This window comes from Notolepis coatsorum, assembly GCF_963971535.1.
Source record: "Notolepis coatsorum genome assembly, contig: SCAFFOLD_1278, whole genome shotgun sequence".
Taxonomy (NCBI): Eukaryota; Metazoa; Chordata; class Actinopteri; order Aulopiformes; family Paralepididae; genus Notolepis; species Notolepis coatsorum.
In genome coordinates, this window is record NW_028173531.1 from 1 (window position 1) to 59,027 (window position 59,027).

The following is a 59,027-nucleotide window of genomic DNA, read 5'->3' on the forward strand; positions in this document are numbered from 1 at the left end:
AGACCATGTACAGTATACAGTGGCTCGGCGGCCCCTGATCAAACCAACAGACCATGTACAGTATACAGTGGCTCGGCGGCCCCTGATCAAACCAACAGACCATGTACAGTATACAGTGGCTCGGCGGCCCCTGATCAAACCAAGCAGACCATGTACAGTATACAGTGGCTCGGCGGCCCCTGATCTAACCAACAGACCATGAACAGTATACAGTGGCTCGGCGGCCCCTGATCAAACCAAGCAGACCATGTACAGTATACAGTGGCTCGGCGGCCCCTGATCAAACCAAGCAGACCATGTACAGTATACAGTGGCTCGGCGGCCCCTGATCAAACCAAGCAGACCATGTACAGTATACAGTGGCTCGGCGGCCCCTGATCAAACCAACAGACCATGTACAGTATACAGTGGCTCGGCGGCCCCTGATCAAACCAAGCAGACCATGTACAGTATACAGTGGCTCGGCGGCCCCTGATCAAACCAACCAGACCATGTACAGTATACAGTGGCTCGGCGGCCCCTGATCAAACCAACAGACCATGTACAGTATACAGTGGCTCGGTGGCCCCTGATCAAACCAACAGACCATGAACAGTATACAGTGGCTCGGCGGCCCCTGATCAAACCAACAGACCATGTACAGTATACAGTGGCTCGGCGGCCCCTGATCAAACCAACAGACCATGTACAGTATACAGTGGCTCGGCGGCCCCTGATCAAACCAAGCAGACCATGTACAGTATACAGTGGCTCGGCGGCCCCTGATCAAACCAAGCAGACCATGTACAGTACACAGTGGCTCGGCGGCCCGATCTAACCAACAGACCATGTACAGTATACAGTGGCTCGGCGGCCCGATCTAACCAACAGACCATGTACAGTATGGCTCGGGCCCATCAAAAAATAACACAGTATGCTATGACTGGCCCCTGTAAATGTCCTAACACAACCCCCTCAATGTACAGTAAATGACCAAGTATGGTTGTCAATATTCCAATGTACAGTACAGTTTTGTTTGTACAGTTGTACAGTGTATGTCCCCCACCTCCAATGTACAGTCCCGTCCCGTCCCCCCCTACCCAACCTCCTCCAATGTACAGTTTCTACGTCAAATGTATATACTCCCTTTTCTGGACTATTTTTATATCACAAACAGTACTGTCTGTATGTGCAAGTCTGGTACATGTCATAATGTATAGATGTAGCAGTACTGTCTATCTGTATGTCATGTGTGTCATATATGTTATGATGAATTGAAAATGGGGGACCCTGATGTAAACAAGATGAAAGTCTTTCTCTGGTCTGCATCCCCTTAACAATTGTGTGTATTGAGCTGTACTGTGTACTGTACCCATTCTGCAATCTGTTAATAAAGTTTTCAATCAATCAATCAATCAATTCAATCAAGCGAATTGGAGTTCTGCTCAATGAATGAATCCGAGAGGAATCCGAATGTCCCCTCTAACTAGTGCTATATGCTTCATTGCGTCATTAATAAAGTTTTCAATCAATCAATCAAACAATGCCGTTTGTTTAGACATTCACAAGACTTGCATAACGTTACAACTGCACGGCGGCAGTTTCAACAACATTATGTATTGTCCCTTACCTTAGATGAGCCGCGCCTGCTGCATACATCCCACAACGTCATCTTTTCCATTCATTCATTCCAGATAGGGCATTGTTGTTATTGATATCATCTTCATTCATAAGAAAAAGGGGGACCCTGATGTAAACAAGACGAAAGTCTTTCTCTGGACTGCATCCCCTTAACAATTGTGTGTATTGAGCTGTACTGTATTGTACCCATTCTGCAATCTGTTAATAAAGTTTTCAATCAATCAATCAATCAATCAATCAATGCCATCAGCCCTGTTTAGACATTCACAAGACTTGCGTAACGTTAGCTAGCAAGCAAGCTAGTCGACAATATCTCGTTCCTCCATGTATGTCTGTCCTCATCTTTACCTGTGACTGTATGTCTGTCCTCATCTTTACCTCTGACTGTATGTCTGTCCTCATCTTTACCTGTGACTGTATGTCTGTCCTCATCTTTACCTGTGACTGTATGTCTGTCCTCATCTTTACCTGTGACTGTATGTCTGTCCTCATCTTTACCTGTGACTGTATGTCTGTCCTCATCTTTACCTCTGACTGTATGTCTGTCCTCATCTTTACCTGTGACTGTATGTCTGTCCTCATCTTTACCTGTGACTGTATGTCTGTCCTCATCTTTACCTGTGACTGTATGTCTGTCCTCATCTTTACCTCTGACTGTATGTCTGTCCTCATCTTTACCTGTGACTGTATGTCTGTCCTCATCTTTACCTGTGACTGTATGTCTGTCCTCATCTTTACCTGTGACTGTATGTCTGTCCTCATCTTTACCTGTGACTGTATGTCTGTCCTCATCTTTACCTGTGACTGTATGTCTGTCCTTTACCTGTGACTGTATGTCTGTCCTCATCTTTACCTGTGACTGTATGTCTGTCCTCATCTTTACCTGTGACTGTATGTCTGTCCTCATCTTTACCTGTGACTGTATGTCTGTCCTCATCTTTACCTGTGACTGTATGTCTGTCCTCATCTTTACCTGTGACTGACAACGCTATCTACACACTACAGTACTAGAGAATTCAAAGTGCCCGCGAGGCGATGACGTTGTTGTTGTGACGTTTATGACGTTTAGCTTTTATCGCAGGTGTATATATATATCATCAAACGATGCACAATAACTTCATGAACAATAACAAAACACTCCACCCTGGGCCTGATAGCTGCGGTGGTAGCCATTTAGCTACATTAGCTCCAACAAGTTATCTTCTTAAACTGAGATAAAAATTATTTTGAAAACAAGCTCGCTGCAGAGCCACAGTACAGCCCAAGAGAAACCATTATCTGATTGGGCCACAAGGCTGTCAATCATGCTAGCTGCAGAGCCACAGAACAGCAAAAGCTGATTGGTGGATTGAATGATTGACAGCCTTGTTATCCATTCAATGGCAAGAGTTTAACTGCACAGACCGTGCTTAGATGAAGTTAATAGCCTATTTTGATTGGCTGTTGAATGAATGAATGAATGAATTTATTCACACACACACACGATACATTTACATGCGAGTATCCTCATGTGATATCAAAGTCACAAATTGTGTGCATGTGCCAGGTCTCCCAAGAAGCTATTTAAAGCTTTTGGAGGGAGCCTGAACACAGATACAAACAGAATATAAACAACAAAACAATAACAAAAAACAAAACAAAACAATACAACGTGGGTAGGTTTACACACCTACCTACTAACTGACATATAACAGAGATACATAATACAGACAATTTTATTCCTAAGTTATAATTTTAATTAGAGATATGATTTTAGCAGTTCCTCTTTCAGTGATTTTTTAAAGGTTTTAAAGGTATTAGTCATTTTTAGATTTTCGTCAAGCTTGTTCCAGATCTGTGGACCCCTGCATGCTATGCTTAGGCTAGCACAATTGAGTCTTCTCCTCTTGCCAGATATAAGATGCTTATTTCTTGTGTTGTGGATGTGCAGTGGTTGGCAGACTGGGACAAGCTCAGACAGTCTGTGATTCATGTTGTTGACAACTTGATACATAATTGATGCGTTTTGATGAATGTTAAATTCAGCGAGCCTCAGGAGACCAAAGCGATGGAAAAGAGGCTTTGAGGGCGCTCTATACCCGGACCATGACAGCACTCGTAGTACCCTCTTTTGTAGGCTTTCTAGTTTCTTGAGATGGCTGGGGTATGTGTTGCACCATATGACGTTACAGTAATTGATGAGGGGTTCAAACAGGGTTTTGTATAAAGTGAGAAGGGCAGGCAAGGGAAGAAAATTACGTATTTTGCAGAATAAGCCAACATATTTGGACAGTTTTGTTTGTAGATATTTTATGTGGCATTTGAAGTTGAGTGACTCATCGATGATGACCCCCAGGAATTTTGTGGACACCACTCTTGACAGCTCCTTTCCATTTATTTGTATGCACATGTGATGTGTGCGCATCCAATTTGAGTGGAAGACAATGAAATTTGTTTTGCTGAGATTTAGTGATAATTTGTTGCATTTGAACCAGGTGTCCACTTTTTGTAGTTCTGTATTGAGTAGATCTTGTAGCTCGAGTGGATTTTTATGTGACAGAAACAAATTAGTGTCATCAGCGAATATTACTTTGTGCAGTAGTACAGATGAGTTGACAAAGTCATCGCATACACTGGGGGCCTACAAATACATTCTTTCATGGGGCCCAGAATCTGGAGCTACACCCCTGACTGCGTCACTACGGGAGACTGCAATTCAAAACTGGCCCCTGTAAATGTCATAACCCAACCCTAATGTACAGTAAATTACCAATGTACAGTTTTGCTTGTACAGTGGTACAGTTTCCCCCACTCCGCCTACCCCAACCCCCACCCACCTAACCACCTCCAATGTACAGTCCCCCCCCCCCACCCCACACCTCCTCCAATGTACAGTTTCTACGTCAAATGTATATACTCTCTTTTTGAAACTCTTTTTGTATCACAAACAGTACTGTATTTGCAAATCTGGTATGTCATAAATATATAGATGTAGTACTGTATCTGTATATTGTGTTGTATGTCATAATATGTTATGATGAATTGAAAATGGGGGACCCTGATGTAAACAAGACGAAAGTCTTTCTCTGGTCTGCAGCGCCTGGCCCTTAACAATTGTGTGTATTGAACTGTACTGTAGTGTACTGTACCCATTCTGCAATCTGTTAATAAAGTTTTCAATCAATCAATCAATCAATCAATCAGTTAACGTAACTTAAAAACGTACAGGTCCAGGACTCAGTGAAAGATATCGTATATCCTGCAGAGTGGGACACAATAATAGTCTTCAACAAATAATATCTCGTTGTCTGTCTGTAGTTCCGATGGTAAAGAAGAGAACAGCCGGCAGCAGGTTGCGTTCATTCACTACTGTCTCGAAATCCCGCGTCCCGTTTTATATGACGAGCGATCAGCTTCTTCAATGTAATACAATCGATTTCGAGTGGGTGGTAATAAAGCAATGTTGACATCTTTAGTTCAATTCATTCTAGTGGCGGACGGTCGCTCCCTGTAGACACGATGATGCTGCGCCCCTCATTGACGCCCAGAAACATCATGGAATAATAATAACAACAACTAAGCAACAGATGGAGCTTTACTTTATTTTTTTTCAAGAAAAAAAAAGTTTTGCACATCAACCAATCAAGAAATATCCTATTGGAATTGGCCAAAGAAAATGGCGTGGCGTTGTAGAAAACAAACGTATAGTTTTCCAAAGTAGCGCCTTATCGTTGGATGTTGGCCGCAGACAGACAGACAGACAGACAGACAGACAGGTGTTTCTCGCGGCCCGGAGGCCAGAAGCTTATAGTTGACCTGTCAGCTCACTGACCACAGTGTCGGTGTCCAGGTCTTATAGTTGACCTGTCAGCTCACTGACCACAGTGTCGGTGTCCAGGTCTTATAGTTGACCTGTCAGCTCACTGACCACAGTGTCGGTGTCCAGGTCTTATAGTTGACCTGTCAGCTCACTGACCACAGTGTCAGTGTCCAGGTCTTATAGTTGACCTGTCAGCTCACTGACCACAGTGTCAGTGTCCAGGTCTTATAGTTGACCTGTCAGCTCACTGACCACAGTGTCTGTGTCCAGGTCTTATAGTTGACCTGTCAGCTCACTGACCACAGTGTCGGTGTCCAGGTCTTATAGTTGACCTGTCAGCTCATTGACCACAGTGTCGGTGTCCAGGTCTTATAGTTGACCTGTCAGCTCACTGACCAAAGTGTCGGTGTCCAGGTCTTATAGTTGACCTGTCAGCTCATTGACCACAGTGTCAGTGTCCAGGTCTTATAGTTGACCTGTCAGCTCATTGACCACAGTGTCAGTGTCCAGGTCTTATAGTTGACCTGTCAGCTCACTGACCACAGTGTCAGTGTCCAGGTCTTATAGTTGACCTGTCAGCTCACTGACCACAGTGTCAGTGTCCAGGTCTTATAGTTGACCTGTCAGCTCACTGACCACAGTGTCAGTGTCCAGGTCTTATAGTTGACCTGTCAGCTCATTGACCACAGTGTCGGTGTCCAGGTCTTATAGTTGACCTGTCAGCTCACTGACCACAGTGTCAGTGTCCAGGTCTTATAGTTGACCTGTCAGCTCACTGACCACAGTGTCGGTGTCCAGGTCTTATAGTTGACCTGTCAGCTCACTGACCACAGTGTCGGTGTCCAGGTCTTATAGTTGACCTGTCAGCTCACTGACCACAGTGTCGGTGTCCAGGTCTTATAGTTGACCTGTCAGCTCACTGACCACAGTGTCAGTGTCCAGGTCTTATAGTTGACCTGTCAGCTCATTGACCACAGTGTCTGTGTCCAGGTCTTATAGTTGACCTGTCAGCTCACTGACCACAGTGTCAGTGTCCAGGTCTTATAGTTGACCTGTCAGCTCACTGACCACAGTGTCGGTGTCCAGGTCTTATAGTTGACCTGTCAGCTCATTGACCACAGTGTCTGTGTCCAGGTCTTATAGTTGACCTGTCAGCTCACTGACCACAGTGTCTGTGTCCAGGTCTTATAGTTGACCTGTCAGCTCACTGACCACAGTGTCGGTGTCCAGGTCTTATAGTTGACCTGTCAGCTCACTGACCACAGTGTCAGTGTCCAGGTCTTAGAGTTGACCTGTCAGCTCACTGACCACAGTGTCTGTGTCCAGGTCTTATAGTTGACCTGTCAGCTCACTGACCACAGTGTCTGTGTCCAGGTCTTATAGTTGACCTGTCAGCTCACTGACCACAGTGTCAGTGTCCAGGTCTTATAGTTGACCTGTCAGCTCATTGACCACAGTGTCGGTGTCCAGGTCTTATAGTTGACCTGTCAGCTCACTGATCACAGTGTCGGTGTCCAGGTCTTATAGTTGACCTGTCAGCTCACTGACCACAGTGTCTGTGTCCAGGTCTTATAGTTGACCTGTCAGCTCACTGACCACAGTGTCAGTGTCCAGGTCTTATAGTTGACCTGTCAGCTCATTGACCACAGTGTCGGTGTCCAGGTCTTATAGTTGACCTGTCAGCTCACTGATCACAGTGTCGGTGTCCAGGTCTTATAGTTGACCTGTCAGCTCACTGACCACAGTGTCTGTGTCCAGGTCTTATAGTTGACCTGTCAGCTCACTGACCACAGTGTCAGTGTCCAGGTCTTATAGTTGACCTGTCAGCTCACTGACCACAGTGTCTGTGTCCAGGTCTTATAGTTGACCTGTCAGCTTACTGACCACAGTGTCAGTGTCCAGGTCTTATAGTTGACCTGTCAGCTCACTGACCACAGTGTCTGTGTCCAGGTCTTATAGTTGACCTGTCAGCTCACTGACCACAGTGTCTGTGTCCAGGTCTTATAGTTGACCTGTCAGCTCATTGACCACAGTGTCAGTGTCCAGGTCTTATAGTTGACCTGTCAGCTCACTGACCACAGTGTCAGTGTCCAGGTCTTATAGTTGACCTGTCAGCTCACTGACCACAGTGTCAGTGTCCAGGTCTTATAGTTGACCTGTCAGCTCACTGACCACAGTGTCGGTGTCCAGGTCTTATAGTTGACCTGTCAGCTCATTGACCACAGTGTCAGTGTCCAGGTCTTATAGTTGACCTGTCAGCTCACTGACCACAGTGTCAGTGTCCAGGTCTTATAGTTGACCTGTCAGCTCATTGACCACAGTGTCAGTGTCCAGGTCTTATAGTTGACCTGTCAGCTCACTGACCACAGTGTCAGTGTCCAGGTCTTATAGTTGACCTGTCAGCTCACTGACCACAGTGTCAGTGTCCAGGTCTTATAGTTGACCTGTCAGCTCACTGACCACAGTGTCGGTGTCCAGGTCTTATAGTTGACCTGTCAGCTCACTGACCAGTGTCTGTGTCCAGGTCTTATAGTTGACCTGTCAGCTCACTGACCACAGTGTCGATGTCCAGGTCTTATAGTTGACCTGTCAGCTCACTGACCACAGTGTCTGTGTCCAGGTCTTATAGTTGACCTGTCAGCTCACTGACCACAGTGTCAGTGTCCAGGTCTTATAGTTGACCTGTCAGCTCACTGACCACAGTGTCAGTGTCCAGGTCTTATAGTTGACCTGTCAGCTCACTGACCACAGTGTCAGTGTCCAGGTCTTATAGTTGACCTGTCAGCTCACTGACCACAGTGTCAGTGTCCAGGTCTTATAGTTGACCTGTCAGCTCACTGACCACAGTGTCGGTGTCCAGGTCTTATAGTTGACCATCAGCTCACTGACCACAGTGTCGGTGTCCAGGTCTTATAGTTGACCATCAGCTCACTGACCACAGTGTCGGTGTCCAGGTCTTGTGACCGCGGTCTGAGCGCTGCAGAGAATGCGCACCAAGAACAGCCGTCATCATCATCATCATCATCATCATCATCATCATCATCATCATCATCATCAGACTGTTCTCCAGCCGCAGGGGGAATTGAAATGGAATAATACATATTGTAGTAGGGATTGATTGATTGATTGATTGAAAATGTTATTAACAGATTGCAGAATGGGTACAATACAGTACAGCTCAATATACACACAATTGTTAAGGGGATGCAGACCAGAGAAAGAAAGTAGTGTATTCTAAACTTCTAAAGGACTTGGAGAATATGGTAGTCCAATGTGATTACCCTTTAAAAATCATCTAGGATCCTATAATGGTGAGTGTGTACAATTAACTTTCTTTAGTTGTATTTTCCCTCACCGAATAGAAATATATAACAATTATAGTCTACTTTGCATGCATTTCTCAGTAATTTCAAGGACTCATTATTGGAAATGATTGACCATAATTCAAGATGAAGGCGGCAATATCATTCTAAAGAAAGGACGCCACCTAGTGGCGTGTCACTATATTAGTAGGCTCTATGGATATATTTTAGTCTTCGTTCTATGACCGCGTCTCATTCATTCTTTCTCACTTTAGTCATAAATCAAATAAACAGACAAAGAGAAACATAAAGTAAGTTTCATATCGTTACTTTGCACAGTGTTTCCAGGATTTGACGTCGTGTACCCAACCCCCCCCCCCCCCACCCAACCTCCTCCAATGTACAGTTTCTACGTCAAATGTATATGCTCCCTTTTCCTGACTCCTTCTGTATCACAAACAGTACTGTATTTGCAAATCTGGTATGTCATAAATGTATAGATGTAGCAGTACTGACTATCTGTATGTCATGTATGTCATATATGTCCAGATGAATTGAAAATGGGGGACCCTGATGTAAACAAGACGAAAGTCTTTCTCTGGTCTGCATCCCCTTAACAATTGTGTGTATTGAGCTGTACTGTATTGTACCCATTCTGCAATCTGTTAATAACGTTTTCAATCAATCAATCAATCAATCAATCAATCAATCAATCAATCAATCTGTTTTTTCTTTGACCGCATCATACAAAGTCATCTAGATCTCATAGCCGGAAGGACGTTTCGATGGGAATATTTTTTTTTACCAAGCTGTAAAGCCGTAATTTATCATATGTTATAAACCCACCCTTTACCATAACTCTAACAACCGCCCCCACCACATACAAAATAAAAATACATGTACAAACGTCCTTCCCGAATATGGGATCTAGTCACTACCGGTCTGATCGCTAATCACTGTTACTATGGAGACGGACCAAACTCATGAGTAACGTCAGAGACGTTGGAGCATAATTTAATAAACCAACGCTAATAAACCAGTCAGTTAGTTTAGCTAACATTAGTTATGAAACTCTGAAAGCAAATGACCGGTATTTGCTTCCTATGGTTGCAGGGATATGTCGCACAGGTAACGTTACCGTCAACATAGTGTGTATATCATGTTGGTTGATTGATTGATTGATTGATTGAAAAGTTTATTAACAGATTGCAGAATGGGTACAGTACAGTACAGCTCGATACACACAATTGTTAAGGGGATGCAGACCAGAGAAAGACTTTCGTCTTGTTTCCATCAGGGTCCCCCATTTTCAATTCATCATAATTGGTTAGGGTATACCTTGTGTATACTGCACCTGTGTATACTGTATACTGTATACTGTACTTACTCATAGTATATATTTAGATTCTAGTGTTTATTGTAACCATATTTATTGTAATGTATAATATAACTGATATTCAGGTCATATTACAGACCCTCATCTGCACCTTTGATCACACTGCCTACTTGCTCATATGCTTATATTCAGAGTTAATTATATTGTTTACACTGCCTATTTGTACCTTTCTACTGTACTATAATATTTATTGCCTGTATTTATGTCTTACTATTACCATGCCGGGCAGCGTGTCTTTTACCAACAAACTTGCAGTTCCGTGTTCGGGTTCTGCGATCTGATTGGCCACTGACGTACGCTCTCTCTACGCCCAAACAGCGCGTTACGCTAGTTCTGCCTCTAACCTCTAACAGCCTGCAGCCTGCTAGCATTATCGATTTCATATCAATCGAAATAACGTATTGTTTTCATCTCTCTATATTAACATGATTCCATCAACACAACATAAATGTTCAAAACACGACAAGACAGTTTGCATCACTTCCCACGGTTCTCGGCACTTATTCTACCGGTAGTGCGGTAGTTGTTGCCACGGTATTGGGTCTTTGGGTGAATACTTCATTGGCGGGGAAGAAGAACACTGATAGCGGTGTGTGGACCGTCCTGCGAGCCCCAGACCACCGCCCCGTGAGCCCCAGACCACCGTCCTGCCAGCCCCAGACCACCGTCCTGCGAGCCCCAGACCACGTCCTGCGAGCCCCAGGCCACCGTCCTGCGAGCCCCAGACCACGTCCTGCGAGCCCCAGACCACCGTCCTGCGAGCCCCAGACCACCGTCCTGCGAGCCCCAGACCACCGCCCCGTGAGCCCCAGACCACCGTCCCGCGAGCCCCAGACCACCGCCCCGTGAGCCCCAGACCACCGTCCTGCGAGCCCCAGACCACCGCCCCATGAGCCCCAGGCCACCGCCCCATGAGCCCCAGACCACCGTCCTGCCAGCCCCAGACCACCGCCCCATGAGCCCCAGACCACCGTCCAGCGAGCCCCAGACCACCGTCCTGCGAGCCCCAGACCACCGCCCTGCGAGCCCCAGACCACCGTCCTGTGAGCCCCAGACCACCGTCCCGCGAGCCCCAGACCACCGTCCTGCGAGCCCCAGACCACCGTCCTGCGAGCCCCAGACCACCGTCCTGCGAGCCCCAGACCACCGTCCTGCGAGCCCCAGACCACCGCCCTGCGAGCCCCAGACCACCGTCCTGCGAGCCCCAGACCACCGTCCTGCGAGCCCCAGACCACCGTCCTGCGAGCCCCAGACCACCGTCCTGCGAGCCCCAGACCACCGTCCTGCGAGCCCCAGACCACCGTCCTGCGAGCCCCAGACCACCGTCCTGCGAGCCCCAGACCACCGCCCCGCGAGCCCCAGACCACCGCCCTGCGAGCCCCAGACCACCGTCCTGCCAGCCCCAGACCACCGTCCTGCCAGCCCCAGACCACGTCCTGCGAGCCCCAGACCACCGTCCCATGAGCCCCAGACCACCGTCCTGCGAGCCCCAGACCACCGCCCCGCGAGCCCCAGACCACCGTCCTGCGAGCCCCAGACCACCGTCCTGCGAGCCCCAGACCACCGTCCTGCGAGCCCCAGACCACCGCCCTGCGAGCCCCAGACCACCGTCCTGCGAGCCCCAGACCACCGTCCTGCGAGCCCCAGGCCACCGCCCCACGAGCCCCAGACCACCGTCCTGCGAGCCCCAGACCACCGTCCCGCGAGCCCCAGACCACCGTCCTGCGAGCCCCAGACCACCGCCCTGCGAGCCCCAGACCACCGTCCTGCGAGCCCCAGACCACCGTCCTGCGAGCCCCAGACCACCGTCCTGCGAGCCCCAGACCACCGCCCCGCGAGCCCCAGACCACCGCCCTGCGAGCCCCAGACCACCGTCCTGCGAGCCCCAGACCACCGTCCTGCGAGCCCCAGACCACCGTCCTGCGAGCCCCAGACCACCGTCCTGCGAGCCCCAGACCACCGTCCTGCGAGCCCCAGACCACCGCCCCGCGAGCCCCAGACCACCGCCCTGCGAGCCCCAGGCCACCGTCCTGCGAGCCCCAGACCACCATCCCGCGGTAAAAGACTACACGCTGTTGGGCATGCCCATACCTGTACCCCCCCCCCGCCCCCATACTGCTATAATGCCTAAATTCCCCCAAGGGGATCAGTAAAGGAATATCTGATCTCATCTTATCTCTTTCCAGTGCGTACAACAAGCAATGGGCAGAAGCCCAAGTGGAGCTGAGCAGTCTGCTGACTCAGGAGCTCCCTGTCGAGCCCCCTCGTCCAGAAAAGGACCGGGTGGTGTTCGTCCAGCGCGTGGCCACCCTCTACGTACGTTACATTCAAATCTTCCGGCAGCTGGAGGAGGCCTACGACCAGGTGGTCCACCCCCAGAAGAGACGCGTGATCCGGGGGGTCCTGGAGGGCGTGATGGGGAGAGTGCTGGAGCTCAAGCACGAGATGGTGGAGAAAGAGTTCTCGGAGTACCACTACCTGGATGATGTGGTCCAGGATCTGAAACTCACACCTGTGAGTCTCAGCAGTCAATAATAATAATAATACACTTTATTTGTATAGCACCTTTCATACAAGAAGTGCTTCACAGCAGTAAAACAAAGACATAGGCAAAAATGTGCACAAAATTGGCAGATCAAGAGCAATGCATGTGTGACCCGTGTGATCTCGCTCTGCATTGTGTTTCGATTCGACCCCTGTTAAGGGATCGCCCTGAGTGGGAGTTGAACCCCGGCCTCGCGCGCCGCGGGCGGCATCACAGACCACTGTACCAAGAGGTGAATTCACTTCTAAGTACTGGGTCTGGAATACATCATTACTATACATCACAAAATAAACCAACAGGAATAAAGATCTGGAGCGTTATATATATATATATAAGACGTCAAACCTCTAATGTGTTCATAATAATATACCTTGCTTCCTTTGGGTTTGCCAGACGTGACTTTATCCACAACTAGCTTCAGGTTAGCGAGCTCCTGTCTCATCAACTCATCCACCTGATGGAAACAGAGCGAACCAGTGAACACCACTGCCTGATGTTCTAATTACTCTATTTGATATCATTCTAACAACTGCTTATTCTCTCGGTTTTAAACCGCTGTTTCATTAAACCAGAATAAAGCGAAGTAAATCACGCTTTACTTGACAGTAGCAATTCTTATTCCCAAGTCTTCAATGTACAAATACAAAATGTAATCACAGGAGTTGGTGATTACATGCATAAAGCCCAGAATTTTTTATGATTAAATGGTAAAGTGCATTTATACTGTATATCTATTTTCTCCAAAGCACTTTACAATTTTGTTCCTCACATTCACCCATTCACTGACACATTCACACACCAACGGCAGAGGCGACCATGCAAGGTGCCAACCTGCTCATCGGGAGCAATTAGGGGTTAAGGGTCTTGCTCAAGGCCACTTCGACACGCTGCCCGGGAGGAGCGGGAATCGAACCGGGAACCTTCAGATTACCAGACGACCGCTCTACCTCCCGAGACACTGTCTCTAGACCACTCTACCTCCTGAGCCACTGTCTCTAGACCGCTCTACCTCCTGAGCCACTGTCTCTAGACCAGCTCTACCTCCTGAGACACTGTCTCTAGACCAGCTCTACCTCCTGAGCCACTGTCTCTAGACCAGCTCTACCTCCTGAGACACTGTCTCTAGACCAGCTCTACCTCCTGAGACACTGTCTCTAGACCAGCTCTACCTCCTGAGACACTGTCTCTAGACCGCTCTACCTCCTGAGCCACTGTCTCTAGACCGCTCTACCTCCTGAGACACTGTCTCTAGACCGCTCTACCTCCTGAGACACTGTCTCTAGACCAGCTCTACCTCCTGAGCCACTGTCTCTAGACCAGCTCTACCTCCTGAGCCACTGTCTCTAGACCAGCTCTACCTCCTGAGCCACTGTCTCTAGACCAGCTCTACCTCTTGAGACACTGTCTCTAGACCGCTCTACCTCCTGAGCCACTGTCTCTAGACCACTCTACCTCCTGAGCCACTGTCTCTAGACCGCTCTACCTCCTGAGCCACTGTCTCTAGACCGCTCTACCTCCTGAGCCACTGTCTCTAGACCGCTCTACCTCCTGAGCCACTGTCTCTAGACCGCTCTACCTCCTGAGACACTGTCTCTAGACCGCTCTACCTCCTGAGCCACTGTCTCTAGACCGCTCTACCTCCTGAGACACTGTATCTAGACCGCTCTACCTCCTGAGACACTGTCTCTAGACCGCTCTACCTCCTGAGACACTGTCTCTAGACCGCTCTACCTCCTGAGACACTGTCTCTAGACCGCTCTACCTCCTGAGCCACTGTCTCTAGACCGCTCTACCTCCTGAGCCACTGTCTCTAGACCAGCTCTACCTCCTGAGCCACTGTCTCTAGACCGCTCTACCTCCTGAGCCACTGTCTCTAGACCGCTCTACCTCCTGAGCCACTGTCTCTAGACCAGCTCTACCTCCTGAGACACTGTCTCTAGACCACTCTACATCCTGAGCCACTGTCTCTAGACCAGCTCTACCTCCTGAGCCACTGTCTCTAGACCAGCTCTACCTCCTGAGCCACTGTCTCTAGACCGCTCTACCTCCTGAGCCACTGTCTCTAGACCAGCTCTACCTCCTGAGACACTGTCTCTAGACCGCTCTACCTCCTGAGCCACTGTATCTAGACCACTCTACCTCCTGAGCCACTGTCTCTAGACCAGCTCTACCTCCTGAGCCACTGTCTCTAGACCAGCTCTACCTCCTGAGCCACTGTCTCTAGACCAGCTCTACCTCCTGAGACACTGTCTCTAGACCAGCTCTACCTCCTGAGCCACTGTCTCTAGACCACTCTACCTCCTGAGCCACTGTCTCTAGACCGCTCTACCTCCTGAGCCACTGTCTCTAGACCGCTCTACCTCCTGAGCCACTGTCTCTAGACCGCTCTACCTCCTGAGCCACTGTCTCTAGACCGCTCTACCTCCTGAGACACTGTCTCTAGACCGCTCTACCTCCTGAGCCACTGTCTCTAGACCGCTCTACCTCCTGAGACACTGTATCTAGACCGCTCTACCTCCTGAGACACTGTCTCTAGACCGCTCTACCTCCTGAGACACTGTCTCTAGACCGCTCTACCTCCTGAGACACTGTCTCTAGACCGCTCTACCTCCTGAGCCACTGTCTCTAGACCGCTCTACCTCCTGAGCCACTGTCTCTAGACCAGCTCTACCTCCTGAGCCACTGTCTCTAGACCGCTCTACCTCCTGAGCCACTGTCTCTAGACCGCTCTACCTCCTGAGCCACTGTCTCTAGACCAGCTCTACCTCCTGAGACACTGTCTCTAGACCACTCTACATCCTGAGCCACTGTCTCTAGACCAGCTCTACCTCCTGAGCCACTGTCTCTAGACCAGCTCTACCTCCTGAGCCACTGTCTCTAGACCGCTCTACCTCCTGAGCCACTGTCTCTAGACCAGCTCTACCTCCTGAGACACTGTCTCTAGACCGCTCTACCTCCTGAGCCACTGTATCTAGACCACTCTACCTCCTGAGCCACTGTCTCTAGACCAGCTCTACCTCCTGAGCCACTGTCTCTAGACCAGCTCTACCTCCTGAGCCACTGTCTCTAGACCAGCTCTACCTCCTGAGACACTGTCTCTAGACCAGCTCTACCTCCTGAGCCACTGTCTCTAGACCACTCTACCTCCTGAGCCACTGTCTCTAGACCGCTCTACCTCCTGAGCCACTGTATCTAGACCAGCTCTACCTCCTGAGCCACTGTCTCTAGACCGCTCTACCTCCTGAGCCACTGTCTCTAGACCGCTCTACCTCCTGAGCCACTGTCTCTAGACCGCTCTACCTCCTGAGACACTGTCTCTAGACCGCTCTACCTCCTGAGCCACTGTCTCTAGACCGCTCTACCTCCTGAGCCACTGTCTCTAGACCAGCTCTACCTCTTGAGCCACTGTCTCTAGACCAGCTCTACCTCCTGAGACACTGTCTCTAGACCGCTCTACATCCTGAGCCACTGTCTCTAGACCAGCTCTACCTCCTGAGACACTGTCTCTAGACCAGCTCTATCTCCTGAGACACTGTCTCTAGACCAGCTCTACCTCCTGAGCCACTGTCTCTAGACCGCTCTACCTCCTGAGCCACTGTCTCTAGACCAGCTCTACCTCCTGAGCCACTGTCTCTAGACCGCTCTACCTCCTGAGCCACTGTATCTAGACCAGCTCTACCTCCTGAGCCACTGTCTCTAGACCGCTCTACCTCCTGAGCCACTGTCTCTAGACCGCTCTACCTCCTGAGCCACTGTCTCTAGACCGCTCTACCTCCTGAGCCACTGTCTCTAGACCGCTCTACCTCCTGAGCCACTGTCTCTAGACCACTCTACCTCCTGAGCCACTGTCTCTAGACCGCTCTACCTCCTGAGCCACTGTCTCTAGACCGCTCTACCTCCTGAGACACTGTCTCTAGACCAGCTCTACCTCCTGAGCCACTGTCTCTAGACCGCTCTACCTCCTGAGCCACTGTCTCTAGACCGCTCTACCTCCTGAGCCACTGTCTCTAGACCGCTCTACCTCCTGAGCCACTGTATCTAGACCGCTCTACCTCCTGAGCCACTGTATCTAGACCGCTCTACCTCCTGAGCCACTGTCTCTAGACCGCTCTACCTCCTGAGCCACTGTCTCTAGACCAGCTCTACCTCCTGAGCCACTGTCTCTAGACCAGCTCTACCTCCTGAGACACTGTCTCTAGACCGCTCTACCTCCTGAGACACTGTCTCTAGACCGCTCTACCTCCTGAGCCACTGTCTCTAGACCGCTCTACCTCCTGAGACACTGTCTCTAGACCGCTCTACCTCCTGAGCCACTGTCTCTAGACCGCTCTACCTCCTGAGCCACTGTATCTAGACCAGCTCTACCTCCTGAGCCACTGTCTCTAGACCGCTCTACCTCCTGAGCCACTGTCTCTAGACCAGCTCTACCTCCTGAGCCACTGTCTCTAGACCGCTCTACCTCCTGAGCCACTGTGCTGTTATCCTGTAGTCCGTGTATCCACAGGGGCAGCATTACCTGCACGCGGATCTCTGCCTCAATCTCTTTCCTTTTTTCCTCCTTGACCAGCTCGGCTTCATGCCTCTGGCTGTAGTTGCTCGACTCCTCACGGTTCTGCCACACATCTGATGATAAAAGACACGTTCAGTTGAGGTCAGGGAGGCAGCGACACAAACTCTTCACTGCCGATGCCCATTCTAACCCTAACCCTAACCTTTAAGCACCGTCAGATAGGGGGAACCATTCTACGGTAAATCCTAACCTTTGTCGTATATTCTATACATTTCTAAGGTTATTTACAGTGCATTGAGGTTGCCAACTAGAGGGAGAGAAGGAGAATGGTTCCTCTCATCTGACTTCAAATATAGCCAGTAGAGAAATAAACTGTGCAGCCAGACAATAGAGCTATAGTTAAAACTCATGATTTATTTGCCTCTGGGCTCAGAGTGAAATTAAATGTTGTTGTTTACATACAGGGATCATTTCATAGTACATCAAAACATGTTGTACAAAATTATTGATAAGGTTTGCACATCAAACCCAGTCTGTACATAAAACAGTAGTCATGTTTATCAAATGAAGAGAGAATCTACTGAGCATTTCACATGAGTAAACCTGGTCAACAGATAGGGATCTGTACATGTTACACTAAACTAAACAACAGTGGTTTTTCCATGATTTACTCACATGCAAGACAACAGCATTCTCTGGATGCTTAACAATGAGTTTTCCTTTTTATACTAAAAATGATGTCACAAGTTGACTTGATTCATAGCCAATCAGTTATATTATATATATATATATATATATATATATATATATATATATATATATATATATATATATGGCGTTCTGTTCCAATTGGTTCTTGATTCTAAAAACAGGCTTTCTTCTGTTTCTTGGGTTCCAATCAGGTTTGTCTTCTGGGGGCCGTCCGCCCCCTCCTTTGGGCTGTGGTCTTCTCAGTTGGACAGAGGGGTAATTCCCATAAACTTTTACAAAGTATTTCCAGTGTATATGAATTACACTCTTCCAGTATTATCACAGTTTTACTCTTTTGTTTACCTTTTGATACCAAATTGCATACTCAGGTGACATTCTAAATGACATTTAAATCCTTTTATCAAATAAGTCAGTTTAATTAATATAATCTTGTTTGTGCTGGTCTGCCCTCGTTCAGACCAGCTGTCCTCTTGACTCCTACGGGGGGTGTGAGGTACATTAACATAAAGTCAACTTGAGGTTCCCACTCTGTGCGTGGGAAGATCTAATCATTCTAGTCATATGTACTTAAGGCATTATTTGTATTTAACCATTATTACAGATATTTGCAGTTTTCAGTGATGATGTAACAGTGCGTTTTGTCTCTAATCTATAATTGTTTCATTTAGCCTTCTGCTTTTTGGTGCAACTGTCCCTGTGGAAAGGTGTTGTTTGTTCTATAGATTAGCCATTGCTTGAGTGGGGGTTGAGTGACTGTTCCTTCTGTTCTAAGTAGTTAAGTACATCTGTTTGTGTGGGGGTTTGTTGACTGTCTCCTGAATACAGTTCAACACAGCAGGGGTTTCATAGGGGCTCAAACAGTTTTACCTGTTTCCTGTCACGCTAGTATCACTCCTTATGGCACACCAGACTTTTGCATTGTGGTTTTCTAATTATACACACATATGGATTATGAAATACACAGTCAATGTTACCACACCTTTAAGCATTGTGAGATACGGGGAACCATTCTACTGTAACTCCTAACCTTTAAGCATCGTCAGATAGGGGGGACCATTCTAACTCCTAACCTTTAAGCATCGTCAGATAGGGGGAACCATTCTACTGTAACTCTTAACCTTTAACACATTGGGCGCCAGCCATTAGACGGGTCCCGTTGTAGCAATGTCACGCTTTAAAAGATAGGAGTGCGTACCTTGTTTGTAGAGCTATAGTATGAGGTTTTTTATGGAGCTTACCCACAAAGGTCTTGTGTCCCACTTCCAAATCAGACAGGAGAGCAGAGGGCAGCATCTTCAACCCTGCCTCCTCCTCCCCCTGTGGTTCAGTAGAAGGTTACGCCGATCCATCTAAACACGCACTGCATTGCAATCTCTACCTGATCACATTATGGTTGATTCGATTGAGCTAAATCCTCTTATTTAGTAATAGTAGTATTAGTCGTTTTTGTATTCAGTCATCACACACAATACAATATGCAATATGCAGACTGTCAACAGTCTTTGATTTTGGCAGTGACAGAAAAGGTACAGGCTGAAGCATAACACTTATACATGCCTGTCCTGTATTCTTAAGCCTCCAAAACGGAAACCAAAAAATTTACAAAATACAACTTGTTCAGATTTGTAACCTTCAATAATATCTATACAAACCATTTTTTGGATAAGCAAAAGCAAATGACTAATTCTTAAATGTATATCAGCATTGTTCCACAAGTTAACCTCAACAATAGAAATACATCTCCTTGTAATCCCTTTCTTAGCTTTTTGAACAGTAAACTTACAAACGTCTCTCAAATCATATTTGCTTTCCTGTATTGGGAAAAAAATTAAATGTATAATAAACCAAATCATTACATTTCATAACTTTATAAACAGTGGATTTGTGTGGTCATAGTAATCAGCCTTATAAATGCTTTAGATCTTTATATTGTTCAGAATTCATAATACAACATAATACATAATACAAACATGATTGAAAACAACACAATTCCAGAACAACCCACCTCTTCTCCTCCCTTCCCTTTGTCCTTTCCTTTCTTTCCTTGTTCCTTCTTCTCTTCTTTGCCCTTTGGTTTGTTGTTGACGTCCTCCTCCTCCTCCTTTGCAGCTAATTCCTCCATTAACTGAAACAAAGCATAGTTGCATCACTGTCATTTAATGATCACCTGTCGATTTGATTGACTGATTATTTTTTATACATCTTTGCCTACCAAGATGTCTGCGATGATAATGTAATACAGATTTGAACTACTGTACAAGCAGGCTGTGAACTATAGTTTGACTGTGTGATGGGAGATAGATGCTGTACTGTACCTCCTGGGGGGTTTTCTCTGCGAAGAGAAGAGTGGAGCCTCCGGCCTCTTGCTCTGGGTAGTCTGGAAAAGATCCTGTTGCATCACTAGAAGTCAAACGTGCAGGAAAGAATGATACATTATATAACCATCAACGTATCAGCACTTTGTGCCCCTGTGGCTGTTAAAGCGCTTTATAAATTAAGTTGGATTGGATGGATTGGATTGGACCATCAACATATTTTAATCAAAATCACCCTGATTGGGGAAATGCTCTGTGTAAAAAGAGGACTAGCAGACTACAGACTACAGAGAGTGGCACGTTCAGCCGAACGCACAATTGGAGGGGGGCTCCCCACTCTCCAGAACATTTACAACAAGCGGTGCAGGGGTAAGGCTAAGAGAATTATCAAGGACTCCAGCCACCCAAACAACTGCCTCTTTGAACTGCTGCGGTCAGGCAAGCGATACCGGAGTCTCATGGCAAGCACAGAAAGACTCAGAAGAAGCTTCTATCCCCAGGCCATCAGGTTGCTCAACGAACAATAACACTATGCAACAACCATCAAATGCACTCACAACACACACATCTGTGAGGTTTTGTCCGCTGCTCACCTACTCGCTCTGTTCCTTTAAGCCTACTCGCTCTGTTCCTTTAAGTTTTCAGTTAATTAATTGCATTCTCCTCTTCACACGCTTCTTCCTGTAGACGCCGTTTGATTGGTGCTTCCCCAACCACACGCTTGTCAATCTCATCCCGCAGCTGTCACAGCTTGTCATTAAGCATTCCTTTTGATTATATATACCCCGATTCCCCATCAAGTGTTGTTGGATCGTTTTGATATATTATCAGCATTTGCCGTTCCTTCCTTGCCTGCTGTTTTCCCTGTGCTTTGCCTCCCAGGACACTCAAGAAGTATTCCGCTTGGACAACCCGTTCCCCGTAACGACGCGCTCGCCCTGTTTGATCCTGCTCTCTTTACGCACAGCGCCTGGGTGAGTTTTGCAAGACAGTCTTTTGTCCCTATCGTTTTTCGTGTGTGTAGACACTGAAGAGATCCTGCTTTTTGTTCGGTCTGTCACTCACCCTGTGCCTGCTTTTTGGATTGTTCATTTGGGATAATATTTGCTTGAACTTTGCTCACTGTGTGTATTCACACCGAAGATATTATCACTTGGATTATTATTGGGACATCGCTCACTGTGTGTATTCGCACCGAAGATTCTATCACTTGGATTGTTGTTGGGACATTGCTCACAGTGTGTATTTACACCGAAGATTCAGTCACTTGGATTACCTGTTTTGGGACAAGTCACTTCTCCTGTCACCTGTTCTGTTCCCAACTGTACTCTGAGCTAACCCGCTCTCTCTCTCTCTCTCTCTGTCCCGTTACCACCTCGGAGAGCTGCCGAGAGGATTCTGCAGAGCGGCTCTGACGTCACTGTCAGATTCCTCAGACGAACCTTCCCGGGAGAAGCTGCAGAGCAGCAACATTCTTCTAATGCTTGTATCCCAGTCTTTGTTTGTTTTCAACCAAGTTCTTGCTGCTATTTTGTGAAATAAAACAAGCCCTAGTTTTTGGCAACTCTGAAACAACTCTCTTTGTGTCGTTAGCGTTTGGGGTCGGTGTCAAACCATAACATTACGATCCAACCAATATGACGACCCCAGCCGACACAGAGAGAGTCAGAACAGCACTAGCTGGTCAGATCGAGTTGACCAAGGATCACAGTCACCAACTAGAGAGGGCTGCGGCTGCGGTGCATGAACTCAGGGAACAGGTCCAGCCTATTCAAGGGTCCCTGGCCGCTCTGGCAGGACAACAGTCAAGTATACTCCTTCATCTTCACACGCTGAGCGACACCGTTAACGCTTTACTTGTACCCCCACTTCCTTCAGGAGCATTGGCAGGAGCATCCCCCGCAGCCCCAGCAGGCCCTGCGCTTCCCGATCCCGCACCTCGGGAACCCCGTCTCTCCGTCCCACGGCTGTTCGACGGCAATCCCGAGGAGTGTGCCACATTCATCATGCAATGTGAGTTGGTTTTCCGTCATCAACCCAGTCGATTCACTTCAGAAGGAGCCCGAGTGGCCTATATGACAAACTTGCTCTCAGGCCGGGCAGCCCAGTGGGTCACTTCCTCCTGGGCAATGGATGCAGATTTTTGTTTCTCCTATCCAGACTTCGTGGCTGAGCTCCGCAGGGTGTTCCACCATCCAGCCCGTGGTCTGGACCCTGGAGCCCGGTTGGGTACCTTCCGACAGGGGAGCGGCGGGGTAACATACTACGTCCTGGAGTTTCGACTGGCGCCGGTGGAGAGTGGTTGGAACGACCCAGCACTTCGCCTAACCTTCATGAGGGGGCTCAGTGACGCAGTCAGGGACCAGCTCGCGACCCGGGAGGAGCCTGACTCCCTCGAGGACCTGTTCAGCCTCGCCATTCGCATCGACGGACACCTCCAGGAGAGAAGGCGTGAGAGGACCCGACAGGTACCTCCTGAGGGACTCCGGACCCCCCGTACTCATGACGTTACTGCTGGTCGCCCTGCCCTCAACACGACTGGTGGTAGCTTACCCTCCCGTTCGGTTCGCGAGGAGGAACCCATGCAGCTGGGACGCTCTCATCTGAGCCAGGCTGAACGTGAGGCGAGGTACAGGTCCGGTCTCTGCCTCTACTGCGGTCGGGAGGGACACCGAATCGCCAACTGCCCCACCCGGCCAAAAGACCAGGCTCGCCGAGACCCCGGGAAATCCTGGTGAGCCGTTTTTCTCATTCCCAGAGCCGCGCACCACCTGGCCATCTGATGAGCGTCACCCTGGCCTGGGCGGACCAACGGGCCACGGTGGAGGCACTCATCGACTCTGGGGCAGACGAGAGTTTCCTCGACTTCGAGTTTGCTACCCGGGCCAACATTCCACTTGAGGACCTAGTGAGGCCTTTGGAGATCTTCGCATTGGACCAACACCGCCTGGCCGACATCTCTCAACGCACCTGCCCAGTCGTGCTGACCATCGCTGGGAACCACGTTGAGAGAATCTAGTTCCTTATCACCCGATCCCCTCTTGTCCCGGTGGTCCTGGGTAGGCCCTGGCTCGCGCTGCACGAGCCCCACATCGCCTGGTCCTCCGGTACCATCAAGGGCTGGAGCTCCTCCTGTCACGCCCAGTGTCTACAGGCGGCGTCCTGTCCCCCGCCCCGGAGGCCCGCTGGTGAGTCGCCTCCGGACTCTTCATCCATACCCCCCGAGTACCACGACCTCTTGGAGGTTTTCAGTAAGTCCAGGGCTCAGGCCCTTCCACCCCACCGTCCTTACGACTGCGCCATCGACCTCCGCCAAGGGGCTCCCCTTCCCGGCAGCCGCCTCTACAGTCTGACCGTTCCGGAGAAGAAGGCGATGGATCAGTACATCTCTGAGTCCTTGGAAGCAGGACTCATTCGGCCTTCCTCCTCCCCGGTGGCGGCCGGTTTCTTCTTTGTTGGGAAGAAGGACGGGGACCTTCGACCCTGCATCGACTATCGCCAGCTCAACGAGATCACCATCAAGAACAAGTACCCTCTTCCTCTCATGAACTCCACCTTCGAACCTCTCACCCAGGCTACCGTCTTTACCAAGCTGGACCTCCGGAGTGCCTCCCATCTTGTCCGTATCCGTGAGGGCGATGAATGGAAGACCGCCTTCAAGACCCCCAGGGGCCACTACGAGTACCTGGTGATGCCGTTCGGCCTCACCAACGCCCCGGCGGTATTCCAGGCGCTCATGAACGACGTCCTTCGTGACATGCTGGAGGTGTTTGTGGTGGTGTACCTGGACGACATCCTCATCTTCTCCAAGACCCTCGAGGAGCACATCCAGCATGTCCGCCGTGTGCTGGAGCGCCTCCTCCACAATCGGCTCTTCGTCAAGGCGGAGAAGTGCCGTTTCCACTCCGACTCCGTCGACTACCTGGGCTTCATCGTGGAGAAGGGCTTGACCCGAGCGGATCCTCGCAAGATCCAAGCTGTGGAGGAATGGCCTGAACCCACCACTCGGAAGGAGTTACAGAGTTTCCTCGGGTTCGCCAACTTCTACCGAAGGTTCATCCGGAACTACAGTCAAGTGGCGGAGCCACTTACCAGACTGACCTCTCCCGCCCTGCCGTTCGACTGGTCCCCAGCGGCATGTGCTGCGTTCCGCTCCCTCAAGAAGAGGTTCACTTCCGCCCCGATCTTGCTCCACCCTGACCCCAAGAGACAGTTCATCGTTGAGGTGGACGCCTCGGATACTGGACTGGGGGCTGTCTTATCCCAGCGTTCGGCAACGGACCAGAAGGTACATCCTTGCGCCTTCTACTCGCGTCGGTTCCTCCCTGCCGAGAGGAACTACAACACCGGCAATCGGGAGCTGCTGGCGGTCGTGGCTGCTTTGGAGGAGTGGCGTCATTGGCTTGAGGGGGCCGAGGAGCCATTTACCATCTGGACGGACCACAAGAACCTGACGTTCATCCGCGCTTCCAAGCGCCTCAACGGTCGGCAGGCGAGATGGGCCAGCTTCCTCAGTCGGTTCGACTTCTCGCTGACTTTTCGTCCTGGTTCCCGCAACACGAAGGCCGACTCCCTGTCCCGGTTACACTCCAAGGGGGCTCCACCCTCTGAGGACCCGACTCCCATCCTCCCGGAGGCCAGGGTGGTTGGAGCCATCACCTTGGGCATCGAGGGGGTGGTTAGACGTGCCCTACGCTTCCAGCGTGCTCCAAGCAACGTTCCGATTCATCGTCTCTTCGTCCCCGACTCTGTCCGGTCCCGGGTGCTGCTGTGGGGCCATACCAGCCGGTTCGCCTGCCACCCGGGCGTTCATCGCACGTTCTCCTTCCTGGCTCGTCGTTTCTGGTGGCCCACCATGCGGAACGACGTCAAGGAGTTCGTATTGGCCTGCGCGGTCTGTGCCCGCAGCAAGGCCTCGCACCAGGCACCCTCCGGGCTGTTACAGCCACTTCCCGTTCCGAGCCGTCCTTGGTCACATGTGGCGCTAGACTTCGTCACAGGTCTTCCCTCCTCCCAGGGAAACACTTGCCTTCTGACCGTGGTGGATCGATTCAGCAAGGGGGTTCACCTCGTGGCCCTTTCCAAGCTTCCCTCGGCGGCCGAGACGGCGGACCTCCTGACTCACCACGTGTTCCGCCTTCATGGTTTTCCCCAGGACATCGTCTCTGACCGGGGGTCCCAGTTCACCTCCCAGGTATGGCGGGCTTTTTGCAAGGAATTGGGGGCGACGGTCAGTCTTTCCTCTGGTTATCATCCCCAGACTAACGGACAAACGGAGAGGATGAACCAGAGCGTGGAGTCTGCTCTTCGGTGTGTGTGGCAGCCGAGAGACCAGCTTCCTGGAGCCGTTTCCTTCCCTGGGTCGAGTACTCCATCAACTCCATGGTCAGTTCCGCCACCGGCCTCTCACCATTTGAGGTTTCCCTGGGCTACCAACCCCCTCTTTTCCCCGCACAGGAGACGGAGGTGGCAGTTCCCTCCGTGCAGGTCCACCTCGACCGCTGCCGACGGGTCTGGGAGATCACCAGGACCGCGCTGCTCCGGACATCTGAGCGCGCCTGTCGTGGGGCCGACCGGCGCCGGGTTCCTGCGCCGACTTACCACCCTGGGCAGAGGGTGTGGCTTTCCGCGAAGGACCTCCCGCTTCGGTCCTCGGCCAAGAAGCTTAACCCCCGTTTCGTCGGACCTTTCGAGGTTCTGAAGGTACTCAGTCCGGCGGCTCTGCGTCTGAAACATCCTGCGTCCATGCACATTCACCCCGTTTTCCATGTCTCCCGGGTTAAGCCTGTCTCCCTCAGTCCCCTGATGCCTCCAGCTCCTGATCCTCCGCCTCCCGAGATGGTGGATGGTCACCCCCAGTGGCAGGTCCGCCGGTTGATGGGCGTTCGACGGCGGGGTCGGGGGTTCCAGTACCTGGTGGACTGGGAGGGTTACGGCCCGGAGGAGCGGAGCTGGGTCTCCCGACAGCTCATCGTGGATCCCGGCCTGATCACGGACTTCCATCGTGCCCATCCGGACGAGCCAGGTCGGCCTGGTCGCCGGGTGGCTCCCGTGGAGGGGGGGGTACTGTGAGGTTTTGTCCGCTGCTCACCTACTCGCTCTGTTCCTTTAAGCCTACTCGCTCTGTTCCTTTAAGTTTTCAGTTAATTAATTGCATTCTCCTCTTCACACGCTTCTTCCTGTAGACGCCGTTTGATTGGTGCTTCCCCAACCACACGCTTGTCAATCTCATCCCGCAGCTGTCACAGCTTGTCATTAAGCATTCCTTTTGATTATATATACCCCGATTCCCCATCAAGTGTTGTTGGATCGTTTTGATATATTATCAGCATTTGCCGTTCCTTCCTTGCCTGCTGTTTTCCCTGTGCTTTGCCTCCCAGGACACTCAAGAAGTATTCCGCTTGGACAACCCGTTCCCCGTAACGACGCGCTCGCCCTGTTTGATCCTGCTCTCTTTACGCACAGCGCCTGGGTGAGTTTTGCAAGACAGTCTTTTGTCCCTATCGTTTTTCGTGTGTGTAGACACTGAAGAGATCCTGCTTTTTGTTCGGTCTGTCACTCACCCTGTGCCTGCTTTTTGGATTGTTCATTTGGGATAATATTTGCTTGAACTTTGCTCACTGTGTGTATTCACACCGAAGATATTATCACTTGGATTATTATTGGGACATCGCTCACTGTGTGTATTCGCACCGAAGATTCTATCACTTGGATTGTTGTTGGGACATTGCTCACAGTGTGTATTTACACCGAAGATTCAGTCACTTGGATTACCTGTTTTGGGACAAGTCACTTCTCCTGTCACCTGTTCTGTTCCCAACTGTACTCTGAGCTAACCCGCTCTCTCTCTCTCTCTCTCTCTGTCCCGTTACCACCTCGGAGAGCTGCCGAGAGGATTCTGCAGAGCGGCTCTGACGTCACTGTCAGATTCCTCAGACTAACCTTCCCGGGAGAAGCTGCAGAGCAGCAACATTCTTCTAATGCTTGTATCCCAGTCTTTGTTTGTTTTCAACCAAGTTCTTGCTGCTATTTTGTGAAATAAAACAAGCCCTAGTTTTTGGCAACTCTGAAACAACTCTCTTTGTGTCGTTAGCGTTTGGGGTCGGTGTCAAACCATAACAACATCCACACGCACACACTCACTTTAAACAAACAACACACTGCAGCACCCACTCTCCACACTTTAGAACACCTAAACACACTTTATATTTATTGGTAAATGTTTTGCACTACAACCCATACCTCAGTACACCTTACTGTAAATTGTACCTAAATTGTACCTCATCCCATTTCTGCTTTGCACTATATAGTATATTGTATATTAGTATATTGCATAGTATATTGTATATTGTATGGTAACTCAGTTACTTCTATTCTGCATGTATATACTGAACACTGTGTCTATGTACGTGACTTCTATTTTTTACTTCTATTTTTACATGCTATACTATTTTATTTCATACTTATCTTTTGTCTAGCACAGTCTCTGGAGCGTAACAGAAAGAAGCATTTTGTATAAAAGTATTCTGTATGACAACTATTAAAGAAACTTGAACTTGAACTTGGACTACATTTTTTTTTTATTGTCAATGTCCATAAGGCAATTGCAGTGTATTTATTCTGCATATATCCCTCCTAGATACACATGGTAACTTACACTTGTGTATTTCACGAGATGTCAGAGCACACAGGGGGTCGCCCCACAGTTGCAGTTCCCCTGGAGCCTTTTGCTCAAGGGCACGTAGGCAGACTGTGGTCACCAGCCACCCTTCAGTCACTGACTCATCATTCTGCCAGTGCCTGGGATTCAAACCAGAAACCTTTCGGTCACTGGTCGGCCTCTGTTAACCTCTCTGTACGATCTTACCGACATGCAAAGAACCACTACCGGATCTGCTCTTGCATGGTCTCCTTCATGTCCGGCCCCTCCACATCTCGCAGGTTTCTGGTGATGGCCACCATGGACTCCTGGTATTCCTCCTCGTTCTCTCCCTGTTTACTCCGTCTGCGAGCTTTGGTAGCCTGGGCGGAGGTGGTGGCAGGGGCGGGCTGCTGCTGCTTTGGGTCCAAAGCCTGAGAGAAGACATTCATACAGCGTCTCTAGGATACAGTGTCTGTCTAACAATGTATACAAATGATGGAGAGTGCAAGACTGCGTGTTGATGGAACTTCAAGAGATTTATTTAAGAGATTTATTCGTCACATACATACACGAGACATGTAGTGAAATGAAGGTGGCCATGCCCGCCTTGATTGTGCAAAGAAATACAAATAAAATAGATAATAAATAGACATGATAAAAGGTACTAATATAAAATACTATACAATGCTAAGCTTACGAATGAAAGGTAATGAGTCCTATATACACTACTATACAATATGCTATACAATATACATTTATGCTATATGTAACTATACTATGCAAAAACATACATTTATGTTTTTTAAAGAACTTTGTGAGTCTACGTTGACCACGCCCAGAGACAACCAGTGTCGTGTCTGTTTAACTCACCAGACACAACCAGTGTCACGTCTGTTTAACTCACCAGACACAACCAGTGTCACGTCTGTTTAACTCACCAGAGACAACCAGTGTCATGTCTGTTTAACTCACCAGAGACAACCAGTGTCACGTCTGTTTAACTCACCAGACACAACCAGCGTCATGTCTGTTTAACTCACCAGACACAACCAGTGTCACGTCTGTTTAACTCACCAGACACAACCAGTGTCACGTCTGTTTAACTCACCAGAGACAACCAGTGTCACGTCTGTTTAACTCACCAGAGACAACCAGTGTCACGTCTGTTTAACTCACCAGACACAACCAGTGTCATGTCTGTTTAACTCACCAGAGACAACCAGTGTCATGTCTGTTTAACTCACCAGAGACAACCAGCGGCACGTCTGTTTAACTCACCAGACACAACCAGTGTCACGTCTGTTTAACTCACCAGAGACAACCAGTGTCACGTCTGTTTAACTCACCAGACACAACCAGTGTCATGTCTGTTTAACTCACCAGAGACAACCAGTGTCACGTCTGTTTAACTCACCAGAGACAACCAGTGTCATGTCTGTTTAACTCACCAGAGACAACCAGCGTCACGTCTGTTTAACTCACCAGACACAACCAGTGTCACGTCTGTTTAACTCACCAGAGACAACGTTAGGTTATGACTATAACCAAGTTCTGTTAGTTAGGGCGATGCTTGGCTTCGCCTTCTGCACTATCTCGCGTACGTGCACGCGTACTGAATAAACCACAAATGTACCTCTAATACCAGTATTAGTCTGACCACACCCCTCATCAGCTTACCTTCATAAGCAGGTGTGTGGTCACCTGCTCTCCTCCTTCCCAAGCTTTCACCACAAGGTGAGGTCAAGGGCTGCAGCGGCCGTCCGAAGCCAAGCATCGCCCTAACTAACAGAACTTGGTTATAGTCATAACCTAACGTTCTGTATCGTTAGGGCTCAGCTTGGCTTCGCCTTCTGCACAAGGGAGGCCAAGCGGAGCCACTTGGCTGACAAATACACCCCGCTGACAGCCCCCCAAAACCATCAGAACAGGGAGGGCCGAGCCCCCCCGACCCCCCCTAATGGAGGGTATCCCCCCTATTAGAGGCTTCACGGGAAGGCGACGGACCCGACCGTGCGAAGAGCTCTCAAGCAACTTAACGCACAGGGTGAGCAGACCGTGGCTTGACCCCACGACTACACACACGCACAACCCGCATGCCACCCGGGAACGAACGGAGGAACAACCTCGTTACTGCCCCCAGAATCACGGGGTCAAGGGCAAACCCAACCCCGTGGCAAGGCCGTAGCAGCGGAGCGCGAAGGAAGACCCAGACCCACCAAAGGGACTGGACCCCCGGAATGGGGGCCCGGAGAAGTCCATGATGCCAGCATCAAGACCCCACCAGGGGGGCACCTAGTGACCCCGCCCCTCACATCGCCAGCGTATTCGGACAAAGGCCCCTCAGCCGAGCGGGCCCTGTCCCCCTCAACAGCACACCGCCTGGAACACAAGCCCTGCAACAGGCAGACAGCATGGTCATAACACACAAGAGTTAACCAACGGAACAGGCAGTGCACCGGGGAAGACCAGGCAACAGGCTGTCAACCCAAGCCTGGAACAACTGCGGACGAGGCAGGCGCCAGAAAGGACAGCCGAAACAGCCGCCCCGGCGGAAGGGGCGTATGCTGGCGTTGTCGCATAACCAAGCTTTCAACAGCACGTCAGGAGCGGGATCCGTAGACCACACGGCCCCTGACAGCTGCCCACAGAAAAGCCCATACGATCGGCAGACGTCATGAACGTGCAGGGGCACCCTCAACCGGAGAACCGGGAGTTGACACTGCAGCAACACACCAGAGAACCAACCACCCAGGCATCACCCCATGCAACGGTTGGTCCCATAACCCCTCAGGAAAACCCCGAAACGCACCGGCGGTACCACCGCAGCCCGCGTTCCGGTTCCCAACAGGGCCATCCCGGGCCTACAGGTCAACGGGCATCACCCCGGACCGGGCCCGGCGATACGGGGAGCACAGGATCCCAAAGGAGGTTAACCCCACCCAACAGGCTCCTCAGCGCCAAAACGCAAGAGAAGAGCGTAATATGGAAGACCAGCCCCCAGCACCCCGCACTCGGTACCAACAAGGGGTCCCATAACGCACAACCCTGTGACACCCGGATCGACCTAGCATTTTTCCCCCCGAAAAAACCCTAAGTCCCTCAGGGTACCAGAACAGCAGATCTGCATCCCCAGCGGACAACGGGTGCACTGATCTGGACCAGCGCGACCAGAACCAGTCCCGTGCCCTAACCACGCCGACCTGCCAACCACAGGAGAAGGGGCAGATATGCGCGTCTGATCCCAACATAAAAAGAAGGCGCCACCCAGACGTGTCGGTATGAACCGCGTCCGGCGGCCCACCCCTAGGGCGTGAGACCCTTCCCATATGCCCAGACCCATTCCGTCATCATCCCCTGACATGAACGGGAACCCATCGACAACACACAGGATGTCGGAAGAGGAAAAACCCCCATCCCAATTGCTCCATAAAAACGCTGTTTCACCAAAGCAAACGAGGCGCGCCAGTCAGCAACGGCCAAAGCACATCCTGAGCCAGCACTATGTGTGCGTTTGGACATACCCACATCAACAATAGGCCGGCTAGACCACCATATTGAATCCCCAAGACGCCCAGGGAAACGACAAGAGGGGCGAGATGCAATCAACTCCATGAATGAACATTCAACTCTTTATAAAATAAAGAAAAGGCATCACATGTATGACCTAACTGCACAGCTGGGAGTAAAAAACCCTGTGTTTTCACATGATTTTAATCCAGTCACTCCTCTTAATCAGAGTGTAAGACCAGATTCCCCCAGAAACACCTTCCCACATGAGACCACGGTCAAGAAAAAGATATGTAAACTGTGAGACACGTGACCAACAGACTCAAGTTTGACACAAAAACGAGCGCAGCAGGTTAAGTCCTGCGCTCTACCCTCGACATCTTTACGACACCAGCTCATGGAAGGCGTCGCCATAGCAACAACGCTATAACGGGCGGGGAAAACCCACCGGATCCTGTCATAACAGGAGTCGGTAGAATACCCCTCCCCCCCCCCCCCTCCCCCGCCAAGCACTGGCTTGGCCCTGACTGGCTCAGCAGGAGGGTCAACAACCTCTAAACCAATCAAGTGGGTAAAGGAGGGGTTTATCCGACACCCCCTCCCGAAAAACACACCTTCTATCCCTACACACAGAAAACAACCGTAGCCATTTTGAAAACCTCTGGTAGAACAAAACACATATAGCATAAGCTAATACAATGTTAGCTACCCACAAAGTGTAAAAGGGTTTACAACAAAAAACACAAGTCGCCTGTGCGTGAATCCCATACCCGCAGCCTAAGCTATAGGAAGACGTTGAACGAGAGTAATGGCTAGGCCATGAAAAGTGTGTACGAGCATTACTGCAACTAACAACACAGCGTTGTGAACACATACTTAGTTAAAGCAATGGAATATCACCAGTTCTAATTGCATGTGGAGCATCAAGCTAATAGAACCTATTACCGAGTGTAAGTTGCAGACCTTGCTTAAAAACTCGTAACACAACACAACTCATTCCCCCAACGTAACAGGGTAGATTCATAAAACACAACCCCACCACATGATTTGTATTGAAGAAACACACAGTTTGTTCGGCCAACCACAGTCCCCCTTATATCAGGGAACTTTTTTATTAAATAAATAATATGTGATCAAGGCACAAAATCATAGGGGGGCCGGGGAGGGTGTAGAGGAGGGGACACAGAGGGGGAAAAGTCACTCAGCGGCGCCTGCCACCTCGCGCCGCTCGAGTCTGGCCACCCCGGGGAGCCCCGGAGGGACGGTAGTTTACAGTCTGCTGGACACGACGTTCCCTACCGTCTCCTCCGGTCTGGGATGGGCCGGCGGTGGCTGAAGCGTCGCCTCGTCTCCTAGCCCTCTTGGCAGGGCCAGCAGCGGCGGCGGGAGCAGTGGTAGCGGCGACGGAGACAGCTCGACGTCGCGGAAGCCTTCTGCCCCCACCGGCAAGGACGGGAGGCGGAAAATGGGGTTGGAGGATGGATCTCTCCTCTGCCATCTCTCTGCATGTTGAGGTCATCAATAGCAGGGCCTTCCCGAACAGGCCAGCGTCGGAGAGGTCGGCCGTCAGAAGAGGGGCTCTCTTCTTCTCAGGTACACGAGCCTGCTCCAGCCAAAGGTGACGCTGGCCCAGGGTGGCCAGGGCGCGCACTTTACCCATGGCTATGGCTAGCACCTGGGAGAGGTGCAGCACAGCTCCCGCAGCCTGGGTGATCTGATCGCACCTCACCTCGTTCAGATCCGCGCCGCCCGTCATTATCCCCGATACAAATCTAGCCAGGTGGGCGATGTTAGAAGCCGCAGCCAGCGACTGTGTACCGGCGATAAATGACTGGTCACCCCAATAAGCCAATCGCCTAGCCGACCTCCCCTGGAGGACCGGCTTGCATAGGGGCTCCCACACCATATCCGGACAGAGGAGCGCGGCCATCGGATTGTCAAGCCGAGGTACGCCCTCCCCCATACCTTTGACCAACCCCGACACCCGCGTAACTGGTACGTAGGCGGGAGTCAGTCCCATGATGTTGGAGACCGCCTGGCCCCGACGAACATAGGCCCCCATCGATGGGAAAAATGGGTAGACAACGTCCACCCCTCTCACCGGGGGACGCTGCCAGGGATGGCCTATGAGGTCATCAGGGACAGGAGCAGGCAATGGCTGCGGCAGCGGCACACCGTTTGCAGCGGCGGCTACCGCCATGAGCTCGGGAAACAAGGCCCGCAGTTCCCCCTGCGGACCCTCCTCCACCGACCCCGCATCCCTCGCATACAGCAGGCTGCGACTGGTCAAGGAGCCACAATCCGATGCGGCCGACAGTAGGGCATCCTGTTGATGAGGCCAAGGTGGTTCCCCGACATCCTCGAACAAGGCGCCCCGTGGAGCCATTTCCCCCCACCCCGGGGTCTCCGGAGGAGGGATACTCTCCTCCACGGGACCATCATACAAGAACCCGTCCGCCTCCTCCATGAAGTCTTCAGTTTCCATCAGAAATCCAGAGTCGGACGCGGCCTCGCTGGTCTCCAGCAATTCCCCAAACCCAGGCCGTTCGCGTCTGCACGCCACCATGTGACGACGTGAGCGAGCAGACGCAAAAAGTTTTCGTCGCAAATCCCCTGGCTCTAAGACAATCCCCCGTTCATCAACGGGCGATTCCCCAGAAACAGAGGAACCAGAGTCGAGATCAGGCCATCGCCGGAGCGACGGCTCCGAACCCTCGGCTCGTCGGTGAGGAAAACTATCCACCGGCAGTCTCCCGGGCTGGGTCGGCAACCACGAGAGTGGCAACAGCCCAGCACCGGAACGCACGACGGAGGCGGGAATGGAGAATCGGTGGTGAAGAGTAGGTCTAGCGGGTCTACTCTCCGCGGAATACATTATGACCCAAACCTTTTTCTTATATAAACAAGTGAGAGAAGAAAAAGGTTAGGCACAATGTAAACCTAGTCACAACTCTTTTCAACTTATCAACGACACGTCAAGTGGGGTACTACCGAGGCACTTCCTTGTGGTGAAAGCGAGAAGGAGGAGAGCAGGTGACCACACACCTGCTTATGAAGGTAAGCTGATGAGGGGTGTGGTCAGACTAATACTGGTATTAGAGGTACATTTGTGGTTTATTCAGTACGCGTGCACGTACGCGAGATAGTGCAGAAGGCGAAGCCAAGCTGAGCCCTAACGATACAGAACCAGTGTCATGTCTGTTTAACTCACCAGACACAACCAGCGTCACGTCTGTTTAACTCACCAGAGACAACCAGTGTCACGTCTGTTTAACTCACCAGACACAACCAGTGTCACGTCTGTTTAACTCACCAGACACAACCAGTGTCATGTCTGTTTAACTCACCAGAGACAACCAGTGTCACGTCTGTTTAACTCACCAGACACAACTAGGGTCACGTCTGTTTAACTCACCAGAGACAACCAGTGTCATGTCTGTTTAACTCACCAGAGACAACCAGTGTCACGTCTGTTTAACTCACCAGAGACAACCAGCGTCATGTCTGTTTAACTCACCAGAGACAACCAGCGTCACGTCTGTTTAACTCACCAGACACAACCAGCGTCATGTCTGTTTAACTCACCAGAGACAACCAGTGTCACGTCTGTTTAACTCACCAGACACAACCAGCGTCACGTCTGTTTAACTCACCAGAGACAACCAGTGTCACGTCTGTTTAACTCACCAGAGACAACCAGTGTCACGTCTGTTTAACTCACCAGACACAACCAGTGTCACGTCTGTTTAACTCACCAGACACAACCAGCGTCACGTCTGTTTAACTCACCAGACACAACCAGTGTCACGTCTGTTTAACTCACCAGACACAACCAGTGTCACGTCTGTTTAACTCACCAGAGACAACCAGTGTCACGTCTGTTTAACTCACCAGACACAACCAGTGTCATGTCTGTTTAACTCACCAGAGACAACCATTGTCATGTCTGTTTAACTCACCAGAGACAACCAGTGTCACGTCTGTTTAACTCACCAGAGACAACCAGTGTCATGTCTGTTTAACTCACCAGAGACTACCAGTGTCGTGTCTGTTTAACTCACCAGACACAACCAGTGTCATGTCTGTTTAACTCACCAGAGACAACCAGTGTCACGTCTGTTTAACTCACCAGAGACTACCAGTGTCGTGTCTGTTTAACTCACCAGACACAACCAGTGTCATGTCTGTTTAACTCACCAGACACAACCAGTGTCACGTCTGTTTAACTCACCAGACACAACCAGCGTCACGTCTGTTTAACTCACCAGACACAACCAGTGTCATGTCTGTTTAACTCACCAGACACAACCAGTGTCACGTCTGTTTAACTCACCAGAGACAACCAGTGTCATGTCTGTTTAACTCACCAGACACAACCAGTGTCATGTCTGTTTAACTCACCAGAGACAACCAGTGTCACGTCTGTTTAACTCACCAGACACAACCAGCGTCACGTCTGTTTAACTCACCAGACACAACCAGTGTCATGTCTGTTTAACTCACCAGACACAACCAGTGTCACGTCTGTTTAACTCACCAGAGACAACCAGTGTCACGTCTGTTTAACTCACCAGAGACAACCAGTGTCACGTCTGTTTAACTCACCAGAGACAACCAGTGTCACGTCTGTTTAACTCACCAGAGACAACCAGTGTCACGTCTGTTTAACTCACCAGACACAACCAGTGTCACGTCTGTTTAACTCACCAGAGACAACCAGCGTCACGTCTGTTTAACTCACCAGAGACAACCAGTGTCATGTCTGTTTAACTCACCAGACACAACCAGTGTCACGTCTGTTTAACTCACCAGAGACAACCAGTGTCACGTCTGTTTAACTCACCAGACACAACCAGTGTCACGTCTGTTTAACTCACCAGACACAACCAGTGTCACCTCTGTTTAACTCACCAGACACAACCAGTGTCACGTCTGTTTAACTCACCAGACACAACCAGTGTCACGTCTGTTTAACTCACCAGAGACAACCAGTGTCATGTCTGTTTAACTCACCAGAGACAACCAGCGTCACGTCTGTTTAACTCACCAGACACAACCAGTGTCACGTCTGTTTAACTCACCAGAGACAACCAGTGTCACGTCTGTTTAACTCACCAGACACAACCAGTGTCATGTCTGTTTAACTCACCAGAGACAACCAGTGTCACGTCTGTTTAACTCACCAGAGACAACCAGTGTCATGTCTGTTTAACTCACCAGAGACAACCAGCGTCACGTCTGTTTAACTCACCAGACACAACCAGTGTCACGTCTGTTTAACTCACCAGAGACAACCAGTGTCATGTCTGTTTAACTCACCAGACACAACCAGCGTCACGTCTGTTTAACTCACCAAAGACAACCAGTGTCACGTCTGTTTAACTCACCAGACACAACCAGTGTCACGTCTGTTTAACTCACCAGACACAACCAGTGTCATGTCTGTTTAACTCACCAGAGACAACCAGTGTCATGTCTGTTTAACTCACCAGAGACAACCAGTGTCACGTCTGTTTAACTCACCAGACACAACTAGAGTCACGTCTGTTTAACTCACCAGAGACAACCAGTGTCATGTCTGTTTAACTCACCAGAGACAACCAGTGTCACGTCTGTTTAACTCACCAGAGACAACCAGTGTCACGTCTGTTTAACTCACCAGACACAACTAGTGTCACGTCTGTTTAACTCACCAGAGACAACCAGTGTCATGTCTGTTTAACTCACCAGAGACAACCAGTGTCACGTCTGTTTAACTCACCAGAGACAACCAGCGTCATGTCTGTTTAACTCACCAGAGACAACCAGCGTCACGTCTGTTTAACTCACCAGACACAACCAGCGTCACGTCTGTTTAACTCACCAGAGACAACCAGTGTCACGTCTGTTTAACTCACCAGACACAACCAGCGTCACGTCTGTTTAACTCACCAGAGACAACCAGTGTCACGTCTGTTTAACTCACCAGAGACAACCAGTGTCACGTCTGTTTAACTCACCAGACACAACCAGTGTCACGTCTGTTTAACTCACCAGACACAACCAGTGTCGTGTCTGTTTAACTCACCAGACACAACCAGTGTCACGTCTGTTTAACTCACCAGACACAACCAGTGTCATGTCTGTTTAACTCACCAGAGACAACCAGCGTCACGTCTGTTTAACTCACCAGACACAACCAGTGTCACGTCTGTTTAACTCACCAGACACAACCAGTGTCGTGTCTGTTTAACTCACCAGAGACAACCAGTGTTATGTCTGTTTAACTCACCAGACACAACCAGTGTCACGTCTGTTTAACTCACCAGAGACAACCAGTGTCACGTCTGTTTAACTCACCAGACACAACCAGTGTCACGTCTGTTTAACTCACCAGACACAACCAGTGTCACGTCTGTTTAACTCACCAGACACAACCAGTGTCACGTCTGTTTAACTCACCAGAGACAACCAGTGTCACGTCTGTTTAACTCACCAGACACAACCAGTGTCACGTCTGTTTAACTCACCAGAGACAACCAGTGTCACGTCTGTTTAACTCACCAGACACAACCAGTGTCATGTCTGTTTAACTCACCAGACACAACCAGTGTCACGTCTGTTTAACTCACCAGAGACAACCAGTGTCACGTCTGTTTAACTCACCAGAGACAACCAGTGTCACGTATGTTTAACTCACCAGAGACAACCAGTGTCACGTCTGTTTAACTCACCAGACACAACCAGTGTCACGTCTGTTTAACTCACTAGAGACAACCAGTGTCATGTCTGTTTAACTCACCAGAGACAACCAGTGTCACGTCTGTTTAACTCACCAGACACAACCAGTGTCACGTCTGTTTAACTCACCAGAGACAACCAGTGTCACGTCTGTTTAACTCACCAGAGACAACCAGTGTCACGTCTGTTTAACTCACCAGACACAACCAGTGTCACGTCTGTTTAACTCACCAGACACAACCAGTGTCACGTCTGTTTAACTCACCAGACACAACCAGTGTCACGTCTGTTTAACTCACCAGAGACAACCAGTGTCACGTCTGTTTAACTCACCAGACACAACCAGTGTCACGTCTGTTTAACTCACCAGACACAACCAGTGTCACGTCTGTTTAACTCACCAGACACAACCAGTGTCACGTCTGTTTAACTCACCAGACACAACCAGTGTCACGTCTGTTTAACTCACCAGAGACAACCAGTGTCACGTCTGTTTAACTCACCAGACACAACCAGTGTCACGTCTGTTTAACTCACCAGAGACAACCAGCGTCACGTCTGTTTAACTCACCAGACACAACCAGTGTCACGTCTGTTTAACTCACCAGAGACAACCAGTGTCACGTCTGTTTAACTCACCAGACACAACCAGTGTCACGTCTGTTTAACTCACCAGAGACAACCAGTGTCATGTCTGTTTAACTCACCAGACACAACCAGTGTCACGTCTGTTTAACTCACCAGAGACAACCAGCGTCACGTCTGTTTAACTCACCATGCCCAGAAATATCAGCTCTTCCTCACGTTCCTTTAAGGTCCTCTTCCTCTGTATGTAGCCTTTCCACACCTGAGAATGAAGTCTTCATTTGTCATCATTTGTATCTCGTACAATGAGAAGTTGTACATCTCAGAGCTCATGTCTATGAAACCATGTGATTATCTGTATCTAGCGAGGGAGGGAGGGAGGGAGGGAGGGAGGGAGGGAGGGAGGGAGGGAGGGAGGGAGGGGGGGAGGGGGGGAGGGAGGGGTAATGTACATAGTGATGTAGCTACACTACCCCCCCTGATGAGCACGGTGCACACAGTACCTTCTGGATGCAGACCACAGCCGAGTCAATAGCAGCTGCCCCCAGATCCCTGTCACGGTCCCAGCTCTGCCTCTCCTTTCCCCTGTGGATCTCCTTCATGAACATGGCCCTGGTGCGCCCCTGGCGAGCTCTCTCTGCTACCTGGATGATCCTAACCGCCTCCTCCAGGTCCATTGTTAATGCTACAGACTGACAGGGACAATAGAAGAAGTGGTAAACTGATACTGTAGTAATATGTAGATCAGTGGTTCTCAAACTACGGGTCGCGACCCAAAGTGGGGTCGTGGGTAGGTGACAGCGCATTGGCAAGTAATTTTCTTTAATACAAGAAATACATTTTTTTATATATTTTTGTATGTTCTGGCAACATATTTTGGCTAAATATGCCTCGTTTTATAAATTTGTATTGATAACATAGTGCTGTAATATAATTGTCTAATAAATATGCATGATCAAAGTCAAAAACATGTGCTTTTATTTTGATATTCCTTAATTCCACATTGAAATGACACGATACCTTAAGTGTGGGGTCGCCAAAAAGAATCCTAAATAAAATGGGGGTGTGGTATAAAAAGAAATTTGAGAACCCCTGATGTAGATTATACTGTAAAAATACTGTAATCTTATTTTTGAATGAATGACCAAGTAAATAGTAAATAACATGATCAAGTACAGTATGTTGTTTTTTCCCTCGACTGAACTGTAGCCAGTGTAGAACTCACTTGGGGTCTCTCTGGAGTACCTTCCATCCTGTTGAGGATGTCCTTTAACATCGCCCTTCGCTCCTGTAGCATTTCGCTGCGTTCACTGATGAAATAGCGAGGGATAGGGATCTCTATGTCTGCCTATAAGGGGAAATCAAAGACAACAGCTCTCATGGTTTCGTGGCGATTGAAGAATCTATATAGCATTCCTTCTTTTTTGGGGAAGGGCATTACCATGAGCCAACCTTTACAGTCCCTGCCTGGTTATGAAGTATGTTAAGTGAACGGGGACTGCTGGTCACTTCTGCCCCCAAGACAGCACCTTTATGATATTTAAATCCCTGGACTCTGTATATTATTCTGCCCTCAGATTCATCACTAATTGATTGATTGATTTAAAATTGTATTAACAGATTGCAGAATGGGTACAATACAATTGTTAAGGGGATGCAGACCAGAGAAAGGCTTTCGTCTTGTTTACATCAGGGTCCCCCATTTTCAATTCATCATAACATATATGACATACATGACATACAGATAATGATAGATACAACACTCATCCCTGTGTCCTTTATAAGAAGGTTGGTTGGTCCTCTCTGATGGAGAGGCGCAAAAAAACACTGGTATTTGTTCATTTTTAAGGCCATTTTTGGTAAGCTACCTCCTTATACAAAATCATTATTGGAATGGAATGTTGGTACCTATGGATCCCATTCTAGTGACTGGCTGGTCCTTAAGGTCCAGTTTGCTCGTAAACAGGGTAAATATGCATTTTGCTATGATGCCCCTAGCTCATGGAATGAACTCCAACAGTCCTTAAAGCTTGAGATTCTCCCCTCTGGTGCAGAGTTTAAAACCTTGATCTCCAACCTTTGTCAATCAAGTTGTATGTGTTTTAATAGATTTGTTATCCTTACTACTTTTATCCTTACTCGCCGTGTTGTCTTATTGTTATGATTTTATGTGCTGTGTGATTTTATATGCCCTTTTCTTTGCTTATTTCTGTATGTACACTCGACGTGACTGTAAATGAGGGAAACCTCAGTTGCCTTTCGAGTTTAAATAAAGGTTTAAATTAAATTAAATATTTATGTTGATTGTTAAACTGTGTGGGTATCAAACAGGAGACTATCTGGTATCAAACAGGAGGAAAGACTGTCAGGTTTTGGGCTGTGTGGGTATCAAGCAAGAAAGACTGTCAGGTTTTAAACTGTGTGGGTATCAAACAGGAGGAAATACTGTAAGTAGATCAGGTTTTAAACTATGAAAGACTGGGTTTTAAACTGTTTAAACAGTAATTGTAATTGTTTAAACTGTTCTGTAAAGCGTGGGCACTGCACTATTGCATTATTTTATTCTGTCTATTCTATTTTACTAACTATTTTATTGCACTGCACTATTTTACTCTTGTCTATTATATTTTACTCTTTTATTAAAAATGTTAATTGTTGTGCACCCAAGTGGCGACCCATGTAACGCACTGCATCGCAAAGCGGCTGACTGGGGTTCAAATCCCGGACCCGGCGTCCTTTGCCGAATGTCTTCCCCCCGCTCTGTCTCCCGTTCTTCCTCTCTCTCTCCCTCTACCGGACTGCCCGGTAGTACAAACAAATAAAAATCTACCAAAAACATAATTAAATTTTTTTTTAATGTAATTGTCTATATTATGAGTAGGCCTATCAGTGATAATTAAACCATAAACAAAGAGGCCTATTAAGATGTTAGATCCTAATGTGAAAAACTATGTGATTTAATGTTCTATGCCTTACCTTGAATTTGTCTATTTTGCTGCTGTCTATTTTATGCTCATTGTATACTTGTTTTATGTCTGCACTTCATGTGTAACGGAGGTACCGCATGTCTATCCACAGTCACGAGGGACTTGTATAGTGAAGTGGCTGTGGACGTTAAGCGGTACTGCAAGTAAACTCACTCCCCAGAGGCATCCAGACCCAGTACTTAGAAGTGAATTCACCTCAGGCGGTTAGGTGGCCGAGCGGAGATTGCGTTCGTCACCAGCCCCGGAGCTGTGAGCTGGATTCGCCTGTTCGAATCCAGCTCACAGCTCCGGGGTTGTCACCAGCTTGGCTGGCCGTCTGCACCAATACAATTGGCTGTATTAGAGGGTGGGAGAAGCTGGCGGGGTGGGTCCGGGTCGTTGTAAACAGCGACTCCCACAGTTCGGTCGGGGCGCCTGCTAAGCGCGGATTGGACTTGAGGGGGATAGTGTGGTCCTCCCACACGCTATGCCCTCTCAATGAGAATCCGCGCTGCCAGGTGAAAAGAAGCGGTGATTGGCTGGACGTGTGTCGGAGGAAGCACGTGGTAGCCTCCACTCTCCCAGATGATCTGACTGTGGGGGGTAAGTGCGCAGCGACCAGGAAGGGACTGGGAATTGGCATACGACTAACATTGGGATGGGAGAAAATCGGAGGAAAATGGAGGGGGAAAAGACAAAAAAAAAAAAAAAAAAAAGTGAATTCACCTCTTGGTACGGTGGTCTGTGATGCCGCCCGCGGCGCGCGAGGCCGGGGTTCAACTCCCACTCAGGGCGATCCCTTAACAGGGGTCGAATCGAAACACAATGCAGAGCGAGATCACACGGGTCACACATGCATTGCTCTTGATCTGCCAATTTTGTGCACATTTTTGCCTATGTCTTTTTTTTACTGCTGTGAAGCACTTCTTGTATGAAAGGTGCTATACAAATAAAGTGTATTATTATTATTGACTGCTGAGACTCACAGGTGTGAGTTTCAGATCCTGGACCACATCATCCAGGTAGTGGTACTCCGAGAACTCTTTCTCCACCATCTCGTGCTTGAGCTCCAGCACTCTCCCCATCACGCCCTCCAGGACCCCCCGGATCACGCGTCTCTTCTGGGGGTGGACCACCTGGTCGTAGGCCTCCTCCAGCTGCCAGAAGATTTGAATGTAACGTACGTAGAGGGTGGCCACGCGCTGGACGAACACCACCCGGTCCTTTTCTGGACGAGGGGGCTCGACAGGGAGCTCCTGAGTCAGCAGACTGCTCAGCTCCACTTGGGCTTCTGCCCATTGCTTGTTGTACGCACTGGAAAGAGATAAGATGAGATCAGATATTCCTTTACTGATCCCCTTGGGGGAATTTAGGCATTATAGCAGTATGGGGGCGGGGGGGGGGGGGGTACAGGTATGGGCAACAAACTTGCAGTTCCGCGCTCGGGTTCTGCGATCTGATTGGCCACTGACGTACGCTCTCTCTACGCCCAAACAGCGTGTTACGCTAGTTCTGCCTCTAACCTCTAACAGCCTGCAGCCTGCTAGCATTATCGATTTCATAACATAAATGTTCAAAACACGACAAGACAGTTTGCATCACTTCCCACGGTTCTCTGCACTTATTCTACCGGTAGTGCGGTAGTTGTTGCCACGGTATTGGGTCTTTGGGTGAATACTTCATTGGCGGGGAAGAAGAACACTGATAGCGGTGTGTGGACCGTCCTGCGAGCCCCAGACCACCGCCCCGCGAGCCCCAGACCACGTCCCGCGAGCCCCAGACCACCGTCCTGCGAGCCCCATGGGACGAGACCAGGTAGAATTTTAGGCGCACAGGAAATAAGTCTCGCGGGGCGGTGGTCTGGTCACCCAACGACCCAATACCGTGGCAACAACTACCGCACTACCGGTAGAATAAGTGCAGAGAACCGTGGGAAGTGATGCAAACTGTCTTGTCGTGTTTTGAACATTTATGTTGTGTTGATGGAATCATGTTAATATAGAGAGATGAAAACAATACGTTATTTCGATTGATATGAAATCGATAATGCTAGCAGGCTGCAGGCTGTTAGAGGTTAGAGGCAGAACTAGCGTAACGCGCTGTTTGGGCGTAGAGAGAGCGTACGTCAGTGGCCAATCAGATCGCAGAACCCGAACACGGAACTGCAAGTTTGTTGGTAAAAGACACGCTGCCCGGCATGGTAATAGTAAGACATAAATACAGGCAATAAATATTATAGTACAGTAGAAAGGTAAAAATAGGCAGTGTAAACAATATAATTAACTCTGAATATAAGCATATGAGCAAGTAGGCAGTGTGATCAAAGGTGCAGATGAGGGTCTGTAATATGACCTGAATATCAGTTATATTATACATTACAATAAATATGGTTACAATAAACACTAGAATCTAAATATATATGTTACACCCGCTAAGTTCTTAGCTTTAAGAAAGACACAAGAGTGTAGGTTAATTTAACCATAATATTTATTACATAAAAGGAGTGGACAACATTATTATAAGCCCACTTCAACCTCATGCTCAGGAACCCCAATCAGTCTTGACCGGGCAGGGTTTTATTCACAGCAACCTGGTGACACTTCACACAATGAAGGAGAGTAATATCAATTGTCAATAAATAGCATGTCATACGATCAATTGTCAATAAATAGCACTTCATACGATATCGATTGTTAATAAATAGCACTTCACAAAATGAAGGAAACTTTATCACACATCAATAAATACCACGTCAAGAACTGTATAAAAAGGGATGTCAAACTTCTCACAATGAAGTAAACAGATATCCTACCATCCTGATTCAACTTGTGCAAACTGTGCATAATCACGGCATCCATATGATAATGGCACACTAAGCCTGCCCGTGTTCACGTCTGAGAGAGGTACCTTGTACATGGGTTGGTGTTATGGTGGGGGGGAAACGGACACACAAATAAACAAACAAACATACATGTAAAGAAAACTAATCTGGCCCAAGGGCAAGACCCAATTCTTTTTGCCCATCTACCGGCCCATTGGCCCGGGCGGATTAGACATTATATTAAACTACCAAACAATATATACTAAAAGTGTTTCACGGCAAGAGCAGCTGGACCACTGGTGCTCTGGTTCGTCGGTGGTCCTATAATCCTACCGACTACTTTCAATCCCGCTGGGAACCAGGCAAGTGATCTTAGCGTGTAATGCTTGTTCCTGCATTCCGGAGTGAGGTGTGCACCTACCTCACTGCACCGGCCGCAACAAACAATTCCAACTAACGTTCCTCCCGCAGGTAGCCCCCTATAACGGAACCTGGCTCATTGAGGCCCCTCCTCCTTTCTCATTAATGCCACCCGTCACATACACCCCCTCCAAATGTATCGGCGTCCCGACGATATACCAATACAATCTACTACTTGGGGAAAACCTTAAACTGCAGATTTAGGGAGTCTAAACGGATTATCGTGTTTGCCTGCAGTACTCCTATTAGACTTCCTGAGGCCTTCCACCACCACTGGGAAATCTGTCTCCAAGTCACCATCCCCTCCTTCCAACACATCATCCTCTGGACCAAGCTCGGATTCTGACATTGACCCCTCACTATATGACTCCAACGGCCGTCCTTCGGTCAATGTAACATCTGTATCCTCCACCCCATTGTCTCCTCCATCCCCCTGCTCCTCCTGCTCTTCCCCCAAATCATGGCCTGTATCAGGCCTCAACCCACCTATGGGCATACCTCTCATCTCAGTCCGGTGGACATGCCGTACCGGACCATCCTGAACTGCAGGGGTGATGGAGTAGACTACACCACGTTCTGCGGGGCACTGTACCACCCGGTAAGGGGTCGGTTCCCAGACATCCTGAATCTTGTTACGACCCTTCACCCCATGGTTACGGACATATACAAGGTCTCCCTCCCCTATAAATGGATCTCTCACTTGCTCTTCCTGTTTCTTATCTCTGTACTCTCTCCTTGTAGCCAGGCGCTGTCGTACATGGCTATACGCTCCCTCCAGTGACTCCTGGTGCTCCTTTACCCAGTCCTCTAGACCCTGCTCTGCCTCCTCTAACCCCTCCCCTAGCAAAAAATCCACAGGGAGTCGGGGCTCCCGGCCAAACATTAAAAAGTAGGGAGTCATGCCAGTGGACTGATGCACGGTGGTGTTCTAGGCATAGGTTAACTGAGGAAGGTGCCGCGGCCAATATCTCTTCTGGTCTGGGGGCAGTGTGCGCAACAAATCATGTAATGTGCGATTATATCTTTCACACTGACCATTTCCCTGAGGGTGGTAAGGGGTAGTACGAGACTTGCGAATCTTGTAGACCTTGCATAACTGCCTGACCAACCCACTCTCAAAGTTTCTTCCTTGATCTGAATGGATACGTTCAGGAGGACCAAACAAATTAAACCACTGTTTAACCAGAACATCAGCTACGGTACTGGCCCGCTGATCTTTAGTGGGAATGGCCTGGGTGTATTTGGAAAACACATCTGTTAAGACCAGCACATTTTCTCTTCCATTTGAAGCTAGTTCCAACATGGTGAAATCTATAGCCAGGATTTCATGTGGCCTAGAGCAGTGTTTCCCAACCGGTGGTACGCGTACCACTAGTGGTACGTGGGTGGTCCCCAGGTGGTACGTGAAAAGATTTTGAAAAGTAAAAAAAAAAAAAAAAAATTATTAGAAATTGTACAGGAAAACTGTACCCACATAATGAATAATGCATAATCTGTAATAATGTAACCAAAATTGGGGGCATTCAAATTAAGTAATCATTTGCTGGCTATAATTATATTATTATTGGCGCTGAGTTCAGCTTCCCGCCCGCCGGCGCCGGACTGTCTGTCAGCTGTCAGGTATTCATTGAAGCGCTGGTGTTTATTGAGATAAAAATCATTATGGATCAATGGCTGAGTCGAGATGGTTCATCCAGAAACAATGTAAAGCATATAAATTATGTTCGCTTTGCAGTTGGATGAATAGACGGATGTCAGTGGGGAAGCACAACTGATTGCGTTTGTGCGTTACAAAGACACTTTGGAGATGAACGAGCACATTCTGTTTTGCAAGAAACTCATGGGGAGAACTACTGGACTGGACGTTTTTAACGTTATTGACAATTTTTTCTCTCAACACAAGCTGGATTGGAAATACTGCTCATGTGTGCACAGACGGCGTCCAGAGTTAAATTATGTTTTGAATGATGCCGTAAAAGTGATCAACTTCATACAGTCCAGGCCTTTGAATCATAGACTGTTTCAGTCACTTTGTGAAGACGGTGGGTCAGACTCAGAACATAAACAGCTCCTGCTTCACACCGACGGTTATCCCGAGGGAAGACGTTACAGCGAGCAGCTGTTCGAGCTGCGCAATGAAGTGAGGGCATTTCTGTCTGAGCACACACACCCCCTTGTGGCGATGTTCGACGACACAGACTGGGTAGCTCGGCTGGGAAACCTCTCTGACATTTTCAGCAAACTCAACCAGCTGAATCTCTCTCTTCAAGGTAAAGACACAACTGTTCTTAGCTTGTATGACAGGCTCAAGTGTCACATTAATTGGTGAGTTACTAACTTTTTTTTAGTCTTTAAACAATGGCTATTATAATTTATATGATTAGTTATGATTGAATATATGATTTAAGTGTCACATTAATTGTCGCATTGGGTCACAAAGACAAAAATCTCCTCTTCTCTATCTCTCCTCATCACTTCTCTCCTTCTTCCACTCCCAGGTTTCACCTTAGCTACACACACACACACACGCACACACACACACACACACACACACACACACACACAGCCGGTCTGCCACAATATATAGACTATTAATTTATTAATTATACATCCTGGGCATCACCACGATTGATTGCGTAGTAGGTGGTACTTTTGGTTGGCTTGAAATGCTTTGGTGGTACAGTACTCAAAAAAGGTTGGGAACCACTGGCCTAGAGGCCTGTAGACTGCCCATAACTGGTTTAATTTTTGGCTGTACAGCTTTAGCCAACACACATCTCCCACACTGCAGACACCATTTCTCGACATCCCTGTACATATTTGGCCAGTAACACCGCGAACGCGCAAGCTGCAACGTCCGCTCCACCCCCTGATGCCCATGATTATCATGCAGCTGAGTGAGCACATCTTTATGTAAACACTGTGGTAGTACAAGCTGATAGATCTCCTTACCACCATCAGGAGATTTACACTGTCGATACAGCACTGTCCCTTCCTCTCTCAGGCGCCCCCATTGGCGTGCAAGCTCCTTGGTACCCTGGCCAAACCTCTCCCTCTCCTTTGCATCGGGTGGCCTGGCTTTTCTCCAACAGGCCAACAGTGGTCCAATAACTGGATCTTGTTCTTGCAACACGGCTAGGCTCTCCTTGGAACAACCTGGAAGCACAGAAATGTCAGACTGGATGCCAAAGAGCCCTTCCTCCCAGACATCTTCCTCCTCCGAGGCCTCAGTCGTACTGGGCTCCCTGTACCGGCGAGACAAGGCATCCGCATTACCATTCCTAGTCCCAGGACGATATTTTAAAGTAAGGTTAAATGGAGCCAGCTCGCCTGCCCATCGTTGCTCTACTGCACCAAGTTTAGCTGTGTCTAGGTGGGTAAGTGGGTTGTTATCTGTATATACAGTGCAGGAACCCCCTAACAGATACCCTCTGAATTTCTCCGACACTGCCCACTTAAGAGCAAGAAACTCTAGTTTCATAGAGCTATAGTTCTGCATGTTCTTTTCTGTAGGTTTAAGTGCCCTACTAGCATAAGCGACAGGCCTGAGCTTCCCTCCATGTTCCTGGCAAAGTACTGCCCCCAACCCCGCATGACTAGCATCAATCTGTAACACAAATGGCCTATGAAAATCTGCATAGGCCAACACTGGTGCAGAGATCAGCGCCGTCTTTATCTGGCCAAAATTCTCTTCACACTCTGGTGTCCAGACCGGGGCCAGTGGCTTCCTGGGAGTCTTACCCTTTTTTATGCCTGGGGACAATTGTGCTGCTGCATGATTTAAAGGAGCAGCCATCTTTGCAAACCCAGCTATAAAGCGCCGATAGTAACTAGCAAACCCCAGGAAAGATTTGAGCTCGGCCAGATTAGTGGGGGTCCGCCACTCCTTCACAATTGCTACCTTGTCCGGGTCTGTTGCCACTCCCTCAGCCGAAACTACATGGCCCAGATATTTCACTTGCCTCTGAAAGAAATGGCATTTAGAACCCTTTACCTTGAGCCCCTGCTTCTGTAGCCGAGAGAAAACTTCCTCCAGCCTCTCTATGTGCTGCTGAACAGAGGAAGAGAACACAATCACATCATCAAGGTACAGTAAAACAGACTGATAACGGCAATCTCCGAACATGCGCTCCATAAGGCGTTGAAAAGTGCTAGGAGCATTGCACAATCCAAATGACATCCTATTAAATTCGAATAGACCGAATGGAGTACAGAATGCCGTCTTTGCCCTATCCTTTTCCACAACCTCCACTTGGTTGTAGCCACTGGCTAAGTCCAGAGTTGAAAACCATTTAGCTCCCACCAGTCCATCTAATGACTCCTCAATCCGTGGCAAAGGGAACGCATCTTTCCTAGTCTTAGCATTGAGGCGACGATAGTCTACACACATTCGGTTTCCGCCGTCTTTCTTCTGTACCATGACAATGGGTGATGCATAAGGGCTACAACTCTCTCTGATGATCTGGCTGTCCAGCAGTTGTTTTATGTGGGCCCTCACCATATCATATTGAGACGGGATGATGCGACGGTACGGCTGCCGTACAGGAGCATCATCTAGCAGGGGGATCTCATGCTGAATCAGATTGGTACAGCCCAAATCAGCTTCACTTTTTGCAAACAGACTGTTATATTTATTAATCAAAGCTGCCGCTTGTTGTTGCTCAGATGCATCTAATCCCTCAAAAGAATTAGGCAAAACCCAGTCAGCCCCCCCCCCAGCTTCAGTTCCTGGAAGGGACACAGATGCTGTGCACTCATTGTTAATCACATCCCTGCGAAACTCAACCTGAGGAGCTGGTTCTGATACTATAGTTACCATGCTCACCGTAGCGATGACCCTGCGTGGGGTTAGCCAAACATCAGAGTAGCCCACATTAGTGATTGGTACATATGTTATCCCTGCTTCAGCTGTCACTAGGGCAGGTGAAACCAACAGCCCTTCTGGAAGTACCCCCTCACCTGGCCGTAATGGCTCCACCAATAATTCCATGTGCTGCTGTGAATGGACCTTAGGACATGTTACAGGGACCATTATTAATGTACCGGCAGCTACACAAAATGGCCGCTTACCTCTCACTCTGACTCTGAAGGGCTCAGGGGAATTGGCCATGGTCTCCTCCACTTGGCAGTGTCTAAGGGCTCGTCTCCATTCCGGGGCCTCTGTCACTCTAGGATCCTCAAAAAGACTAGAGCCAGACTGTACAAACAACTCCTGATAAAACCCTTTGATTACATTCATACCCAGTACTCCCGGGGTTAACCTTTTTTTATGCTGCATTTGAGGGTCATCTGCATCTCTGACTACCAGGACACCCCTGCCCGTGATACATTTTCCCAAAATCGTGATGTCCAACTCCAAATAACCCAGGTATGGCAGCTCTAGACCATTTCCTGCCCGAAGATCTAACCATGCACACTCACGTAACTGAGCATCGGTGAGGTGACCAAAATGTTCTTAAAAAAAACTCTCAGTCATCGTTGTGACCATGGACCCAGTATCCAATAATGATGGAACCACAATTTCCCCCATCTTAACCTCCACTACTGGACATTCACTCACAAGTGTCGACATAACAGATGGATTTCGTCCTGAATCAAGCTTAGTCTCAGGGTTTATATGACTTTGCTCGGTAGTAGTGGGCTCTCGTCCCTCTGCTTGGCCTGGTCCCTTTTTGGGCTGGGATGTTTTTGGGAGAGCTGCAGTGCAGTAACGTGCTATATGGCCCCTTTGATCACACCGAAAACAGATAGGCTTTCCATCAGGAGCAGGAGCTCTTCTAAATCTAGATGGAGGTTGAGCCCCACCTTCCTGTTTGAAGGGCTGCAATGCTTTCATTAGCACATCCAATTGTCTCTGTTGAGCCTCAATGAGGGCTTTCAGTTCAGAATAACTTGATTTATTTTCAATTGGCTCGCAGGACACTTGTGCCTGGACTTCATTCGAAAATGGAGGGGAGTGATTATCCTTTTTAAATGACCGTTTTTCACACTGCGCTGTCCACTCAACAGCCTCCCTCCGTACATCCCTAATTTTCCAATTAGGGTTCACACAAATTTTGTCTCGTAATCTTATACTCAAACCATGGTCCTTGACCCCCTCACAAAATTGGTCACGCAGGTCTCTTTGGGACTTAGGCTTAGCCTGTGCGTCTGTTTGAACAATCTGATCCATTTGGGACATAAGGGCATGGGAATAGTCCAACAATGACTCCCCCTCACGTTGTTTGCGGTTAAAAAACCTGCGCTGAAGAGAGATTAGAGAGTGTGAACATCCATACACTTCTCTCAATATCTGAATTATTCCACCAACAGTCTCTCTCTCTTGTTTGGGAAGATATTTAACCTCTACCCGGGCCGCCCCTTCTAAATGGTTATACACACAATTAGCTTTTTCTTTTTCAGACGATTTTAACTGGATATGGTTCTCAATCAGTTCAATCCATTCTTCCAGGGTAGGCGAGTCTGCGTTATCCAGATTGCCCGAGAATTTGGGTACCTTTTCACTCTGCTGGATGTACACCAACCGTGTTCCCCCTTGAGCCTCTGCAGCTGGCTCCACATTGTCCCCAGTGCTGCTCGAAGCTCCTGGTTGAACGTCTGGCTGCAGTCTCTGCAACTCCTGCTCCAACTCCTGTATGCGCTGCGCCATCGCGTCTGGCTCCATGGCCTATGAGAACTGATGAGAAGACCACAATGGCCCTGGATCCTCTCTGCTGCGTGGCCCTGGCCCACCGCTGCTCTTGCCGTTTCACGTGCTCAAAAATAAGGAAAAAAACATGTAATCCGCTTCCCCCATGAAAAGATAAATGCTTACTTAGCTAGGACTACTGACTACGCCAAATGTTACACCCGCTAAGTTCCTAGCTTTAAGAAAGACACAAGAGTGTAGGTTAATTTAACCATAATATTTATTACATAAAAAGGAGTGGACAACATTATTATAAGCCCACTTCAACCTCATGCTCAGGAACCCCAATCAGTCTTGACCGGGCAGGGTTTTATTCACAGCAACCTGGTGACACTTCACACAATGAAGGAGAGTAATATCAATTGTCAATAAATAGCATGTCATACGATCAATTGTCAATAAATAGCACTTCATACGATATCGATTGTTAATAAATAGCACTTCACACAATGAAGGAAACTTTATCACACATCAATAAATACCACGTCAAGAACTGTATAAAAAGGGATGTCAAACTTCTCACAATGAAGTAAACAGATATCCTACCACTCTGTGATTCAACTTGTGCAAACTGTGCATAATCACGGCATCCATATGATAATGGCACACTAAGCCTGCCCGTGTTCACGTCTGAGAGAGGTACCTTGTACATGGGTTGGTGTTATGGTGGGGGGGAAACGGACACACAAATAAACAAACAAACATACATGTAAAGAAAACTAATCCGGCCCAAGGGCAAGACCCAATTCTTTTTGCCCGTCTACCGGCCCATTGGCCCGGGCGGATTAGACATTATATTAAACTACCAAACAATATATACTAAAAGTGTTTCACGGTAAGAGCAGCTGGACCACTGGTGCTCTGGTTCGTCGGTGGTCCACAAGGAAGCATACTAAGACCGCTACTATTCCTAATTTATGCAAATGACATGTCGTCAGCTTGTGACTGCAACTTGTTCCTGTTCGCGGACGACTCAGCCCTGCTCGTCTCTGACAAGAACAAGTTACAGGTTGAAAAAGCCCTCAGCTCGGAACTAGGCAAAATCTGCATATGGCTCGCCGACAACAAACTATCATTACACATGGGCAAAACAGAGTCCATTCTCTTCGGTTCAAATAACAAACTCAGCAAGACCGACGGCTTCTCGGTTACAGTGGGTGACAATATTATCACAAGGAAAGATGAAATTACCTACCTGGGTTCCATCCTAGAGGCTAATCTTTCCTGTGACAAAATGGCATCCAATGTAATAAAAAAAGTCAACCAACGAATGCGATTCTTGTACCGGATCTCCTCTCTGGTAAACAAGAATACCCTGAAGACTCTAGCAGGAGCACTCATTCAAGGGTACTACGACTATGCTTGCACCTCATGGTACCAAAGCACCTCAAAGGCACTAAAAAACAAATTACAAACATCTCAAAACAAGCTAGTCAGACTACTACTTGACCTGACTCCTAGAACCCACCTCACCCCTGCCCACTTTGACAACCTAGGATGGCTTAGAGTAGACGACAGAGTACAGCAACTTGCAATGGGCCTGGTCTACAAGATACACTACGCGACCAAGGTACCCATGTACATGTCAAAATACTTCCCAAAGGTCAGTGAATACCACGATCACAACACCAGAGGGAGCTCCACAAATCATGTAAAACCCAGATTCGGCTCAAACAAGGGACTAAACACGTTTCGCAATTATGCCACATCAATGTAGAACGCCCTGCCTAAAGCTGTAAAGGAATGTGAATCACTACCCACCTTCAAAAACACTCTCAAAAAACACCTACGTGAGACTGCAATTCGAAACTGGCCCCTACAAATGTCCTAACCTAGTTGTACAGTAAATGACCAAGTAAGGCTTTGTCAATATTCCAATGTACAGTGTAAAATGTGTGTGTCCCCTTCCCAACCCCCCCCCCCCCCCCCCCACCTCCAATGTACAGCCCTCACCCAACCCACCCAACCCCACCCCACCCAACCAACCTCCTCCAATGTACAGTTTCTATGCCAAATGTATATACACTCCTTTTCTGGACACTTTTGTATCACAAACAGTACTGTATTTGCAAATCTGATATGTCATAAATGTATAGATGTAGCAGTACTGTCTATCTGTATGTCATGTATGTCATATATGTTATGATGAATTGAAAATGGGGGACCCTGATGTAAACAAGACGAAAGTCTTTCTCTGGTCTGCATCCCCTTAACAATTGTATGTATTGAGCTGTACTGTACTGTACCCATTCTGCAATCTGTTAATAAACTTTTCAATCAATCAATCAAGTCCTATAATCCTACCGACTACTTTCAATCCCGCTGGGAACCAGGCAAGTGATCTTAGCGTGTAATGCTTGTTCCTGCATTCCGGAGTGAGGTGTGCACCTACCTCACTGCACCGGCCGCAACAAACAATTCCAACTAACGTTCCTTCTTCTTCTTCTTCTTCTTTGTCTGATTTATTGGCAGTTGGCACCTACAGAGTGCATTACCGCCACTTCCTTTAGTTTGACACGATCGCAACTGCACAACACCGCCATCTCCTGGCCCCCTTCACCTCCCATACTGCCCCTCCTGCGCCCACCACCCTGAATTGCAGCTAACGCTGCTTCCCCCTGACTGAGTCCCCCTCCACGATACATGCTTCATCACCCCCCGTAGCCTGGCTCCGAACCACCCGCTCACTCACACCCCCCTTCTCTAACTCCACCAGATCAGCCACCCTCTTCAACTCCCTTATAACATCCTCCACCGTCAACCCCTCCATACCCAAGTGCCCCACTGCTGCTAAAACTATCAACCTAGTCCTCTCTGTCCTACTGCTAACCGTCGCCGTCGTATTCACTACCCCTGCCACAAAGGCCACTAAATCCAACTTCCCCCTCCACACCCTCCTCTCCTCCTCCTGTACCTCCTCTACTGTCAGCTGCCCTTTCCTAAAACCCTGTGCCCTCTCTTGCTGTCCCTGACCCTCCTGCACTATCCTCACTGCCAACTGCCCTTCTCTAAACCCCTCTCCCTTGCCCTGCTGTCCCTGTCCTACCTTCCTAGCTGCCTCCGCATATGAAATTCTACCTTCCCTTCTCACCCGCTGGACCACTACCTCTCGCTTCATCGCCTCACAACCCCAATACGCTACACTATGCTTCCCACCACAACTACAACACCTCGGCTCCACTCCCTGGTCACACTCCCCATACTCATGCTCCCCACTACATCTACCACATCTCTGCCCCTTCCTACACAACTTAGCTATATGACCAAACTCCTGACACCTGTAACACCTCAACGGATTCGGCACAAACTCCCTAACCCTATACGCCATAAACCCTACAAATACCACTCTCGGCCTAACCTCACCCTCAAACTGCACGACTACCGTCCCTGTCACCACCTTCTCTGCCCCTCTCTTCATCCTCTCTATACTCTTAACTTTCCCATTACGTTCGTCACTCCTCAACTCTCCTAACAGCTGCCCTTCACTAACCCTAATTGGAATTCCACTAATCACCCCCTTGCAACCACCATCCCTCTTCTCCCCTACTATCCCCACTCCACAGACCTTCACTTTTCCAACGCTCTTCATTTCCCTAGCCTTCTCTACCTGCACTACACTTACACATCCTATAAACAAGTTCCCATCCCCTAACGTCCTTGCATACCTTACCTCTCCTACCTGCGCCTTAATGATTCCTGACAGCTGTCTCGGCTCCATTTCCCTAACCCCGCCTCCTCCCTCAAACCGCACCACTACATTCAACCCTTCTACAAAATCCTTCCCTCTGCCCTCATCCTCTGACCCACTCAAGCTATCTCCCCTCCCCTTCTTCCTCTTACTCCCCTTCCCCTCACTTACCCTACTCTTCTTCCCCACCTTCGTCCACCCTTCTCCCCCGCTCCCCTCTCCCTCACTACACTCCATACTGTCACTATCCGTCTCCCTTTCCTTGGCTGAAGCCTCCGTCACCTCACCTCCCTCTCCACACGTCACACCCCGAGGGGACACTGGGCTCGCACCCGGTGACTCGCGTCCCTCCTGACGCAAGCCCTCATTCCACTCGCTCCCATCTCGATTCACCCAAAACCCTGGACAGTCTTCCACCGGCCGGGGCCATTCACGAGGACTCCACTCTCCCTGCTCTCCATACGCTGCCTCGCTCGCCTTCCACCACCGCTCACTCCCCTTCATCCGCTTCCGCATTCTTGCACATTCAAAAAAAAACGTCCAACTAACGTTCCTCCCGCAGGTAGCCCCCTATAACGGAACCTGGCTCATTGAGGCCCCTCCTCCTTTCTCATTAATGCCACCCGTCACAGTACCCATTCTGCAATCTGTTAAATAAAGTTTTCATTCATTCATTCATTCATGTCGTGTATGTTATGATTAATTGAAAATGGGGGACCCTGATGTAAACAAGACGAAAGTCTTTCTCTGGTCTGCATCCCCTTAACAATTGTGTGTATTGAGCTGTACTGTACTGTACCCATTCTGCAATCTGTTAATAAAATGTTCAATCAATCAATCAATCAATCAATCAATCAATCAAACCTTGTGCCGCGCGGCAGTGAAGGGGTTAATGATCACGTGGTGAGTAGCTCTGTAGCCTTGGAGAATAATGTTGTTTACTTCCGGGGTTGTGTCTCAGACCAAAACAAGCTGCTTGACTACACACTACACTACACACTACACTACACACCGACTACACAACACTACACGACACTACAAAGCCGCTTACACACACACACAGAGAGATGGACGCGGAGACCGAGGACGAGAAGATACCCGGTAATAATAATAAGACAATATTAATCATCATAATGTAGAGAATCTCTCTCCTGACGACACCGATTGAAAACGTGTTGTGTTGTGTGTAAACAAACAGCGTGCGCGCTGCAGCAGTGTGTCGCTGTGATCATTCGATTCAAATCACATTCGATCACATTCACATGCATTATTAGTACAAGTACAGTACAACGAAAATAAGTTGGCATTCAACTTATTCAAAATAAGAGTGCAAATGTATTAACAGTAAAGTGCAACAGCAATGTGCAATGTACAGGTGATTCAACTGGGTGTAACATTATATACATTAGTACCACGGAGTAATACTAGTGCTAATCAGAGGTATGTACAGTTGTAACGTTAGTATTAATATGTACAGTGATACAGGTATAAAGACACTCTGGTAGTAAGTCTATAGATATATAGTATTAATATGTACAGTGATGCAGATAAAGACTGATTGATCGATTGATTGAACACTTTATTAACAGATTGCAGAATGTGTACAGTACACAGTACAGCTCAATACACACAATTGTTAAGGGGATGCAGACCAGAGAAAGACTTTCGTCTTGTTTACATCAGGGTCCCCCATTTTCAATTCATCATAACATTTATGACATACATGACATACAGATAGACAGTACTGCTACATCTATACATTTATGACATACCAGATTTACAAATACAGTACTGTTTGTGATACAAAAAGAGTAAAAAAGAGAGTATATGCATTTGACTTAGAAACTGTACATTGGAGGAGGTTGGGAGGGTGGGGTCGGGGGGGGGGGGGGCGGTTGGCGGGGTGGGTGGGGGGGGGGGGGTCGTGGGGGAAACTGTACAACTGTACAACAAGCAAGACTGTACAGTGGAATATTGACGAAAACATACTTTGTTCCAAGAAGGGGGCCTCGTGTATTCTTGGGTTAGGTCATTTACTGTACATTGGAGGGGGTTGAGTTAGGACATTTACAGGGGCCAGTTTAGAATTGCAGTCTCCCGTAGGTGCTCTTTGAGAGTGGTTTTGAAAGTGGGTAGTGATTCACATTCCTTTACAGCTTTGGGTAGGGCGTTCCACATTGATCTGGCATAATTGCGAAACGTGTTTAGTCCCTTGTTTGAGCCGAATCTGGGTTTAACATGATTTGTGGAGCTCCCTCTGGTGTTGTGATCGTGGTATTCACTGACCTTTGGGAAGTATTTTGACATGTACATGGGTACCTTAGTGGTGTAGTGTATCTTGTAGACACTATGGTAGTAAGTCATACTGGCCAGCAGTGTAATTAACTAGTAAGAGTAGGTAAGAGATATTGACATATATAGATATAGTATTAATATGTACAGTGATACAGGTATAAAGACACTATGGTAGTAAGTCATACTGGTCAGCAGTATAACTAGTAAGAGTAGGTAAGAGATATGTACAGATATAGATATAGTATTAATATGTACAGTGATACAGGTATAAAGACACTATGGTAGTAAGTCATACTGGTCAGCAGTGTAACTAGTAAGAGTAGGTAAGAGATATGTACAGATATAGATATAGTATTAATATGTACAGTGATACAGGTATAAAGACACTATGGTAGTAAGTCATACTGGTCAGCAGTGTAACTAGTAAGAGTAGGTAAGAGATATGTACAGATATAGATATAGTATTAATATGTACAGTGATACAGGTATAAAGACACTATGGTAGTAAGTCATACTGGTCAGCAGTGTAAGTAGTAAGAGTAGGTAAGAGATATACAGATATAGATATAGTATCTAGACTGCTAGAGACTGAAAAATGCATTTATAATGCATGTCACCTTTAAACATACTTGGTCTACTTGACAGATTTGTGTCGGTTGCTAAAGTTTGTTTGTGATTAAAAGTTATACAAATAATAATAAATAGTGTTTAAATGGTTTTAAACTGGATAGAATGTTACCCTGACTTTCATTCTAAAACACAATTAACTAACGAATGCAACCGAAACACAGAATATGTTATTTTTTTTGATCTCTTATCTCACAGAATCGGGAGCGGTGTTCACGTTTGGAAAGAGCAAATTTGCTGATAACATCCCTAGTAAATTTTGGCTTAAAAATGACGTCCCCCTGCAAATTGCCTGCGGGGACGAACACACAGCATTAATTACAGGTAAGAGACACGTCTTGAGACATTTTGTACTTTAGTTTGTACTTTAGTTTTGTATATTGTATATGTGTGTATAGTGTTTGGTCTTTATTCTTTAAACGTTTTACTGTATGTAGCACAATCGCAGGGGCTCATACAGAACCAAGCATTTCACTGTAATGCACCTTATATGTGACAAATAAACCAAAACGTGAACTTGAAACTTGAGGCACTAAAACCTACTTCTAGTAATTATTAGCCCCAATCTGTGGTCTTTGACTATTTCATTGTGGCGCATGATTACATTATTTTTTATATTTTTTTTGTCTTTTTCCCCCTCCATTTTCCTCCGATTTTCTCCCATCCCAATGTTAGTCGTATGCCAATTCCCAGTCCCTTCCTGGTCGCTGCGCACTTACCCCCCACAGTCAGATCATCTGGGAGAGTGGAGGCTACCACGTGCTTCCTCCGACACACGTCCAGCCAATCACCGCTTCTTTTCACCTGGCAGCGCAGATTCTCATCGAGAGGGCGTAGCGTGTGGGAGGACCACACTATCCCCCTCAAGTC

The 59,027-nt window shown here is 48.5% G+C and overlaps 1 protein-coding gene across 1 annotated transcript; it reads right to left on the minus strand.

Moving 5' to 3' along the window:
* Nucleotides 1-12,942: 12,942 nt before the first annotated feature.
* On the minus strand, nt 12,943-51,508 carry LOC311247761 (dynein regulatory complex protein 11-like; the record flags this gene model as incomplete). The annotated part of the gene is made up of 14 exons (XM_084338763.1): nt 12,943-12,971; nt 13,053-13,116; nt 17,179-17,285; nt 19,122-19,197; nt 19,889-20,008; nt 20,199-20,283; nt 28,087-28,271; nt 38,843-38,914; nt 39,156-39,344; nt 39,878-40,000; nt 42,605-42,932; nt 47,907-48,104; nt 48,699-48,910; nt 51,356-51,508. 14 exons carry the CDS (start codon nt 51,506-51,508, stop codon nt 12,943-12,945), a joined length of 1,941 nt encoding a protein of 646 aa, XP_084194889.1.
* Nucleotides 51,509-59,027: the final 7,519 nt, after the last annotated feature.